Source organism: Metopolophium dirhodum, chromosome 1, assembly GCF_019925205.1.
Source record: "Metopolophium dirhodum isolate CAU chromosome 1, ASM1992520v1, whole genome shotgun sequence".
NCBI classification, from domain to species: domain Eukaryota; kingdom Metazoa; phylum Arthropoda; class Insecta; order Hemiptera; family Aphididae; genus Metopolophium; species Metopolophium dirhodum.
The window spans coordinates 23,721,739-23,772,463 of NC_083560.1; the positions used below are offsets into that span (position 1 = coordinate 23,721,739).

The 50,725-nt window shown below is 27.6% G+C and overlaps 2 protein-coding genes and 3 pseudogenes across 2 annotated transcripts; 2 read left to right on the forward strand and 3 right to left on the reverse strand.

Annotated features, from left to right (window-relative positions):
* Nucleotides 1–4,666: 4,666 nt before the first annotated feature.
* On the forward strand, nucleotides 4,667–8,049 carry LOC132934614 (zinc finger MYND domain-containing protein 11-like; annotated as a pseudogene).
* A 2,351-nt stretch (nucleotides 8,050–10,400) lies between these two features.
* LOC132934625 (uncharacterized) lies at nucleotides 10,401–11,408 on the reverse strand (annotated as a pseudogene).
* Nucleotides 11,409–17,272: 5,864 nt separating this feature from the next.
* LOC132934636 (uncharacterized) lies at nucleotides 17,273–18,252 on the reverse strand (annotated as a pseudogene).
* A 736-nt stretch (nucleotides 18,253–18,988) lies between these two features.
* On the forward strand, nucleotides 18,989–22,878 carry LOC132935744 (MOB kinase activator 1B-like). Its single transcript, XM_061002358.1, has 4 exons — nucleotides 18,989–19,230; nucleotides 19,311–19,477; nucleotides 20,757–21,148; nucleotides 22,393–22,878. The coding sequence occupies exons 1-4, from the start codon at nucleotides 19,217–19,219 to the stop codon at nucleotides 22,477–22,479; spliced, it is 660 nt and encodes a 219-aa protein (XP_060858341.1). The 5' UTR covers nucleotides 18,989–19,216; the 3' UTR covers nucleotides 22,480–22,878.
* A 7,403-nt stretch (nucleotides 22,879–30,281) lies between these two features.
* On the reverse strand, nucleotides 30,282–48,261 carry LOC132935801 (spermidine synthase-like). Its single transcript, XM_061002420.1, has 10 exons — nucleotides 48,101–48,261; nucleotides 47,983–48,038; nucleotides 47,846–47,923; nucleotides 46,843–47,009; nucleotides 46,541–46,719; nucleotides 39,831–40,043; nucleotides 36,182–36,302; nucleotides 35,845–36,091; nucleotides 33,562–33,791; nucleotides 30,282–30,553 (listed from the first exon to the last, which is right to left on the reverse strand). The coding sequence occupies exons 5-10, from the start codon at nucleotides 46,564–46,566 to the stop codon at nucleotides 30,401–30,403; spliced, it is 990 nt and encodes a 329-aa protein (XP_060858403.1). The 5' UTR covers nucleotides 46,567–46,719; nucleotides 46,843–47,009; nucleotides 47,846–47,923; nucleotides 47,983–48,038; nucleotides 48,101–48,261; the 3' UTR covers nucleotides 30,282–30,400.
* Nucleotides 48,262–50,725: the final 2,464 nt, after the last annotated feature.

Genomic DNA, 50,725 nt, shown 5'->3' on the forward strand with positions numbered 1-50,725 from the left:
AAAAGGTTCTATCTACATGATAAAATAAATAAGTGTTAACAAACCAAAAAGTACTACTTATTTATCTTATCTTATTAATTGCATTAACCATACAATAATAATATGATGGTACAATATTATTAATTATTATACATATATCAACAAAACGATGATTTATATAAACAATTTGTAAATTATAAATTAAGTGGGTATGGGCGTACTCAGAACCAATTTTAGGATGGGAGGGGAGGTTATGAAAATTAAAACTATATGACTATAACGTTTAGATTGCATATTCTGAGAAAACTTCGAGGGGGGTGGTGATTGAATGTTTAACACACTCCCCAGGTAAGTAATGTATTGTAATAGATATCTATTTATAAATGAAAAGCCAATGCCACATAATTAAATTTTTTTAAGTCTTGATAAAAAAATACATTTAATATATTATAACGAAACAGTTCTAATTAAGTGAACAAATTATACGTTCATTCGTATTTTTTTTTTTTATTGATTTTGATAACAGTACTGCAATATTGTTATTATATTTATTTATCGATGCAAATCTTGATTTGGCGCATATTTACTGATATCTGAGAGTGGCCACTACCGTATAATGTACATACTAATTGATAATGTATACAAGGCCTGTACACTTTACACGACCCATCGATGTAATATATTTTTACTGCGTCGTAGCATTGCAACCATTGTGCGATTCTGAAATTATTGCACTGATCGAAATTATTTAAATATTTTTTTCCATTTTGTTTGCATTTCTATTTCTTATTTATCATGCCAATTTATTTTTAGTTTCCATAAGTGTTACATTAAGATTTTAGCGATTACGATAACAGGCCTGGGCAATCTGAGATGGTCGAACAGACGTTAAGATAAAATACTTCGCTTGGCTATCATATTATGTTCAAAGTAGGAATCTCAATAAAAATCTAATGTCTTTATTTCTTCAGTTTCCATATTTCACGTTTGTAGTAAATTTTCATTGGGGACTGGTAAATCGGAACTGGAATTGGCACTAGTTACTTTCATTAAATTGGCATAATTCGCTGTCCACTTGCTTAATTAAATTATATTGTTACTTAGTCACTTAAACAATTCATTACACAAGTATAAAGCCTCGGTTAATTTTGACGCACGCGTTATATAATCGTCAATACAAAAATCATATTTTTTTTAAATCTTATCAATCACTGGACGCATTTTATTTACTTCCGTCGATTTATTAAGACATTCCATGGATAAGAAACTTGCAAGTACCGTTCAGAGGTCCGTCAGCCTGGCACCTCGAATTCAAAATGTCGAAGTCAGACCATATTGAAAAATTAGTAACCAATTCGTAACAATCTGTAACCCCAAAATTAGAATTTGTAACCTAGAAGGGACCATAAAACGGAACGATATGTTGATAGACTTATTGTCAAACCGATCGATCGAATTGTTGTCCAACACAGGTAGGTACACCACACATGGATTGAATGGTTTGTCGATAAGTTTATTACAAGAACTAAAAACAAACAAGCCAGCTGATTTTAAAAACTATTTGCGTAATAATACATTTTATGAGCTACTTAACCTCGTGGGAACACTTATAGAGAATATACTGTAATGCGTGACAGTATTTCTGCGGAAGAACGGTTAGTAGCTACGTTAAGAATGTTGGCAACTGAGCGTTGTTGCAAGGCCTTAACATTTGTATGTACCATCTCAGTCCAAGCTTGAACAATCATGTTTAAGAAACGTGTTGGGAAAGTTACAATGTTTTAAGACAAGAATATTTAAAGGTAATATTTTAAGCAGTTAGGTATTAAAAATAAAAGCAGCAGACTACAATTAAGTGTTTAAACTATTTTTTATAAGTGAGCTACTGGATGTTTTGATAAAGTGAATTACCCACATACTTTTTTATGCCAGTCATCAGCGTGTTAAATATATTGCTTATTAATATTATAATTACATTTTGTATTGGTACTACTATGTAATATCAGACTTTAAAATAATTAATTTTAAATTTATAAAAATTAACAAAAGAAAAAAAACATCAGTCCTTGTACTTTTAGTTTTTAAAATAACAAGTTTTACATATTTAAATTAAATAATTTAATATTCAAAGTATAACATTCCCAAAACCGTCTTAGACAGTAACGTAGCCAAGGGGGCCGCTAATCGCTGTATATTATTGCGGTGCGGGTCGTTCGGTCGAAGGTCGGACACCTTCTATAGTATTTATTTTCTGTTTAAATATTTTCTGGGTTTTATATTCTGACTGTTTTGAATTCTGTAATATTAATTTCGGTAATTATACATTCGACAAATATACATTCTAATTTCTAGTGGATCTTTTTCTAGAAAATAATATGAGTGATGGATCCGCTCCGTTACGGCGTCGCGGCGGTCTGTATGAAAATTAGTTCTGCCAAATACGTCGAATGATTGGTAACACTAACACGCTTGTTCACCGATAAATCAGTTTGACGGGCGGACAGATTGTTTGATGGACGAGAAGAGCGGAATCCCACCCAAAAACCGCAAAAACCAAACTCGATGTTTCCTCTTCCACATCCTATTCATTTTCGATTTACGTTTGTAAACAACAATATTAATCACTGTTTTCGATTTTGCGCTATGATTTATTTTTCACGTCCGTCGTGCAGTTTTTGATCTGAACGCGTCCAGTGATGTCGCTCGAGTTCGAGGTTTTCCAGCCCATGACAGCCGGCCGCCAACGTGACCACCACCGCAATACGTTTTCCGACGTTTTCGTGTGAGCTGCCGTTCACCACCGGACGATGGTCAACGGGGGTGCCAGTCGACCGACTGAATTTGAAACGTAATATTTTCACGTTTGGTTATTCTATCTGTTTAAAACTCACTTGCCAATCGACGAGATTTCGCACGATGAAAGAACCAAGTGTTGTCAAGTATATTAGATTCATTAGCCATTCTCAGTACCTGCCATTCGTACTTAAACTAACTCTTGTAAGAACTTGGAGAGTTTGACTAGACACAAACTCATTGGCTTATAGAACTAATAGTTCTTCGTAGTTCTTTTATAAGACTTATAACTTATATAAACTTAATCGTAATAGGTACCTGTAACATTTTAATTTACATTATTAAGAATTAATCACAGCATAAAATCAAAGAGTCTTTATATCCCGTTACATATTGATTGTTAGTTCTTGGGAAAAGATGCTAATCAGTTGGCACCAGTCAAAAGTTGACTAAAATAATATATGTCACTCTTGACACCTTACGAAAATAAGTTTTAGCGGTATTTCTATGGAATGGATAAAACTTTGACTATATATATATAAATATCATTAAGCACAAATATAATCTACTCAGTATACCTTAATATTTATTTTTAAATTTAAAATTACTTATTTCAAACAAATTGTCACCAATTGATTTTATAATATATAAAAAACTTTTATTCTTAAAAATATTTTATCTTTACATCAGCTATTTCATTATCATACTTACCTACCTATTAGATATATTCTAATATTTTCTTATTTGATATTTTTGATTGTACATCTATATTTATAAGAATTTCTATGCTTAGGCTTGGCAACTTCTTGCGTATCACCTTTGAATGTTGCATTATATTTATAATTTTATGAAGTGATTAAATGTGTAATGTATAAGCATAATAATAAATAAAATTAGCTTGCATATATCCTAATAAATTCATAATAATTGTAGGTATATTAATTCCCTAATATCAAATCAAATATAGTTATATAGATACCTACTTATAAATTACAATGTTATATTCCTATTAAATAATTAATTTTAATGTTATAAAATGTAAAACAACGCCTAATTATAAATAGGTTATTGCTTGGTTTATTATAAATAGGGCATGGTTTTTAGCTTATATAAAATATAATAACTGAGCATAACTTATGCAGTTTTATAACATTAAAAATGTGAAAGATTCGTTCAACCCAAAGTTTAAACAAAAAAGTCTTGAGAATATTTAAGAGGTTAGGGAATATTTTGTAAATTGTGGGAAAAAAATACTTACATAATTGACAAACTTTTTGTTGTAATTTACCAATAAGCTAACATAATAACTTTTTTGTATGGTGCATTGAATTTCTGTTCTATATTTATAATTATTATTGGTTTTCCATCTTATATACTTTTACTTAAAAGAACTCCAAAAACTAGTCTTCTAAAAGATACCATAATCTAGTGTTTACAGTTTATATTTTTATATTTTTTTTCACTTTTTAAAGAATTTAAGGAGAATATTTGTATGCGATTTTAAAAAATATAAGGATTATATTTAAATATATTTTTTGATCTTAAAAGCCTATTCCTAGTTATAAATATTTGATTATTGGGTAGGTACATACTGTTAAGAATATTTAAATAAACTAAAGAGTAAGCTTAAGCTATGTGTTAACACAAATAATAATAGCTAAATATATACTTGAAACATATTTAGTTTATTGGAAAGTAGAGTTGCTTTTTAAATATTAATTAATTTTGTTTTGCTTTCAGATTGGGTTTTTTTTGGATTTGTATTTAGGAGCAATCATTGTTCTATTAGAACAATAGTTACAAATTTGACAAGTGTTGCTTAACTGGCATCATTTTAAAGTGAATAAAACTTATACACATTTTTTCTTTGTCAATAACTGGTGTACTAATTGACATGGGTGATAAATTATTTATGGCAATAAGCCGCCGCCGTGTATCATGGCCATTGGCAGTTCAACACCTGTGGGATGCGGTGAAAGTGATACGTTTTCAAAGGCAGGTACCAGATATTGATCGCATCACAAAATATATGACTAAAGTCCACAATATGTCATCAGGTAAAACATTAAAGTTTAATTATAAATACCTTCTCCAAAACTAATTATTTTGTGTTCAACAGAGGAAGTTGAAAGACAATTAAATTATTGTGTTCGAGATGGTCTTTTGATTTTAACCAAAAAAGTTGGTATTAAAGGTTCAAAAGCGGGAGTTGAAACCAAAGGATATAAACTTCCAGAAGAAAAAGTTTGTGACTTATCCTATTTAAATATATTAACATGTTTTACTAAGCTGTAATGTTTTTCTATAGGCTGAAAAAGATAGTCATGATTGGTATTGTTTTCAATGTCACAGTGCTGGAGATGTGATAAGTTGTACATCTTGTTATCGAGTTTTCCATCTTTCGTGTATTGAAAAAAACGACTTGCCAGAAAACGATGTTAAGCATAAGTTCATTTGTAATATATGCAAAGTAAATAGTATTATAAGCGTTAAAATTATTATTTTTTAATTATATTAAATAACTACATTTTTTTTAGAATTGTGCCTCTACTAAAGAAGCTTTTAAAAAGATTAAAAAAAGCCAGCTTAACAGGCTTCTTTATCATACTACTGGTAGATTAAGAGAAAAAGTAATTATCCTTAATACATTTTAAACTAATTTTTTGGCATTTGATATTAGTAATATGTATATTTTTATTAATTAGATACCTTTACCATGGTCAGAACGCAAAATTACTACTACTGCTCCATCAACATATGTTTCAGACAGACTTCAATTTCAGAGTCACCTAAAAGGTAGTGATTTGCATTTTAACAAGTATTGTGCATTAAAAGACAAAGATCCTCGGAGAATAGATTTTCTTATTTTCAAGTAAATTGATTTGGTACTCTCTGGCTAAAAAATATATTTTGAACGTTTCTCTTTAAATTTTAGAATTATAGACCTTCAAATGATTGAAGATAAAGCTAAAGATAATGAATATAAAAATGTTGAAGAGTTCCGAGCAGATATATTAACCTTTGTTCACAATATTATTATTTTTCATGGCGGTAAATTATAACAATTTAAACTCTATTCTTTCCTTCATAAAACTAAACAAATTAAACACATATAAACATAACAATATAGTCTGTATTAAAAATTAATAAACTATAACAATTTATAATTATATGATAAAATGTTTATTTATATTATAGTTCATAGCAGTCTAGCTGATTATGGCCGTTTAATGTTGAGGGATTGCAACCGAGATTTGGATGAGATAATGAGGTGCCGTTATTGTTACAAATATTCTATACAAAAAAATACAAAATTTTGGTTCTGTAAACCGTGTAAGCCCCCACATGAACTAGTGTATGCAAAACAAGAAGATTTTCCATATTGGCCAGCAAAAGTATTTATAGTTAAATTAAGACTTAATTGTTTATAATATTTTATTTTAAAATAATATTTTAGGTTTTAAAAATTGAAGCTGATATGTATGAAGTCAGATTTTTCGGTAGTGAACACCAACTTGGAATTATTGACAAAACTCAAATACGACCTATATCAGTGAACATTCATACCTTGCAGGTTAATATCTAAAAATGTTAAAAATGTATTATATTTTAAAAAATATGTTACCTACATTTTTTACTGATATATAAACGAAAAACATTTATATATCTTTAAAGACTAATGTAAGGGTTGTACAAATCAACTTTTCAATTGCATTAAATAAACAATTATTTTTTTAGTCTCAAGGTCGAACATCTCAATGGAACAAAGCATGTGAGGAATTGCGTCGCCATCAACTGCAATTGGACAAAGTTATATTTGGTCTTGCTACACAATCATCATCATCTTCCTCTAGTCCGTCTTCAGAAGAAGAAGAAGAAGACCCACTTAAACTTAAACTGAAGGTTTCACCTATTCTAAAACGTTATGAAAGAAGAAATGATAAAGAACAGAAAATATCAATAAAAACTGGGGCAAAAGTGGAGACAGATACCGAGGAATCAAAATCAAAAGACAAACTAAAACGTGTAAAAAAAAAACGAGGTAGACCATTGTCTCTAGACAAAAAAATAAGTCCACCAAAAAAAGTTGTAAAGAAATCTTTAATAATTAAAAAAACCAGTACTCAAAAAACTTTAGAAAAAAGAGCTAGAGGTAGACCCTTAAAAGTTATTGAACCTATAATTGAAGACAGTACTCCAGTCAAACATTTGAAAACAAAAGTTAAAATTACAAATGAAAATACTAATGCATCTGAAGGAATTAATTCATCAAAAAATGCTTTACCACTGAAAACAAATTCTTCAGTTAAAGAAAATATAACATCTACAACTGAAAGATTAAAAGACCCTGATGTCGTGGAAAATGAGACAGTTATTTCTTCATGTCAAGATTTAGTACAATGTAATATGAACAAGATAAGTTTTGTAATTAGATATATTTTATGCATTATGTTCTAGAGCGAAATATTTTGTTTTAGATTCGAGCTGAAATGGAAAGTGAAAAACATAATGCTATTGAACAACTAATTGAACAACATAAAAAGGAGATTGCTTTATTGCAAGTAAACCACAGTATTGCACTGTCCGAAGTAAAGAAAAAGCAATGGGTAATTTTATTTATATTTTAAACTTGAGAGAGACATTTTTTTAAATCATACAACATATTAGGTAGAAATCATATAACAAATAATAATGAAAATAATTTTTATGTTTATTTAAAATTTATTTCAGTATATATTATTATACCTTACAAAGGGTTGACTGTCTATATATTTAACATTTTAAGAGCTGCTAAATGTTGGTATTAAAACACCAAGACTATTAGTTATATAGTTGTACAGTGTAGTCAATACATAACAGTTTTTATTCCATATTTTTTATAATATATAATAAATATGAAATATACTTTAACTGATGGAAATTTAACATAGTAAAATGGATTTTGTAACAGTAATTAGTAAATAAAAAAATTGTTAGATATGATACCATCACATAACAATAGTCATTATTGATTCTCAACATTCAAATATTTCTTTTAGTTATACCACTACTATATAATTTGATTTTTTTTTTCAATATCCTGTTTAACCAAGTATACTGTAGTCCCTTAATATAAGAATTACTAATTTACGTTTATAAAATTTATATTTTTAGTGTGTGAATTGTGAACTTGAAGCTACTTACCATTGTTGTTGGAATACAGCGTATTGTAGTGCTGAATGTCAACTAATTCATTGGAGTAGTAAACATAAATGGCAGTGTCGTCAAAGAATATAATCTTAAGCTATTTATGGGAGTATTTTAACTAAAGAAATAATTTTCTTTTAGTTAAAAAACTACTAGGTACATACACACATACTGACATTACAATTATATTTAAACATTATTAAATGTATTACTAGTTTATACTAACTAACTCAATATTTTATTGAATTTGAGTAAATTTATTTTATGTGTTGTATCTTATAAAAAATATTAACAAGAACAATATTACTTAAAAGTAACACGATTATTCAAAAACATACAAATATTATTAATCTTACAATTTTTATATTGATTCATGTATTTTTTTTTGATTGACTTTGTACCATTATTATATATTAATTGATTGACTAATCTACAGAGTGTACAGTAGAGAGTTTTTCTAATATTAATCAAATATCTCAAATATAATGTAAATGTATTGCAACATCCAAGCAGTTACATTTTTTTATTATATTTTTATTACATCAATTATTTAAATTTGGTCACTTACCTGCTTTTTTTGTATCCAATTTAAAATTTTTCATTATTGGATTTTCAAAGGTAGATTATCAAATTTTTATCTATACATTTTTTATATTTTACTGTTATTTTTAAATAGATAACACTAAACACTTGAAATTTTCACCAAATGTTTCTACACATGGTAAGATATTTGAGTCATTTTGACTCTTTTTGAACTATTTATGGCCATAAGAAATATTTAAATTTTAAATTTACTTTTCATAACTTTGATAAAAAATTTTACTATAAGATTTCTCATAATTTTTTATACCTATAAAAAAAAAGTTTACTTAAACGGAACTTTAATTTTTTATGGTTGTTTGAACTTATAATTTTTACGATATTTGATATTGAAATGTAAATTATCAAATTTTCGATATTTTATTGTATTTCCAAAACAAATAACCATAGGCTCTTGAAATGTTCACCAAATATTGATATTAAAATTTTGCATACGTGGTACAATTTTTAATCTATTTCCACTCTTTTTGAGCTGTTTATAGCGATGGTAATTTTTTCAAATCTTGTAAATTATTTTTCAGTGATTAATTCATAAAAGTTTTTCTTTTCATTGCTAACATTAACAATTTTAATAGGAGGTTCCCAACACATTTTTCTACCTCTATCAAAAATAAATTTTTACTGGAAAGTCACAATATTTATATTGTTGAGATATTTTCGAATTTTCTTAATTTTTTTTTTAAATATTAAATTTGATTCTTTATACAAATATTCTAGACTGACACATCATCTTCTCTCAGAATCGTTTTCCGTATATAACATTGAGTTCAAATATAACACATCCATTAGGAGAAGTGCACCTTTTTATTTAGGTTATTAACTATTACTTATATAAATATTTGTTATTTTTTTATTCAATAAATCAATAGATAAATGTGTTACTCACATTCATGTTTTATAAAAACCACAAGTATTTTCTAATTTATGAAATGAGCCTATATAGGTAGACACAAATATTATATAATATATAACTACCTTTTTCATTATAACTGTTTAAGGTGATAAAATATCATATACCAGAATGAAAAATTATTTTTACATAAGTTAGTATATTATAATATAAAAATATATTATTCATTAATTGTTTATATAAATGCATAATATAAATACACATTTTCAGGAATATAATTTGATTGTGTATTTGTTTGTTTTTATAGTTGTCAATTACCTAATAAACTAATAAAGATGCATACTTATAAGTTAGGTACGAAATGCCTCTATCGGTTTATTTTTAATAAATGGGTTGGTTGGTCATAACAAATTAATTCTCCCATAAATAGGCATTGCTTCCAATAAAGCTGCTCCATTGGTATCATAAGTTTTTGAGGTAGGGTGTGAGTTGCAATTATAAAAGAAAATAGCATAAATAATTTTATATGTTCTCCTCCGATATAATCTTAACTCATCAATTCATCAACGACTAAAAAGACACCACGAACGATAAAGGCCCTCTAAAATTAGGTCACACTTGGGCCTAAAAATTAAAGTTGTGGCACTGATAAATTATAAACATAATATTATTATGGGTGTGATAATAATTCTGAGCTAATGGGGGAATATTAATCAAAAATTAAATATATTATTACAATAATAATATGATGTTTGTCGATAAACTGATGACACATTGATACAATGATTCGTCAGGCTTTACTCGTCACTCGTGAAATTTTAAACGTGTGTCGGATCATATATTACAGTAATATTAGTACAAAATATATTTATGCTACGGGATCTAGGACATTTCGGCACAGCCGTTTCGGCACGGCTATTTCGGCGCGAGGAAATTTCGGCGCCGCAGGTATTAATATACAATTTAAAAAATACAAAATAAATAATTTTTATTATTTAGGAGCGATACCTTTTAAATACTCAATGCAATTTCTTATATTATATTCGCTTACTATTTTATATAATCGGTGATTTAGGTCAGTGTATTTTTTAAATTTTTTAGGGGGACTCCCTCCAGCAGTTAGTTGCGCTATAACAACATCGTGGCCTGTTTGAACCCTTCTCAAGCAATTTATAAATGTCCAAATTGTTGGGCCACACACACCCATTTCAATATTTAATCTCCTATTTGCTGCCTCAGCATGATTATTTGTCCTATTTTCAGAATTTAAGACTCTATCATATAGAATTTCTGGAGGGAAACGCGCATTTCTTCTTCCCCGACCATTACGGTTAGTTCGACCTATATAATTATCTTCGAACCATTCTAATAAGTCATTTAATTCTTCATCGAGATGTTGAGCCAGTGAATCAACTGCAAAATCAAGGTCTTCTAATCTTACAAAAGCTAATGAAATTATCATTTTAACTGATATAGAAAAATCAGCGTCATTATTGTATCGAGTTGTGAGATTTAATACACCAACTTGTTTTTTAAAATTTTTCGACAAATGAAATAAACACCCATATATTTTAACATCAGAAAATGCTTTTTTTATTGATTTTATGGCCGCTTGTTCGAAATCGCATGAAATTGATTTAGGTTTTAAATTAGGTCTTAATTTTTTTAACATTAAAAACATATGATCATATGTCATTGATTGTTTATCAGGGAGTAAAATGTAAACCATAGGCACGATACTGTGTAAATATTCAGCTAATATTACATAAACTTGACTGAATAATGTAGGTGCAACTTTAAATGTCCCATCCATGTACCAAATTTTTTAATTCTCCAAAATATCTAGGCTTTTAGATCGAGCAAAAATTAATATTCTATTAGGTCCCGGACCACTATCACTTTGTAAAAATATTTCCTCATTACCGTTTGATGGTGAATACATAGTATAAGCGGGTGGGATGTTAAGTGTAGTTAGGTCAGCTGGATTATTTGGAGCCATTTGGATTTCCTGACGTTTTCGGCGAACCGTTTTTTTCAATGATGAATTATTTGGCAAAGTGGCCTTAAAACAAATAATCGATTTTTACGTTACACAATAACAGCTATATTTGACTGGATTGTACTATTGACGATTACGGTTATTTTTCATAATTTTATTTTTAAAAAAAAATATTACGAAAACATTTAAGACTAGGTATAGTTAGGTTAGCCGCGCCGATATTTCCTCGCGCCGAAATGCCCAGCCCCGATTTGTCTTCGCGCCGAAAGAGCCGTGCCGAAACGGCCGTGCCGAAATGGCCATGCCGAAATGTCCGATTCCCTATGCTACGTACTGGTGATGGTGATCGGTTCATTTATATTTAATGCGCCAACTGTATGGTTGGAACTTGGGCTTAAAACTTTTTTTTCTTCGTTATTATTAATAATGATAATAAGGTGCACAATGTTATTATTGTTTTTGTATTATAAATCTGTTATTGAGAGGTATAACAATGATAATATTATTATGTATGTGTTGTTTTCACCACGTATCTCGTAAGAACTATAAACGTCTTGAACACCACACATATATGTAGAATATTATATCTAATTAATATAACATAATATAACTCATAAGTACGACGAGTGTGTAAGCAAAACGTAATTAAATTTCGTGCCTCCAAAGTCCTAGTTATCAAAAATGAATGGAGTTTTGTAACTTTTAAGAAAATAAAAAAATATCAATAAGGTGTGCTGTTTTTCGTTGAATGTCTTGAAATTCACAGTATAAGCACATTAAGCATAATTATAATACTAGTCCTCCCTTCTATTTTTATTAAAAGTTTTCATCGACTCGTCTACTTCAAACATAGGTACCTAATTTCTATGATCGATTTGTCGATTAATAGCGATGTATGGATTGCTGTGTGTCGATTGACCTAGTCAATTTTTACTTCCTTTTTCGATGGGTGCTATAAAAAAACTTCACCTCCGATATTAATAATTTCAAATTTATTCTAATGACGAGATTAATTGCCACCTTTTAATTCAATAATAATATTTAAGAATTTTTCATTTTATAAATAAGACAAAATATCTTTTTCAAACAGCAGTTTTTTCGAATAAATGATAAAGTTCATTTTTTGTTTCCATTTTGTTTAAATAAAAAAATTGAAACACTTGACAATATTGCACTCTCGAGTATCACATGTAAAAAATAAGAACAGACTACCCTACAGATCAGTGTCGTGTATTGAATATAATATAAAATTATAAAGTTATAACAAAATTATCGTTCAATTAAGATACTATACCTAGATAAACAAACTCGTGTAACGAATAAATATGTTTTTATAAAAATGTTTGAATAATAGTATATTAGTATGTGTGATATGTCTAAAACATTTTATTTATCTATTAACTATTGTTTTTAATTAAAATATAAGGCAATATGTTGGAACCAACACCTATAATTTCTAGACATGGCAACATCGAAACGTGTTGCCAAGAAATTTTTGAAAATTGGAGTGAGTCGTGCCGGACAGGCCGCTTTCCATCGGTTCGCTTCGTTTCGCAACCGTCCGAACGACAACTTGTCACCGTCAGTTTTCTTATTTTGCTCATCGCAAACCATGTTGAATTCGTTAAGTCGTAAATATATTTGGACCTCCTAACGACCGTACGTAACGGCCATAACTGTCACGTCAAATAGACCATTCTTATATATTTATGTGAACAAAGAACTTAAATATAATATATTATAATCCTTGTACTTTATATATGAGTTGTTATGTTATTTTGTGAGTGTCACCTCCACAGCAACACCACACATATTGACCGTCTTGTCACAGTATCAGGGACCACAGACCACAGCCCAGACAACCCGCGTCAATCGTGCATTGACGTGACCTGATCTATGTATATTTAATCAATGCCTATATGTGTCGTGCAGATAATTATAGTCAATTGACACTAGCGCGCATAGTAGATGAATATAAGTTTTGCAGGGCTATTATTTGTTGTTCTTAATGCTATTATTATAGGTAACTATGCTATTTTTATTGCTATTATTTGTATTTGAATGTGATTAACTATAGAAATTATTTTTAATATAATTACGTAATACAATAACTTTTTATAAATTATGAACTGTCATAATATAATAATTTATTCAGAATTTAAAAATATTAATATTGGTAAATTTTGCATAACGCCATATTTAAAGGGAAGAAATTAGTTGAAAGTAATCACATTATCAATGTTTAAGAAATCGCTTCAGAAAACGTTTGTCTAATTAGTTGTAATGTCACAGGACACACATTTGTTACACTAGATCCATATATGGTAAAATTAGAAGTAAGTTAACTTTTAATACTTATAACTAGGGCTGAAGACTTATAAATCTAAAAACATAACACCTATATAATATTATAGCACTGTAAAGTCTCCTCATTATACAATTTTTTTTAACCCTTATACATACCTAAAATATTAATGTCAACAATCGAATACCATTTACCAATTTACCATTATTACTTTAACCACCTAATAAAGAATCCAAATTTATGATATTGTAAGAAAAGTAACTGTGAAGTAATTAATATTACGATTACCTATAATAACAAATAAAAATAATAATACTGATTTTGATGATTGTATGTTAAAATAAAAATAATAAACTATGTTTGCCAACAATTTTTTTTTGTTTTTTTTTTTTGAGAGTGTCATTTGATTACCAATTAAACTACTTAAGTGTATAAAAAGGTAGTTACAAGAAAAATGTATTTAGCTCTTGTAAATTAAACCTATACCAATTATTTCAATTAAAAGTATTAATGCAGATTTTACTTAACTTTAGAGGGCCACAGCTAATAAATTAGCGAACCAAAATTGATGATTTGACTATCAAAATTTTCAGAAAAAAAAGCTTTACCAGAATCCATTAAAACTACAGTAGTTGCCATTTGAAAAAATAAAGTGGATTTTGCTATTGGTACACTTGGGTGTTTAAAAATTTTGAAATTGTTATAAAAATCTGTTTGTTAAAAATAAAGAAACACGTTTTTTTCGTTTTAACGAAATTCCATGTCATCGATCCATAATCGTTAAAAAACCCCGCGTACAATGACATAAGACACACCCTGTATATTTCATACATATATACACATTTGCCATTACTAGCCTTTATTAGCCGTGCTCAACGTAGGGAGTAATGTACGATGTCGTCATCGACAACCGTTACAGCAATATAATTACAACATATTATATTTTAAAACTCTATACTCATAATAAAATGTTTCTAATAGAAATGTTGTGAGTACATCTTGCCAATGATCTATGCCCTGCTGGTCTAGGAGAGAAATATAAACACATTTTTGCATTGACATACTACAGTGCCGTAGCCAGAGGGGGGGGGGGGGCACTTAATTTTTTTTCTCTAACCTTTGAAATGCTAGAATATCTAATTATGACTCCTTTGTTCATAAAGTGTATCTACTCTTTTTATGACTTCATATTTATGTTAACAACTATGGTGCCTACATTTAATATAACAATGTATTAATATTATTGTAAACTATAGGTTAATGTATTCATTAATATAAGCACATTAATATATTATTATCATTATATCAAAAATCAAAATGTGTTGTGTATAATACATTCTATTTTTTGTTCGAATATTATTAAAATTTACTAACAAAAATTCTAGACTATATTAGGGCTTTTGAAAGATCGTCGTGTTTTGTGAATTTAAATGCGGAAATAAATATACTTCCAAAAGTTCAATTTTAATTTTGAAAAAGTATAAGAATTTCTCAGTATTTTTTCTGTGTTTTGTAGGAAGCAAATTTCTTTTTTTGGTAATATTGAATTAAAAGTGAATTTTGAAAAAAAAAATAATTTTGTATTATACGTCTATACTTATTAAACAATACTACAAATCAAAAATCCATTTCCTCCATAACCTATAAAAGAGATTAAGGAATTCAAGTATGTTTTCAAAATTAAAATAGGGCTTTTGGTACTGGGTGAATTTGTCTTCCGCTTTTTGGGAGATTCGTGGCACATGGGAGTTGAACATCTTTTTATCACAAAATATAGTGACGTGACTGCGCGTATGTACGTTACTGAGGTTCAAGAATTTTAGCCATCATTCATCTTTAATTATACATAAAGCGTTCGGGGAATTCACACACACTAATGATCAGTCACACAGCACTTATGATGGGTGTACAATATTTCCTAAATCAGACTCCTTCAAAATGGTTCTATTTCGACAGCTTCAACTTTTAATTTTTATCTAACATATAATATAATATAAAACAAGTAAAAAAATATTTCGGGGGAAGGGGTACGTGCCCCCAGTGCCCACCAATTGGCTACGGCACTGATACATTATGTTAATATTAAAAATGGTCATTCAAAAACTAGTCATCATTATGAGTGCAGTGCATCCAAAATATCAAAAGCTGGAAGAGATATGTATTGCAAAGGAAAAAGAATTTAAGAATTGTTTCCTCCAAAAAATCCACCTGCTAGTTTTACTGTGACTAATAATATTACTGACTTTCAAGTACCTTCTTTATTTAAAGTCTATGTATCATGACGAAAAAAAAACTGAATGTGAAAGAATAGTTGGAACTGTTGTTAATGAACTTTTAGAAACTGTAATTAAATCATTAAAATTTGAAAAATGTGCTTACCTAGTTAATAATATTTTAGATAATCAAAAAAATGAAAATTTAACTTTCAATTTTATTTTTGAAAACCAAGTACATGTAACTTTTTATAAAAATAATATTAACATTCAATTTTCTTATATTTTTCAGTCTGAAATTCAACAATCAAATTCTACAATATGATTCAGTGAAAGGTCATCAAAATTAACAGCTAGTGAAGCACACTTGGTTAAGTATTAAATAAGATTAAAAATTTGGAAAAACAGGTAGGTGATTTAATAATACAAAACCTATGTATGGAAGGGGTCTTACAAATGTTAAATATGGAACTAAAAATGAAAAATTAGCTTTACAAAATTATATCAATTTATACAAACATGAAGTAATTGACTATGGTTTGGTTATTCATACTTTAGCTCCTTAGCTGTGTGCAAGTCCCGCCTGAAAAAAAAAACATTTTAAGTATTAGAAATATAATGCCCAATATCATAAAGTGGTGCCTGAATTGTAGGTGGTTGTAGATTTGTCATAACATACAAATATGATGTTATCAATACACTCTAATAACTCTGTAGGTATTTTTTGTAATATACATTTTTACTCTTTGAATTGACCTTTTTACATGAATCCTAAAACTGGCAATTTGGTAGGTAATTATAATTTTGTCTCGAGTTGAAGTACCATTTGCATAAAAAGAGGCATGACAAATACAATACAGAGTATTTTTTGCTTACAGCAGTGTTTATTCCTGGAAAACCTTTATCACCCATTATTTAATCACCTGGTTCTAATCAATTTAAAAATCCTGAATCATTAGTTATAAAACTATCATTTGATCTTCTCCCATAAGATTTTAAAAAAAATTTTATCATGCCATTTGGAGCAATAACAATTAAAAATTTACAGCTGTAAGTCAATTTATAATTTGAATACATAAAAGCTCGTTGATTACCATTGGGAAGCTGCTCTGTCTTATCTCAGTACAATCAGTTATTGCCCGACAGTTAGGATAATGTAATTTAAATGCCATTGGTAAAGTAGAAATAATTGTCTGCTTGCTTGGCCAAAACATAAATGATTTGGTATTAGACACTAATATTGATAACAAAGATTTAAAAATTTGTGAGTATGTAGAAAGATGTAATTTAAAAAATATTGATATTGCTGTAAATGTAATTCGTAATTTTAGTTTAACCAAACATAATTAAAGCCTATCTTCCTTGCTCTTTTTTGAATAGCACTGTTCTGGAACATGATATGTAAGAAATAAATCAAAAGTCTCTTGATTTATTCCAGCAATAGAAATAAATGGTTTTTCATTTATAATTGACTGGTAACCACAAACATATTCTAAAGTTAAATCTACACAGCCTACACTAATATCTACCATTACAGGTTTAAATTATAAAGTTTCACAATTTACAGTATTTGCTAACACCGTTGTTAAAAAAATCACAACTAAATATAAAAGTACTCACAATAACTGAAAAACATTGAATAGCTACATTTTTTTTTTTAACAATACTAATACTATAACTTTGTAATTCTGTTAAATTGTCTGATTCAGGTTAACTATTTGAATCTATGTTTGATACTGTAGATGTACCTACTACAGTTGTGGATGGTACACTCTTTTGGTAAATGCTTTGTTTGTAAATAACAGGAAATAATGTAGGACTGTATACCTAACCTAACCTAACCTAACCTGTATGCTGGGCTGTGAGGATGTTTTGACCACCAATGAAATGAGTGCTACATATTCTGGAATAGGGAGTAGGCTCCCATTGTTTATTATCAGCACTGTTATTTGCATTATTAGCATACTTACTTGTTAATAATATAAATCATATCTACCTAATAACTATTAAATAAATACAGTTGAAGCATTACTAAACTATTTACACAAACAATTATGACTATTTCACAATGTTTTTGGGTAAACCTGCTATATTATAACAGAGACTATTCTAGTTGTTGACATTCAAATGTAATAAAACAATCAGAGTTATTGTTAGCTTACTTTTTTCGTTTTGTATCCATTCCTTTCTTTTTTTCAATGTTATAAGGCTTAAAAGGAAATCGAAATAATTTAATTGATTAAGTTTTACTCTGTGACTGTGTATTTGTGCTTCTGCAATTAACCACACAGCACATTTGGTGACTTTTACTTTTAATTTTCGACATTACTTCGACAGAATGTTGAAAGAAAAAATAGCTGGAAATAATAAGTACCTAGTAATATAACTATAATATTGTAACGAACCCAATAATACACATAATATATTATTGTGATCGTTTCGCCATCGGCTACACTTGGCAACATAAAGACTAGATAAAACAATAGCACATAGAAATTCGGCTAAATAAATCAAAGTCATACATCCTTTAGAAAACCTATGAGAATATAATGAGAGGGCAATGCGATATTGAAACCGCATTTCAATAGGTCCTACAAACGTCACTTATATACCTATATATACCTATTGCTTACAATAATAGTTTTATATAATTAAATTATAAAATATGTTTTAAACATAAAATTACTATTCGTATTTCGTATTTAGTGTTATAGGTAGGTATAGTGGTTGATAATAATATTATTACCCTCTAAAACTTATAGATTAGTCCACAGGGCACGCTGCATTACAACTTGCACGATGTCTAAAGTTATTTATTCCTTATCAACTCACGTGAAACAGCAGGCTGCTGTCTAAACACGTCATATGAAGTGATAAGATGTAACGGTGACACGAGAAAATAAACGCTGTTTATCATATTTCATAATACATCTTATCTCTTATAATGTTATTTTCCCGCTCCAATTGCATTTGTTGTTACCTGTTGTAGTTGCATTTTTTTTTCAGAAAAATACAGTATTATGATAATATACTAAAGTCGTTAACATCTGAATTAATGTATATCGAGTTTGCGTCAATGCAGCAACGAAACTCACGAATTAAATATTTTCTTTTACTCATTTTTGTGGCTTAATAATTTCATTCTTATCCACCGACATTGTTAATTTTTGTTTCCCGGTGTACCATACTAGTGATCGTTTTAGTGTAGAGGTAGTCGGTAAATGTCTGTATTGTTGTGAGAGGGTATTCATCGCGATTGTTTGTTAAGAGACATTCTAGGCAAATTCATAATGAGCTTCCCATTGTGAGTGTTTTACAATATTCATTGGCTGCATCCAGTAGTCCAGACATGTTATTCACGGGCATAACCTTTTTTTTTTGCAGTACAGGCAGATCATTGAAGACTTTTATACCTAAGAAGAATATACCAGAAGGTTCCAATCAATTCAAAGTGATGAAACACGTGTCAGCTACTCTTGATTCGAGGAATCTGAGATTCGCTGTTCGACTACCAAAGGGAGAAGATATCAATGAATGGGTTGCTTTCAACAGTAAGTGTCAATGTGAATTCTCACATTCTTAACTTTAGGTAAATATTTATTTATTGAAAAATTATGTATTCAAAATATGTATAAAATGAGCTCAAATAACCAATAGAATAAAAAAAATTAGGCATCCCTAAAATTAAAATAGTTATATTGTATAAAATTTTAATCTATCATAATAGTCGTTTTTCTCGTATGTAACAACTTATATTTAGGATTATTTCTGCTAATAGTCCCTAATTAAAATACATTAAAATTATTATTAAAGGCTGTGAATAACTAAATTCATCATCATCATTTATTTTTTGTAAATATATCAATAAAATTAATATAAATATTTACGTAAAGATTGAAATCATTTAGTTACAATATTTACTTACAAGTTTAAACTTTAAAATCTAAATACCTACTGATAGTTAAAGATTAAACACATTTTTCTCATTATATACTATATTATTTTGTGGTATAAAATTGTATTTCTCATAATAATACCTAATTCATTCCTTCAAATTGCTCTAATTTGTCTTGTAAAGTTTTTTGTTCTTTCGATTCACTTAGACGGTAAAAACCATATTATTACTATCATAACTATACGGTTTTAATTCAACTACTTATAGTTAACCTACTAATTGTTACTAACTATAATATTTAAGTCTTATTGGCATAAGTAATGTTTCTCATATTTTCTTCTGGAATAATTTTTTTTGGTAGATTATGATTAAAAAATTTCTAGTTGATAATTGGAAGTAAAGTTATAATTATGTATTTATGTATAAAATAAATAATCTTTTAAACTTTAAATTTTCTAGGAACACATTTTATCAAAATAATATTGAAATACCTATTATTTATGTTTTATATTTAATATGTATTTGATATTTGCTCCATTATATTATTTGTGTGTATCAAAGCTTAAATGATATAGAATATCTATTTAAAATATTACAGAAACTAAAATATTAAATTTAATTATTTTTAAGTATAAGAAAAATATAGAACGTAATATTTACATGTACTGTTCAAAACAATTAATACATTTCACTTATAAATGTTCCTATTTGCAAAACTATTTAATTGAAATAAATTATTATAAATATTTGTATAACAATTGATTAGGAATAACTTTTATTTATAGATTATACCTCGATTGATACCTAGCATTATTAATTTGAATAATATATTTATATATATATATTTTAGTTTCTAATAAACATTTATCTTTCAACATATTAATATAATTTAGTTTAAAATTTTGTAGATTAACGAATGTTAAATTTTGTTCCAGCTGTTGATTTTTTCAATCAAATAAACATGTTGTACGGTACATTAACAGAGTTCTGCACCGAGGAAAGTTGTTCTATAATGTCTGCTGGACCCAAATACGAATATCACTGGACAGATGGCCTGTCTGTAAAGAAACCAACAAAGTGTTCTGCTCCAGAATACATCGATTATTTGATGACTTGGGTTCAGGATCAATTGGACGATGAAACATTGTTCCCTGCAAAAATCGGTGCCCCATTTCCCAAGAAGTTCTTATCGGTTGCTAAGATAATACTTAAACGGTTATTCAGAGTGTATGCACATATTTATCATACACATTTCGATTCAGTTGTTAGGCTAAGCGAGGAAACACATATCAACGCATCATTTAAGCATTTTATTTACTTTGTTCAGGTAAACGAGCAAATTATGTTAATTATATTGAATAGTTAAATAAGATATCATCTGTATTTGCGGTCTTTGTTTTATGGACATTTAACAAAACATATTTACTTTGAGTAGAATCCATTTAGATTGGTTAGTTTTAATATTAAACTACATTAAACTAGTTCTCTCGTCAGTTTTTCAATTTAAAGCAAGTTATGAGCATATTAATTTTAAAGTTAAAATATTAAAGAAAAAATATAAAGCGAGATCATATTACATTTTTATTTTTAAATTAGTATAGGTAAGTTAATTCACTTTCATTTTAAAACCATTGACAGTAAGATAGTACTATACTACTATGGAAATATACATAAATAAAATTAATTATACTTCTTTGTAAAAAAAAAAAACTGAATATTTTTATTTTAAACAAACTGATTAATTCACAAACCACAAAAGATATTATATTTTAAACATAGAACATTTTTTAAACAGTTAATTTTTCAAAATACCTAATCAATTATAAATCTAAAAATAGAGGCATTAATTAAAGAAAACTATATTTAAAATAATATTATGTTATCTATACATTTGTTTTGATAAATATTAAACTTTTAAAAATCGAAAATAAAATACTTAAATATTCTTAATAATTTTTGGTCGCATTCACCCAAAAATACGTAGGTACTTTAATTATGTACTGGAATTATTATGTGTAGACTTATTTTACAACTCATTGAACGATAGTTTAAATGATTATAGAATATTTACAATATAATATCACACATATACATAATACCTTGGACAGTTAGACTCATCACTCATGTTATGAAATGTGTAAGTTAGTCATTCATTATTTACTTGTCAATTGTCATTTTCCTATTGTTTTCTCTGTTGACCTATAAAACTGCTTATATGAGATATTTATCATTAAAACTAACTCAACCAAATGAGTTCAATTAATCAAAACGTTAATTTGACGTGTTGTTCTTTTGTAAGAAAGCGACTTCTGAACTGTACAAATTTAGCAGTTGTCAAATGATATAACTTCAGTGTAATTTTGAATTTCCTGCATTAATTCTACTTATTTGAACATTAAATATTGATAGTGTTATACTTGTATGATATAGGTAATATATAGAATTTATGTTGATTATTAGTTCAATTATTAAGAACTATTACCTATTTATGGATATTTATTTTTTATAATCATTTACCTGTATAGATTAATATAGATTAAATTTATTTTTAATGTTATTTTTCTTCAACAGGAATTTGAACTAATTGATGAAAGAGAATTGGCTCCATTACAAGACTTTATTGATAAATTGGCTGGCTATGAAACTAGAATAAATTGACTTACACTGCTGGATGAAAAATTTAACTTAGCACAATGAGCTTACAGCTTTAAACTTTCTGATGTGATAATTTATTTTTTTATTAAAAAATAGTTATTATACATAAACACATATATAAAAATTAAAAATTAAAAATTAGGAAGTTAGTCATTTGACATTCATTATATGTACAAACAAATATATTTTTATGTAATACTATTATCAATGCTATAACGCTAATCATTGATATTAAGCACTATACTCAGTTCAGGTTAAGATTAAACCGGCTTCGCGCATGCAGACTAAGCCGCCGAACAGTGCCTGACCCCCCATGTGATGGCTATGCGTTCTGTGATTGGCCGACATTCATCGCAAGTCGTCGTCGATTGTCGGTGTTGGTGATGGCCGCCGTGCATACGCTCCCACCGGTGTCCGCAATGCGCAAAAAAAACGTGTTTTGGTTGAACGAGCGGTTCAATCTTAATCTGAACAGAGTATATAATCTTTCATTAAAGAAAATACTTTTAAGTATAGTTCAGTTTTACTACTATTTTGTTCAATTTTATAATATAACTACTAATATACATTATTTATATTATAAATTACTGATATACATTAATTATTTATTGTTAGTATGTACACAATACAGTGTGCCATTATTAGAACAACGAAATATTTTATATTTTTTTAAGCTTATATTAACTTGAACTTTTTGACCGTTTTTGATCTAATTATAGTCATGAGAAATTTTAAAATGTAAACTATTTTTCAGTTAGAAATTCATAATAGTTTTTTATTTCATGGACAACATTAGAAATTTTAAGCGATATAATATATCATAGTGAATATTATAGGATATATTTTGTTCTAATTAAATTTTTGACGCTTTAATTCTTGAAATCGAAGAAAGATTATAATAAGTAGTAACATATATTTAGTGCATCAATATATAACATTATCAAGGTTTGAGAATTTATGTTAGTTTGGGCGTTGTTCATAGGCGCAAATAGGGAATTTCATGTATATTTTTAACTAAAAATTATAAGTTGAGGCTTTGTCCCAAACAAATATCATTTTACATACATAATACAATTTATCAAAATATTTTGACTCTTTAAGCTCTTGATGTTAATTTAATACAATTTTCCTGATAAGTTGTTATAAAAGAAGTCCAAAAATATTAAACATTTGTAAATACAATTTTTTTTTTTACAAATATTTGTAGTTCAAAATCAAAATCACAACAAATATGCCAATTATTTTGTAGTTAAACATTTTAAATGTTTAATTTTTATAGCAAGAGTAAAAATTTAAAACAAGGTTTCTCATAAGACCGGATTTATATGTTTTTACATATCGTTACTGGGTCAATGCAGTCTTATGAGAGTAAAATATGTGGACGATTCGTTAGATTCCGAATGCGTAGAAAAAAGTTTTTTTTTGCATATTTGAGAATATTTCATGGGTTAGAGAATATTTAACCCATTTAGCATATTTTGAATATTTCGTAAATTGTGAGAAAAAATTTGTGTTTATTTTGAATTTTAATATTACGGTACACAGAAAAATAATTTTTGAACATTTCCAATTTTTTTTTTTTATCATTTCCAACTTTTAATACCTAATTAATACCTCACTGTTAAAATAATATTGGTAAAAAAATTTGAAAATGCATATTTAGGCAAATAATGATGTTTATTGATTATTTTTGCATATTTTAGCATATTTTTTAAATTTTTAAAAGAATAATATAATTAGAATATTTGAAGGTTTTTTAGAGAATATTAGCATCATATTTTAGGTATTTTAAGAGAATATAAATCTGGTCTTTACTCAAAAGTATTTAATATTGTAACTAAAATATCTTAAAAATATATTGATAAAATTTATCTTTATAGACATTTGAATTTTGTACGAAATAACATATTTAAATCAAGAATAATGATGTTGGTTATTGTAATTTAAAAACATTATTCGTGGGTACTAGAAACTTTTAAAGTACCTATCTATATTATTATATTTTATACACACATTTTCAAATGCAATGTTTTCTGAAATATTAATTTAACTTGTATTACTAATAGTTATATAAATTACTTTAATAGCAATCATATCTTGAAATATACTTAGTAGTATAGGCTGACCAACTATCTTTGCTAAGATTCGTTTTTCGGATACAATAATTTTATATGGTTGTATTAAAAATTAGCGCATCCATTAAAGTTACACCTCACGATACCTACTATATACCGGTAATTTAACTTGTGACTTGTCCACTTTTTTTTAAATGTATACGTCTTAAGGTTTCAGTAAGAACTAGGTACTTATGAGTTATGTGGAACATTGCATTGAATTTTCAAGCCTTATTTATAAAAATGATGCTTTTTTAATAAATTTTATATTTAATATATTTATAATTAATTTCAAAATTTTCAAAATTTAAACATTAAAGGTCAGTGTTAATTCGCTAAATTATCATATATAATGCTTTCAAAGTGTTACAATTAACAAATAATAATTATTAAATATTAATTAATATATTGATTTTAAATACAATTTGTATGTTCACATTGAGGTTAAAACTAGTAGGTATTCATATTACCTAGGTATGTGCTACCAAAATGTATATATTTTGAATACCTTTTTATAAGCATTTATTATTCGGGCATACCTATCAACATTGTTTTTATAATATATTCATAGTATTTAATATGTATAGTATATTATAAAATCAATGTTATTATATATTAATCGAGATCCTGGGGATAGAAATATATATTTTCGTGATTTTTCCGTATTTTGTCAAAATTTGAACTTTAAATGCTTATAAATAAAAACTGTGACTAAGAATTTTTAATTTTTTTCATCTGCCTTTGAAACAATAGCCTAGGAGCCTTCTATTAATTTTCAAGCTTTTTTACTCAACAGATAAATTTTTATTGATATTTATAGAAAAAAAAACTAAAAAAATTGAAAACTGACAATGTCCGTAAACAGCTCAAAAATAGTCAAAATTTTATGATATGACGTATAATATTGTGTTTAATTTGATTTTTTTTTGTCTCACAGAATACAGACTTTTTAAATCCGGTGCACCAATTGACTAACCAACAGCGAAAGGATATGAAGCTTCGTTACTACACTACCGAGATTCACAAATCGGCGTTTGCATTGCCGGCGTTTGTCATCGACGCTCTCGACGACGACGAAAACAATTTGTAATAAAAATATTACCTATGCGACTTGCGTCTTTTGTGTATCATCAGTACCTATCACATAAAGATCATATTAATTTTCATTTCAATATACGATAATACGATACCTATATCATATAATGTAACACACGATTATAATATTATATATGATTTAAATAAAATATCTATTTTGGTCGTTAATTGCTTCTGTACGATATTACATTACAGCTAAGGACATTTTCAGTTATTTTTTCCTATAAATATCAATAAAATAGTTTTATAGTTTTAAAGCGAGTTATGAGTATTTTAAGATGTATAAAAAATTACAATATTAAAATACTCATAACTCGCGTTTAAATTAAAATATAATAAAAAGCCCATGAGGTTGCCGAGATAATAATCTTACCTTTAGATTTTATAAGAGGTCAATTCGCTCTAATTTTTATACTAACGGAGCTACACGTGTTCTGCTAAGCGTAAAATTTGCTATGTTACGCACTTGTAAGACGGAGACAACATATGCGTGTATAACGTCCTCTTAATCATTACAATAATATAGAAATTCATAAAAAAAGGTATTTCTATATATATCACTTTAAATTCTTGCCACAATATTTTTGTAACTAAAATCATGAACTGTTACCTTTATATTTTAATATACCTATAGTAGTCAACATAGTACACAAATTATAATAACTAAGAAAGTATACAATTTAAATTGTTACATTGTGGTTACTGACGCCCGGTACCTAATGTAGCGTAGGTCGCCAACGTTAGATGACCAAAAAATCATCACAGTTGGATTTGTATAGTATAAAAATAAATGTAAAAGGGAATTGAATAAAAACAATCTTGTAAGTAAAAAAAAGACTGGAACAATTTTATCGTTTGTGGAGAAAGTCAGATGTTTTAAAACTCAAACAGGGAGAACAATTAACACCAAAATATGGAACATTTTTACGGGAAACAAGTAACATATATAATATACATACTCAAGAATTTCATGAGGGGCCATTGGTCTTATGGACACGATTGGACAACTAGATACCGTGAAAACAATATGTACACATTAATTATTAAAATAATGAGTATAATATTTTTTTATAAGCATTTAAAGTTCAAATTTTTACAAAATGTATCAAATTTAAAATGTAATAATTATTTTGTAGTTAAACATTTATAAGATGTTTAACTTTTGTAGTTAAGGATTGAAAATTTAAAACAAGGTTCCCCGTAAATAGGTTAATATATAAATTACTTTATTCACAATAATATCATCAAATATACTTAGTAATATCATAGGCTGACTGACCGTTTTTGCTCAGAATCGTTTTTCTTATACAATGATATTATATCATTGAATTCAAATTTAACACCATCCATTACAGTAACAGACTTGTAACCTACTGTACAGCAGAGCAACATCCACTTACCCACCTTTTTTTTTTATGAATTTTGACGTATCATTCATAATTTTGGGTTGTTAATTAAAGAAGCTATTTATATTCGAGTTTTGTATTTAATTTGTAAAAATGCCATCAAAGAATAATAATAATAATAATATACTTTATGCTGTTTTTGAGAAAATCGATTTTGGTTTTTGGTGCAACTCTAAAGCAAATCACCGTAGGTACATGAAATTTTGACTGAATGTTTATATTTGCATTTCCTATACACCATAACATTTTCCAAATATTTTGACTTATTTTGATCTGTTTACGGACATTTTCAGTTATTTTTTCCTATAAATATCAATAAAATTTTATTTGTTGGTTAAAAAAGCTTGAAAATTTAACAGAAGGCTCCTAGGTTATTGTTTCAAAAGCAGATGAAAAAAATTAAAAATCTTTAGTCACAGTTTTTTATTTACAAGCATTTACAGTTCAAATTTAGACAAAATACGGAAAAATCACGAAAATTAGCAAATTATTGCGAGTTGAGAATTCATAAAAAATTTTCTCTTTAAATCTAAGATTTAAAAATGCAATACAAGATTATCAATAAGTTTGTCTGCCTTTATCAAAAAAAAAATGTCTACAAGAAAGGTAAATTAAATTTTTATGAGCGTTTGCAACCCCCCCCCCCCCCCCCCCCCCCCCCAAAGAACCAACTAGATTCATTTTCCTATCAGAATAGTTACTGTTGAAGAAAATCCAAGCACTTTTACTGTCCTAAAAGGTGATGACAGACACAAAAATAAAAAAAAAACACATATCATTGTAAAATCAATACATTCATCGTTTCCTTAGATTTAACCTAACCTTAGATTTAATTAATATGTACATTCTTGATCATTTGTACACGCACTTCTTTTTATGATTAGCCATAGTGTAAAAGGAACAATGTTAATGTCATTAAAAATATAATACCACGATATTGTTGTTGATATATGGCCTATCTAGCTCGCCGTTTAAGAGGACGTTATACCCGCATGTGTTGTTTCCGTCTTACAAGTGCGTAACATAGCAAATTGTACGCTCAGCAAAACACGTGTAGCTCCGTAAATTTAAAAATTAGAGTGAATTGACCTCTTATAAAATCTAAAGGTAAGACAATGCAAACGCCGATTTGTGAATCTCGGTAGTGTAGTAACGAAGCTTCATATCCTTTTGCTGTTGGTTAGTCAATTGGTGCACCGGATTTAAAAAGTCTGTATTCTGTGAGACAAAAAAAAATCAAATTAAACACAATATTATACGTCATATTATATCGTACAAAAACACGAGACAAAATACGCCGAGTTGAGGACACGCATATGGTTAGTAAATCATTAATTTAAATAGAGTACCTATCTAATTATGTACAATAATAATTGTATAAATAATGCAAGTAGGTACAAAAAAAATTTTAAATACAGTAGATTTAAAAAAAAAAAGTGGGTAAGTAGATGTTGCTCTGCTGTACAGTAGGTTACAGGTAGGTCACTGTAATGGTGTTAAATTTGAATTTAATGATAAAATATCATTGTATAAGAAAAACGATTCTGAGCGAAAATGGTCTGTCAGCCTATGATATTACTAAGTATATTTGATGATATTATTGTGAATAAAGTAATTTATTTATAACCTATTTACGTGGAGCCTTGTTTTCAATTTTCAATCCTTAGCTATAAAAGTTAATGTAATGTAATACAAGATTATCCATAAGTTTGTCTATCTTAATCAAAAAAAAAATGGTGTACAAGAAAGTCAAATTAAATTTTTATGGGCGTTTGAAATTCACTAAAATTTTATTTGTTGGAAAAAAAGCGTGAACATTTAATGCAAGGCTCCTGATATATTGTTATAAAAGCAGTTGAAAAATATTAAAAATACATGGACTCATTTTTTTTTTATAAGCATTTAAAGACCAAATTTCGACAAAATTTAACAAATTTGATAGTTATTTTGTAGTTAAAAATGTATAAAATGTTCAACTTTTATAGCTAAGGATTGAAAATTGAAAACAAGGCTCCACGTAAATAGGTTATAAATAAATTACTTTATTCACAATAATATCATCAAATATACTTGGTAACATCATAGGCTGACTGACCATTTTCGCTCAGAATCGTTTTTCTTAAACAATGATATTATATCATTGAATTCAAATTTAACACCATCCATTACAGTGACCCACTTGTAACCTACTGTACAGCAGAGCGACATCCACTTATCCACCTTTTTTAGTTTTTTTTCTCTATAAATACAAAATGTTGGGTAAAAAAGCGTGAAAATTTAATGCAAGACTCCTGATATATACTCCTGAAAAATATTAAAAACAAATAGGCACAATTTTTTTATAAGCATTTAAAGTTCGAATTTTAGGCAGTAAAATTATATTCCGTTTAACTAATGCAAGTAATTATTTATTCCTTTTTTTTCTCTCTCCTCCATAACAAATCCACGATACTCCGGCCTCACAAGTTCTCTGCTGGTGACCTTCCCGCAAGTTTAAGTCGGCCATTGGGAGCTATACGTACAGTGCAGCGTTTCATGTGGTTAAAAATAAGTACATTTGTTATAAAACATTTGTATTATTTACAAGAAAAAGGCAAAATGCCAATGCGGTCGTGGGACTCCTTCGTATGTCTACGCTAATATATTAGGCCGCCAGTCCGACCGTGTCTGCAAGGTTTAGAGTGCGTCTCACACGCATGACGCGTTGTCTCCGTCTTTCGCACAGACGCCATACCAAATTTTGTTCGCCAGTTTCAATAGTGTGGTGTTAGTTTTAGAGTGAACTGACCTGTTATCAAACTTTTAGGTAATAACATTATTTGTGTTCTCTCGTTGATTTTTTACGATATTTTAATTTTTAAGTGAATTATGAAAATGTTCAAACATTAATGTTTTACATACTAATGACTCACTTAAAAATTTAAATATCGTAAAAAACCAACGAGAGAATACAGATAATGTTGTTACTCAGAAGTTTGATAATAGGTCAATTCATTTTAATGTCAAAACTGACAGTCCCATATTGAAACTAGCGAATGACAATTTTCTATGTGTAAGACCAACACATGCGGGTTCAACATCATTAAGTATATGGGTATAATGTGCTTAGCTGTAATGTAATATCGTACAGAAGCAATTAACGACCAAAATAGATATTTTATTTAAATCATATATAATATTATAATCGTGTGTTACATTATATGATATAGGTATCGTATTATCGTATATTGAAATGAAAATTAATATGATCTTTATGTGATAGGTACTGATGATACACAAAAGACGCAAGTCGCATAGGTAATATTTTTATTACAAATTGTTTTCGTCGTCGTCGAGAGCGTCGATGACAAACGCCGGCAATGCAAACGCCGATTTGTGAATCTCGGTAGTGTAGTAACGAAGCTTCATATCCTTTCGCTGTTGGTTAGTCAATTGGTGCACCGGATTTAAAAAGTCTGTATTCTGTGAGACAAAAAAAAATCAAATTAAACACAATATTATACGTCATATTATATCGTACAAAAACACGAGACAAAATACGCCGAGTTGAGGACACGCATATGGTTAGTAAATCATTAATTTAAATAGAGTACCTATCTAATTATGTACAATAATAATTGTATAAATAATGCAAGTAGGTACAAAAAAAATTTTAAATACAGTAGATTTAAAAAAAAAAGGTGGGTAAGTAGATGTTGCTCTGCTGTACAGTAGGTTACAGGTAGGTCACTGTAATGGTGTTAAATTTGAATTTAATGATAAAATATCATTGTATAAGAAAAACGATTCTGAGCGAAAATGGTCTGTCAGCCTATGATATTACTAAGTATATTTGATGATATTATTGTGAATAAAGTAATTTATTTATAACCTATTTACGTGGAGCCTTGTTTTCAATTTTCAATCCTTAGCTATAAAAGTTGAACATTTTATACATTTTTAACTACAAAATAACTATCAAATTTGTTAAATTTTGTCGAAATTTGGTCTTTAAATGCTTATAAAAAAAAAATGAGTCCATGTATTTTTAATATTTTTCAACTGCTTTTATAACAATATATCAGGAGCCTTGCATTAAATGTTCACGCTTTTTTTCCAACAAATAAAATTTTAGTGAATTTCAAACGCCCATAAAAATTTAATTTGACTTTCTTGTACACCATTTTTTTTTTGATTAAGATAGACAAACTTATGGATAATCTTGTATTACATTATCAAATCTTGGATTTAAAAAAAAAATTTATATGAATTCTCCACTCAAAATAATTTGCTAAATTTTGAGATTTTTCCGTATTTTGTCAAGGTTTGAACTTTAAATGCTTATAAATAAAAACTGTGACTAAGGATTTTTAATGTTTTTCAAATATCATTGTAACAATATAGTAGGAGCCTCGTATAAAATTGTCAAGCTTTTTTACCCAACAAATAAAGTTTAATTGACATCCATAGAAAAAATACTAGTAAAATTTGATACTGAAAATGTTCCTAAACAGTTCAAAACAAATCAAAATATTTTTGAAATTTTATCGTGTATAGAAAATGCAAATATAAACAACCAGTGACCATTTCATACATCAACGGTTATTTGTTTTAGAGTTACACCAAAAACCAAGATCGATCTTGTCAAAAACCAATTTTGCGTAAAAATTCCAGCTTTGCTTAATTTTTTTTTGCGTTTGCAAACCTCTGGGAATTTAATATTTTTATCTCACCAAGCACCAATAAGTAAAAATAAAAATAAAAATGATAATAAGTCACACATCATTGTAAAATCAATACATTCATCGCTCAGCTCAGAATCTAGTGTATATATATCTTAATATGAATTTTAAAAATGAAATTTAATGCCGGTAATACGACATCACAGCGTAAACTACTATCTATCTATTAATACAATTAATCTCATCGTTTTATAGGCGATCGCTTTAGGAAAAACGTGCGCTAGGGGCAGTTAAAAACCATATTATACGACCATAATTTAAAAAAAAATTATGATTTGGTTGTTTTATTTAAAATAAAACGGAAGTGGAGAAAAAAATTATAAAATTATTAATTAAATTAAAATATTTCTCCAAAATTATAAAATCGAAAAAATATGCCCTATAAACAAAAAAAAATTCCCCGAAAAATGTTGAACATTATTCCGCTAACCTAAACATTAAATACTTTAGTGAGTAATAAGTTTTATTTTATAAAACTCCGAAATTTGATTTTTATACATTTAAATAGGTACCTACTCCGAATAATTTTCTGCTCCGGAATTTGAAATACAAAATATATGGTGTCATTCAAAAATTAAAAAAATGATAATGATAAAAATAGAAAATAAAATTTTTGTTTCATAAATGTTGTTTTGAAATAACATAAAAATAATATTTTCAAAAAAGTTAAATCTTTTTGAAATTATGAAAGTAGGTATAGTGTAGTTGCACAACACGCAATAATGCATCAGCGCCAAATGTTCTTATCAAGTTACATACATACATACATGTGTACATGCATCAATACATAAATACATAAATACAAGTTATAAACATATATAGACAATGGTAGTAAACATACAAAAAAAGTCGCGTCAGACCAGCGTTCCATGTTGGCCAGGTATAGGCTAGTTAGTGGTGTTTTCTCAGATTTTATATGAACATTCGGCGCCGTTCAACGCTGTGTTTGAATATAGGTATGCTATCGTACAACCATAGGAAGCAGAGCCGTAAGAAGCTCTTCTGACGCCTGAGGCAAGTTTGAGTGTAGGCGTCCAAAAAATTCTCATTAACTCTCATCTCATTTAATTCTTATAAAAAAATTATGACAATGTATTTTAAATATTTTCAACTGCCACTGTAACAATATATTATGAGCCTTGGATTACATTTTCAAGATTTTAGACCCAACGAATAACATTTTATAGACATTTATAGAAAATAAACTAAACAAAATGGCAACTGAAAATGTCTGTAAACAGCTCAAAACAAGTCAGTATATTTTAAAATTGTATGGTGTATAGAAAATTCTAATACAAACATTCAGTGAAAATGTCATGTATCATTACAATCATTTGTTTTAGAATTACACCGAAAACCGAAATCGAATTTGTCAAAAACCGATTTTGCATAAAAATTCAGTTTTTCTTTAATTTTTTTTCCCCGGCGCTTTTGAAAACTACTGGGAATTTTGACCACCCAAAGTACTGACTAGATTCATTTTCCCATCAAAAAATATACTGTTAAAGAAAATCTAAGCATTTTTACTATCCTAAAAGGTAACGACCGACACAAAAAACAACATGCACATCATTGTAAAATCAATACATTCATCGCATTAGAATTTAAAGTTTGTCTAGGTTTAGGGCCCACGATGCATTGGCGCCTGAGGCAAATGCTTCTATCGCCTCACCTTTACTACGCCCCTGATAGTAAGCACGGCAGTAAACATGGTGTTTCGATGACTTATTATTATTATAACAGGTGTACCTCGTCAAGACTGCCGAGTGCGAAACCGATCTGACCCGCCGGATAGGTGGAGACATAAGACGTCGCGTACGCCGCTTTGGCGAATACTCCTTTGCAATGGTTGTGCATTGCCGCCGCGTTTTTCAAATGTCCCCAAAAAGTATCGGCCTGCGAACAAACGATGCCACCGGGACGCAGTGCTCGTTTCATTAGTTCAAAGTAAGATTTTTGGAATAGTGAAGCAGCCGGACCTATTTGATTGAAAAAAAAACATGTGACAGCCATAAGTATGTAGGTACTTTTCGATTTACAAAAATTAGTTAAATGTTAATATAATACTGTAGTAATACGACGTAATATTTATTAGTATTATCTAAATAAATAATTAACGATTTGTATCACATAAACAAAATTATGGGCCCGTAAATATATTCCACCGATATAGTTCTCCAAAACTAGTTTAATGAGTGTTGATATGTTGTTATTGGTAAATAAATAGGCTAAGTCACAGTCAATATTATTAATAAGAGATGAGGTAAGACATTTGGCCGCCTCGAGTTATAACACGTAAATAATTTTAATAATATAATGGTATTGACATTTTACATTTTAAATAAATATTAAATAGTGACTGAAATATCAAAACATAAATAATTATGTAAATATATTTGTATTGTACCTAAATGTATCATATTTTTATATAGTTTTCTTATATTATTTAAAAAATTAATTTGACTGATAAAACTGTATCGCAGGTAATATAATATTTAATAATATTTTAAAATTTATATTTTGGTATAAATATAAAAATTATTCTAACATTTTAAGTTTTATAAAAAGAAATTTTAAATGAAAAAAAGCGTTTTAAATTTAGTAGATAATTTAAGATACCGGAGGACCAAACTTCCTATCTCAATAACAAACAACGACGAAACGTCCGCTATTCATTGTTATCATAATATAACATTATAATATAGGTAGTACGTATACATAATAATAATAATAATAATAATAATATGTACGTAGGTACCTAATTACAAATAATTATAATATTAATATACTTTTTTTTTAAATAATTTGAAAATTGTAAATTAATTAAGTCTATTTATGGAGTCAATCGTCTTTGTCTTTGATCGACTCATCTTGAGAAATATAAACAAAATGGTTTTTTTAAATGTAAGTACCTATTCAATAAAAGGTTTTAAATAAAATTCAATATAACAATAGGTCGGTGAAATCTGTAGGCCACCTGTGTTTCGATATACCAATATATAGTTACATTCGGTAGAGCTTACATTATAAGAAATCGGTAAAATGTATGATCATATTAAATCAGTTACGTGAAATCTTATGAGTCATGACTTTATGTGCATTGCAGATGTGTGTCTACTGTCTATTATTACTATAGGGACCTGCGGGGGCGATTGTAAACTATCCCGATTTTAATGACCTGTAAACTCTCTAGATGGTAAATTCTCCGGGTGTACTCCAATAGTAATTTACTACCTAACAGGAACATGTAATCTCCGCGGGGGCCGCTCCAGTACCACCTGTCGGGTAAATGTAATCTCTCACAGGTCTACTTCGATAGGTAAGTATTGCTAATTTTCATTCAAAAAAAGTAAATTATTGAGTAATAAAAATCAATGCATTTAGCTGCTATGGGTTATAATTATAGTCATAATACAAATAAAATAAATCAAATAGGTATACATTTAAGTGTAATTAAAAAAAAAGTAAATTGTATAATAATAAAAATCAATGTTTTAGCTGCTGTGAGCTAAAGTATACAGTATACTTAATACTAAGCATTTCAATTTCATTTTTATGGTAGTACGAACAGACAAATTTCAAAAACTTAAGATAGGTATTTATTTATTGGTATTTATAGTCTATTATTTTTTGTGATATTTTTAATATTATAGTTTTACTTTTTTTATTTGGTTTATTGTAATTTTTAATTTTTATGTACACTTAAGTTTGAAAATCTGTTAGAGCATTAATTATTAACATAAATATAGATGGATGAGTAGGTACTGGATAAATAGCCAACTCACAGTGTAGCAATAATATTTAAAACGACTCTGGAGAGTTTACTCATTTCCTTCAGGTAAACATCATGTTGACCCGGGAGAATTCACATATTTTGTTCAGGTAAACATAATATTGACCCAGTAGAGCGTACCATCGTGAGAGTTAACTAGTTTTAAAAATCGGGAGACCTTACCATACAATCGGGAGAGTTTACCACCGTCCCCTGCCAATTAATAAACGAAGGTCGATCGATGCTAGTTTAAAGTATACCTATGGGATCAGAAGAATCGGTTATGATGACGTCGTAGTATTGAAAGTGTTCTTCCATGAATTTGAAACCGTCAGCTACGTGCAGGTTGACTTTAGGGCTGTCGAATCCTTGAGCCATGAACGGTAAATATTTCTTCGACAATTCGATTACGCGTTCATCAATTTCCACTTGGTCAATGATTTCGACCAATGGGTATTTGGCTACTTCCCTGGCTACCCCTCCATCACCACCACCAACGATGAGCACCTGTTAATTAAAATCAATTAAGGTTAGGACAATCGACAAATAGATGGTATGTAAATGTATACATAATAAATTTATTGTAACGATACCAACCCTTTGCGGTTTTGGGTGACTGAAGAGTGGCAAAAAGGAAATCATTTCTTGATAAGAATACTCATCAAATTCCGTGCACTGAATCATTCCATCGAGTACCAATACGACGCCGTGTGATTTGCTATTGACGAATCAATTATTTTAATTAGTATTAAGAAACAAAATCATGGTAAGTACCGTTATATATTTTAATATTATGTAGATATTATATTACAATCTATGGATGATAATATATACAGATTATATACATAATGCTAAAACATATTTCAACCATTTATATGATTATATTCTATTTTAATATTATTGTTGTGTCATAATATTACATAAATAAAAGCAATTTAAAAAAAATCTGGTAGTATAGCGGATATATTTAGGTACATAATATGACTAATTTTGAATGAACTATATTATGTACGAAGTCGATAATTGTGTGTGAAATGTACCTCAATAATTATAACAGTCCTACTACCTACTACTTTGTTCCTTGTACTTTGTACCTAAGAGGCCATCAAAATCATTTTATATGTATATTGGGTTAATATGGCCATCTGGCTAATCTTTTTGATTCGGTAAATCATTATAAGTCAATAACATAATTAAAACATGTTTTATTTATACTTTCATTTTTATTGTTTTAGCGCAAGATAGGTTTTTTTAGTGCACATAAGTCCTAAATTAATGAGACATAGGTACAAAAATATTTTAACATGATCTAAATATTAGGCGGGCAAATAGGTATTACAAGCCCGGACTTGTTACTTTTGTCAAAAACAATTCATTCCATTTGGGACTTGTAAAGTTTAAGATAATATTGAATTTGTTACCCTATTTATAAAAAAATTAATAGGTCCGGATGTATTATTTTTTCTAAAAACCATTTTAAATTGACATTTTTAATCACCCATTTACGATACATCATAATATTATTATCATTTGTGTGACAATTGTGTCATGTTGTGTTGTAGTTATATCTACAGTCTTGCGAGTTTCTTATTTTATTTTAATTGATTGATAAAATTAATATTCAATACAATTAGTAAACATTTCAACTTTCGTTTGGTACCTTATAGTATTATCATTTTTTTTTTTAATAAACATTTTTTATTAGTAAAATGAATATTGTTATATGAGTTTTTATTTGTACATATTTTAAATTTTTATTTGCCAACAATATTAAGTTTTTGTTTTATATTTTGATAAGTAAATTATACTTTTTCTTTAATTTTTAATTTGTATTTGTTATTATTACATAATATGTACTGAAGAATTGATAATATAAAATAATTTTCATTTTAGCGTGAAAAACGCTACATTCTTATATTTCACATTGAATAAACAATTACAATATTTTTTCTTTTTTTAACCTTTTTACAAGAATTATAATATGTTATAAATATTATATTTTAATTTTAAATTAAGAGTTTGTATTAAATTAATAACTTTTACTATGTCCATAAAAATCTTGTATGTCCACAGAAAAAATATATTATAGTTACCACTTATAACAAGTCACATTTAAAAAAAAAACAATTTTAAGACCTAAAAGTAATAATTTATGTAATCTACAGAATACCTACTTTACACAAATAAATAAATTGCAACACCGAAAAACAAAATTTTACAACACAAATTATTTGGCATTGAATAATTTAAAATCTTAAAAATCCTCTCTTGTAAAATTTAGTGTTTGTGACGTACAACTGTTGGCCTCTTACCCATCGATATATTATAGGTATATAGGCATATAGCGATATAATATATATTATTTTAACGTCTTTAGTAATCCCTACTAATATTATTATAAATGTCAAAGTAACTCTGTCTGTATATAACGCTTTCAACCCTAAAACAATGAACTGAATTTGGTGAAATTTGGTGAAATTTGGCACAGAGATAGATTAGACTTAAATGAAAGTCATGTAGGCATCCTATGACTATATTATGACGCAAAAAAATGCTTGAAGGGCAGTTTTTTAGAACACACATTTGGAACTGTCAATTTTAATTGACATGTCCATTTGTAAAACGGAGAAGACAAATATTATAACATTATAACTTTTATCCAAAGATTTGTAAATATAATGTGTAAAAATAGACTATGTTTAATATAAATATATACTTAAAATCTTATATAAATAATATATATCATAAAGGTACAATGTACAAGGTACTGCAATAGTTATTTACATTTCACAATCAAAGATCGACTGCGTATAGTTTATTAAAAATGACCTACCTAATATCATTGAGTATATAATATTATATTGTATAAATAAAATTACAATATATATTCAATGCTAACATGTAAATATATATAGTGCCCACTTACAAGTTGAAAATCATCATTTTTTAACTGCTTTTATTTATGAAATATGATAACACAACATATAATTATCATAGAAATTGTTGACAAATTTTTTGGCATTATCTATTATCAGTTAATAGATATAATATAATCGCTGGAAATTAAAATTAATAAAGTACGTATATGTATACTATTGGTTATTATATATATATATTGAAATATATGTCGCTTTTCAATATATTTTATAATAGAATCCATTTAATTGGGATTTGAGACAGTCCCTAACAAATGTATTGTATATAAATGTATTTGGTTAATCGGGACAGTTAGATAATAGGGAAAAACTGATCACCGCTCAGTGCGTCAATCAATTGAACGGATTTTACTATGTATACAGGGTGTAACAGGAAGACCTGAAAAAATAAAAATAAAATTATGCTGCTTAAACGTATGACAACACTTGTGAAATGTATAAAATTAATAAAAAATTTAAGAAATATACTCATGTCAGGAAATTCCCAAAAGTAATATTTTGTAAAAAGTTATTACATTCTAAATTAATTTAGTAAAGCACTCAAAAAAATATTGATATTTTAAAAAAATTCTAAAAAATAAACTACTTGACTAAGATAAATTTCCTTGCCATCAAAATTGTTCTTATAATCACATTTACAAATTGGTTATTTTGAATTTTATTTTCACTACTAAAAAACCAAAATAATATTGTACTTATAACGAAGACGACTATCAATTATACGAAAAAAAATATTTAAAAATATTGATTAGAACAAAAGTTATTTCATCTATCAGGTCTTCTTGTTAGACCCTGTATATACATTTAATGAAATAGGTAATCATACAATTTTAAGAGCCGAAGTACGGCGTCTTCCTAAGAGGACGCTACACTCGCATGTGTTGTCTTTGTCTTACAAATGCACAACAAAACAAAAACTGTTTTGGGCGGGAAATAACCGAGAAGGCTACAATCATAATTAAGAAACAAGATTTTCACCACATAAAAAGAGAACTTTGGCTGTGCAACGTTGTTTTCATTTTTTTTATATAATTTATATAAACAAAGTTTTTCAATTTTGAAAAACACAAACAATAATGGTTTTTGAAACAGCAAGAACTTTTTCAATATAAGTGATATCAGAGAAATAAAAACAACGTTGCAGAGCCAAAGTTCTCTTTTTTATGTGATGAAAATCTCATTTCTTAGTTATGACTGTAGCCTTCTCGGTTCTTTCCCGCGCAAACCAGTTTTTGCTATGTTGTGCATATGTAAGACGGAGACAACACATGCGGGTGCAGCGTCCTCCTAATAGGCGTGTAAAAACTTACGTTTTCAATACTAATATCTCCTGGAATTTGGACTGTTCCTTGTGCAGGACTTGTTCGACTTCCATAGAAAAACTTCTGCCCGGCAACAGGTCCGTGAGCTCGCTGAACCATCCTGTCTTCAACTTGTCCATATTTAAGTAATAAATACCTCCAACGTTGACGACGATGACGACTATATTGTTAGCTGAGGAGAAGCGAGCGTCGGACGTCTGACTGTGTGAAGTGTACAGACTATAAAATGCGGTTTAGTAATACAGTCGGCCGGCAGTCATCGGCTGCCCGACACACCTCCCCCTTCCCTCGACATGTGTCTACAAATTATTATATACACCTGTTTATCTCCGGTGACCATCGATATAAACGACTAACCTGCGTACAAAACACTAAGGAGGCATTGGTTGGTATGCGTGCAGCATATTATTATATAGCTAATAGGTATATATTTTGTACCAGGGGTGTCCAAAGTGTGGCCAGCTCCTTTACATTTTTCCTAAGCCATTTATCATCCATTTCAGTGACCCACTTGTAACCTACTCTACAGCAGAGCAACACCCACTTGTCCACCTTTTAATTTATTATATAATATGTTATATATTATAACCCATATTTTAACGTTTTTAAGTAGGTAGGTATATATTATTAAGTGTTAAATAGTATCTTTTGTATTGCTATAACTCCCATGCCCTTGTTATAATAATGTATTAAATGTAATGCCTGAATAGTATTTAGTATTCTACTGGTTCATTTATGAACTCAATCTAAACTTTGTAATTTTAATTGATAATAATTAGTAATTACAACTGATTTCTCAAACAACCCAATTTAATAATTTATGTTTATTTTTTTTACGTACTAATGTGGACAATTATAATGAAATATGAAAAGAATATAGTAATTGGTAGACTACAAGAGTAAAGAAAATCTATACCTGGCTTGAGCAGGCCATTTTATGTAAACTGTCCATCTCTAGTATATTTAAAAATTAGTGTTTATCTAAATTTCACTTATTTTTACTATTACATTTTTTTCAGGGAGAAATAGATAAGTTTATGTTGCCTTATTCAAATAGAACTGATCGAAAATATCCTGATAGAACAATAACTGAAGATTGAATATAAACTACAAAAATTAATTTTTATTTAATGCCTCCGATCAAAATATTGCAGTTGTTTTTTGACATTTATGATTATTATAGTATGATCAATTAAAGATGTATAACTATAAAGTAAATATTTGCTTTGAAAATTGAAAACTAGAGTAAAGACCATCTTATTGGTGGCCAAATGTAGTTATATTCTATATGGCAATCTTGCATTATAGTTTATTTTACACTAACCAAATGCAGTATTTTCTGTTGTGATGTTGTTAATCTTAGTGAGCAATATTAGAAAATTAAAATATATATATATATATATTTATGGACATTGGTAGGGAGGCGAAACACATTGTTGTTAAATTGAATAACCTTAATTGGTTATATATCAAACCTGTCTAGTTACAAAAAAAGTAAAATCATTATATTACCCTCCTTTTATTTGCAAACGTAACTTTTAAGTTCAAAATAAATATATACAAGGAATAGATATTCTAAACAATACAACTGATTATGTATTAGAAAGCCATTTAGATTTTTTAACCTTTCCTTGTCAGGATGAAACACATAAATTAACATATAACAGAGAACTAAAATAAAATAGTGCCAAAAAGAAAAAGTTATAAAAGTTTCAAAAAACATAATATTATACAATTATTCATACATTATTAATACATTATTAATACCATAATATTAATAAATTAAAAATCTTTACTCCTGGCGGCTGGTTGTAACTTATAACCACTATAACTAGTTTATTGTAACTTGTATTTATTTTTTAAATTATATTTAAACAACAACAACCAATTAAATAAATAGTGTTTTTTTTTTTATATATATTTACTCAATCAATTCCATGTATTGTTTTACTATGGTATCTTTTTCCCTTATGATTGAACATAAGTGTTCTATTATTTTGTTGCATTTTAAAATAAATATATACATTTCTAACATTCAAAACAATTGTATCCTATACCGCTTTTTAACTATTGTATTTATGTATAATTTCTAAAATGTTATACCATTTAAAAATATTAATTAGTAACTGTAACACCATTTATTAAAAAAAACTAGTAGTAATTACGCATATAATATAGTAAATACAATTATAAAATATTTAAATCAAGATGGGTGAATACTATATTCACCACAACCATCATTTATAAATTCTATTTTAAGCCTTATTCTATGATAATGGGTATAAAATATTGTATTATGTAATATTTTCTTACAAATAAGTCAAAAATACCTAATATAAATTAATAATTTAATATGTTATTTAATTTTATTTATTGAATATTTATATGAAAATAGCACGCATTAGGTACATTGAACGACATTGTTCGTAACTTCAGTGATTCACCCCTTTTCACTAATTTATTTATTTATTTATGTTTTGACGGGCTACACACTTTTTATAAGATTTTAATAACTATTGTAATATTAATAACGTATGTTTAAAAGACAAGTAGGTATATAAACTTATAATTTATCTTATCACAATCACAATAAATGATATTATAATAAATTTATTAATTCTAAAGCCTTAAATCTAAATATGTTACGAGAAAGAACAAAAAAAACGAATTCGGTTAATATCTTATTGGGCAAAACTAAAGCTCTTGAAAACTATGTATTATTTCCATTGCTATTATACTTAAGAATCTAAGTTACTTGTGTTTTTACATGGGATCTCGAAACGATAGTAGGTCAGGACAGTCGATGAGGTTGATTAAAATATCTTAAACTAACATATTTTCTGCTATTTGATGTCTTGTATTCAGTGAGTCTAAACTCAAGGAGTTTTCAACAACATTAATGGTATCTTTGGTGATATGTATATAAGTGATATATTTTGCATTTTTTTTTTTTTGGTATATTCTAGACGATGCTCTCTTGGCCACAAATGTGTTTCATTAACAAGTGAATATTAACAACTAATTTTTATTTTTCATTTTTTTTTTTGCATTTTTTGGTGTTTATTACTTTTTAAGTCATTTTTTGACATTTTTAAGTTAATTTTCCCACATTTTTAGTCATTTTTACTGATTTCACACTAGTTCACTTCTTATTGTTTTTTGTCAACCACCAATTACCACAAACTAAAATTATTACTTATCCGATTTATCTCACCGATTACAGTCGTGCTGCGACGTCGTCGTGTTGTTGTTGTGTTAAAGTGAATAATATTGTACCTATATTTTATTATTTTTTCGTCATATTTTGAGTAATTTGTAAGTCTTGTTAAATATGTATAGAATTTTTAGTAAAATAGAGTAAAATATTTAAAAAAAATGTATTTTTATTAATTTAAAACAAATATTTGTAACTTTTTTAGGATATTTTTTATCATATTTGCATTTTTTTTAGGTAATTTTTTAATGTTTTAAGGTCATCAACTTCCGAGCATTAGATATAAGAAATTATTTTGAAAAATATATACTGGACATTATCAAGTTTATCAAGTATATTTTGAGTAATTACAAGACTAAATAAGTGAAGCAAATTCAAGGTTAGATCTTATACTATTGACATATTAGGGTTTTTAAACAAATAAGATTTTTGAATTCTTATGTATTTCTATTTATAGAACCAAGCATTTTAAAACATTTATTTATAATTTTGTTATAATTTAGTTTAAACAATGAATCATTCTCAAAGTAGATACCCAAATCTTTGATAGGATTTATTCTATCCAGATAATGGTTATTAATTTGATATTGAAATATAATTAGATTTTTATTACATGCATAATTACGTTGTATAAATAAATCCAAATTATTATATAGTAAGAAAATGTGAGACCAAAAAACTAACTATGTAAGTCACTAACTTACAATAATGCATTATAGCTCCCAGTTATATCTCTTGAAAAGGAGTTATCATCATCTCATCTTCTTCTTTTTTTGCGTTGGAAAAAAGTGGGCGACATGAGTACTTGTGTTTGGAGCAATTTCTGGACACATGGACACATTCACCATTACTCATATAATTACCAGTTTGCAGTTCAGTTACAATGTTATCAAATGAGGTATCGGCGGAATTCATGTTTCCAGTGTTGGTATAAAAATGAAACAATAATATGCAAATTATTTTATTGAACTAATAAAATTCAATTATACAAATTTGGAGTTTAAAAATAAATATAAAAATTATATGACAAATCATTGGTAATTTATAAATCAAAAGTATCTTTAAAAGAAAGATTTTTTTTTAATCAGTCTTTTTTTAGTTGTTTTATTATTTGAACTCATTGACCCTGAACCCAGGCCTTTGATTTTTTGGAAAGCACAATGTAATTTATTTCTATAAATATACAAATTTTTATGTTTTTTTTTGTGGTCACAAATATAACACAATAGTCAATAGAATAATGTCTTAGTACCTAAGTAAAGGTTAATATAAGATTGCTTGAATATCTACTTAAACCATTGCCGCATAGACATAATATTATACTCAGTACACTAAGTTACATAACACAAAAACTACTCGTTCAAATTTTGATTTATATAAATCAGTACCCAAAAGAAATATCTACTGAATAATATTTAAAGTGAAAAAGGGTGTTCTAATTTGAAAAATAGAAGTTTGTATTGTCACATGTGGTACAACAAATCTGAATTATTTAATTATAAAAATATGGTCAAGTGTAATTAAAAATTCCAAAAAATCATAATTTAAATTTAATAGGTATGAATAGTTTAAGCATACAAATATGGTGGGGATGCTTAAAAAATCATCCTATACCTATATTTTTAAAAAAAGAAAAAAAGTTAGATGTAATAAAATATAATATAGGGTAGATAAGTTATGATAAATAATTAATAGGTATATTTTTTTAACCACACTTTTAGGTTAATTAATAAATAATAATAAAAAAATTATAAATAGTACTTGTTAGGTATATTTGCTTACTTTCTTTTTTGAATGACTAGTTGCATATAGTTTAATACTTCTGCATATGAATATATTTTTAATTTACTTCTTTTTGATGCTTCAGAACCACTTGCCTCAGTTTCATTCATTTATCTAGGATAGTTGTCTCGTATATTTTTCCATTTTTTCTTTATATCCTCAGCCAATAATAAGATTATATCAGTGTAATTTATATTATAATTATTATGTTTCTGATTTTGGTCGGTTAGTCTTAATTTTGTGGCACTAAAACAAGAATTTTCTTTGGGTAGGATCACAGTTAGTAACCGGTAACATTATGAATGATGATGAATATCCAGAAATTCCTTTAATCATAAGTACTCCTGCCACCCAGTATTTTCCACCTCAAAAAAAGATGATGATCACTCCTTTTCAAAAGACATTACTGGAAGTTATAATGAACCCACTTCACAGACCTATTCAAATAGAAGATCCCGACAAAACATTTTAATGTCCTTTTTAACAGAAACTAAAAATTTCAATGCAGAGCAAATCAGAAATTAAATTTAAATTTCATCTGTGTGTTAGGGATATCTCACAGTACAGTCCAAATATATCAAACTACTATAGGCCTTTAAATTATCAACATACCCCACAACCAGAAAGATCAATATCAATACCATCACCAATAAACTATACACAACCTATTTATCACACTCCTATTCTCCAATTTAAAATCCAAAAGTAATAATTTTACTCAGTCGACAGATCAAACACCACCACAGACTCAAGTATATTCTCCATTTCAAGATCCGTTCAATTAACTATATTGCTAACAAATGTTTTTTTTATTATTTATACTTTGTTCAAAGTATTATTTTATTTAATAAATGTTATCAATTTTTCTTGCTCTAATTTAGTTATTAAATTTGACAAAAGGTTATAAGTTATTTTATTTTGTAGTTTAATTTATTACATAAACAAGTTTTACTATCAAAAAGGCTATTAATCACATACATATAATTATGTTTTATTTTAAAATTATAAAATTGTTTAAACATAGTAGGTATGATTTTTGGATTTTAATTAATTGAGTTTTGACTAGGTAACAAACCAATCAGTTATTTTAAATTTAACTAAGTTATTAAAATCACTTGATATTTTAAAATGACTTTAAATTTACAATATAAGTTGTTTCTTTTTTTAATCAAGTTGATATATTACCTTAATGTAATTGTTAGTCGTGGTTCAGCGCTAATAGAATTATGGAATACCAATAATTCCAAATATATGCACACTCTATAATAAATAAAATAAAAGTAAAATACAAGTACATTCAAAAAGGATTTTCAGAAAAACAAATACCTAAAGAAAATAAAATAAAATCTGAACTATTATTATTACTTATTTATTCAAAATACGTTTAAATCTTAAATGAATAAATTATGAGCATCTATACTCTATAGCCATTGTGAAATTTTAAATTGATCGTTAAATTGTATTAATAATAATTATACAAAAGTGATATTACAAAACTGATCCCTAAATGTTGGTTTTTTGAATCTATACAGTATACATTATATTATTAAGTTACAATAATTTATAATAAACCAGAAATAAGAACCTATTAGATTGACTAAAATTATTTCAATACCTACACAATAACTTTAAAAAAAGTTACTACCCAGCAAATAAGCCAAATAAAACATGATAACTTGTATAATTAGTCAACAATACTTACACAGGGAGTGATCCTTTTCCTTTCATTTCTTATGGTTTAACATCGTTCCTTGATTCAATAACATGGCACTTGTCACATCTTGACACATATTTTTAATCTTAAATTATTAACCTAGGTCTCGGCTTCTTTTTTTGTTGGTCTCACATTAGGAGGCAGTCTCTGGCAATTTATTTTGTAGACTTTGTTTTCAAAAATTCATTGATGTATGTGTAAAATGAAAACAACATTAATAATAATTGTTATTTTATTAATTACAACGGATAATATAATAATAAAAAAAATAAAGGTACTTATTAACTAACGTAATTAGTTCCGTGGTTTAATAAATATACATGGCACTTGGCACATCTCCATAAGTATTTTGAATTTGATCTTAGTTATGCAGCTTTTTTTTTATCACCTCACATTAGATAGTAGATCACACGTAGATATTTTTTGGTGAATTATTTTTGTAGACATTTTTTCCAAACTTCATTGATGAAGCGTAATATGAAATAAGTATAAAATATTAATAATAATTGTTATTTTATTAATTACATACAACACGTAATTTAATTTAAAATAAAATAAAAGTACCTATTACAACTAACATAATTAATTGTTCTTTTAAAAATACAGAATAATATATATGTACAATCATTAAACTAACACTTTAAGTGGACATGAATGTTGTATTGAGTAAAATACAGTGGTGGATACTGGATACACACTTTGGCCAAGTCAACAAATATGCCATATTGGATAGATTTTAAAACCGACTGCACCTCTAAGCCCCTCTTCTATACCCATCACATAAATTAAATTATATAATATCCATAATATTGGTACAATATTTTAATTAATATACTTTGGTTTGTTAAGTTATAAGTTGATGAAAAATTTAGTCTGTGACTCAGATTATCAATTAAATTTATTTGGCAGACTGTGTGTATTAAAGGTCTCTAACAATGGGCATTTTAACGACTCTGAGAACTCTGAATAATTCTGTATAATGTTCAGATTTTTATAAAAATATCAAAGACTTTTTTGCGCGCTGATTGAGTGTCTACAAATTCCAATGTATTTACTTTTTGAAACCTACATTTTTTTGCTTTAATGGCAGTTTGAGTATTTTCTCTATGTGCACGTTTACTACCTATCTTCGAATAATAACCTAAAATTGTAAATATGTCTTAATTTTTTTTTAAATCCGAACATGACGTTAGTTAGTATACAAATAACCTTAAAAAATACAGAATATAATATAATATAATGTAATTCTAAAAATCTATGAGTCTAATAATAATAAAAACTAACCCCACATACCTAGTACCTATCCGCATGCTTAAATTCTTCCATCGCAATCATACATAAATGGATATCGATGGCCATCATTATCAGGTCCTAAATTACTCAATTGCACATTTAATGACTCAGCTGGTATATCGAAAACAAAGTTTTACCTGAGAAGCTATTCCAATCTCGTCAGACCTGCGATATGCTGGAGCGTGAACATTGCCTATAGAATTAATGTAATTTTAAATATTAAATTAATTATCTTAAAAATATTTATATACTCACTACCACAGATTTTCCGATGTCTAGTAAGGACGTTATACTTGTCACTGAACGTAGAAGCACACATAGTGGACGGAAACCGAATCCCTTTGTACGTTTTCTCATGTCTCACCAAATTGCGTTTCGGGATGAAAGACGAAGGAAACTTAAGACATTTAAACATAATATTTTAAATGTTTAAAATTATAAAATAACAACAAGTATACACTACGAAAGTACGAAATAAAAATTCATTCAAATATTTAAAGACTGGTCGAGAAATATGACGACCTGCCACCTACAACACTAGTACACTACGGTTTAAATACCTAAGGACTGGTATCTGCTGTGAAGACAACTGATTGCTCTGCTCCGGCATATCAACTGATAGCTCTACAACTGCTCCTACAGTTGATAACTACACTGATAACTCATAAAAGAATAGTTGATGCCAGTTATATTGAGTTGCATTTGATACATTTATTAGGGGCAATTTAGTAATTAAATTATGAACAACACAATATAATTTATTATTCAATAATCATTATTATAGTAATTTTTTTTTATTTTTTATTTGTTTATATTAATTATTCCTATATAATATTATATCTTGTTTAGTGAGACGCATTGAACGACTGTTGGGCTTGTAGGCTAAATCTTAACGTTAGATTTTATTACTTATTACTTAGATATTAGTAAATACTGTAGGGTTCTGAAATTGAAATATTTCAATGGAAGTATGAAATATACAATGATTAACTTGTCAGTTATCAACCAAGGTTTACAAATTTCCATAGTATGTTAATGGTTATAAATTATGTTTGTAACTGTATAACTAAAATGTCTTTAAGAAAGTCAAATTACATTTTTATGAGCGTTTGAAGTTCAAATTTTTACAACATAGGATAATCACTCAATTTCTCAAGTGGCGATTTTCATATTTTGTTGTTATTCAAAAACGAATAATAAATTGAAGACACTTGATATTTATATCATATGCAGTGGCGGACTGGGTCGAAGGGCAAGTGGGTGATCGCTCCCTGGGCTGTTATGATTGCGGGCCCTCACAGGTTTATCGGCCCAGTGGACCGTGATTATTTTGTCAATAGGTTATGCTACTTTATGCAATCTATAAAACTGTAGCTTGGTTTGCTTAATGATTCCTAGAGTAAAACATTATTCTAAGTGTAAATAACGTGACAATATGGGTTTATGAGACATAAATCACGTTGTGTAAGAATTACGAATACCTAACGTTCTAACTTAATAGTGCAAGAAAATATCATTATTATAATAATATAATATTATTGTCATTGAATTTAGATAATTGTGTAGGTACTTACACTTTCTATAATCATACAGCAGTCTGCTGCTGCTGCCGTGATCGTTGATACTTGATATAGTGATGTACCTACTACAAAACGCAATTATATTATTATAACGACTTTGTTTACGATAAGAATAACATCACATGACCGTTTGCTTCATAATATTATTATTGTATAATATAATATAATAATAATAATAATAATAATACGAGGTATATTAATAATAATTCACGTTATGATTCACTCAGCGATTTAATAAACTGATATGAACATTCAAGATGTGCGATTAAAGTATTGAACATATTTATTAATTAACATTTAACAGAGTTATAACTTAAGAGAAATAAGTTGTTAAAATTATTAAATGTAACATTTCATTTTGTTAGTTCGAACTTTTAAAGTTTTTAGTGTGCACTTCTTCAGTCTCAACTCTCAAGTAAGTAAAGTCAAGTTTTTTTAAAAATAATTTTAACCTTTAATATTACAAGTAGTAAGCACCCAATATACAACCATAGGCCTTAGGGTACTTGGTAGGTAGCAGATTAGTTATTATTTAAAATAATTTTCGTTTTGATACAATTATACATATTAATTAAAAATAATCTTAAATAATACAATTGTCATTGGTAAAATGTGTTTATTTACTATATACCTACTAATAACATATTAATAAATATTATATATTGTTAGTTAGTAAATAATAGGGTTCTTATAAAGTTATAACAAACAATTTTCCACATAGTAGGTATTATAATTATTAATTATTTTTACTACTACTTTGTAAATAATTTAAATTAAGTTATCAAAACCCTCGTACAAAACCTGATATTTAATCCAAAATTTAATTAAACTTGCAAATGTCTGATTGATGCACCATACAATTATACACTTGTATAATGCATATGATACAATTTTTCCTCATATGGTTATTTGTTTAGTTAACTTATTGTAATTAAAAAAATATTTACTCTAGAAACCTGAAACATCTTGCATCTAAATTATATTTTTATTTTATTATGTTATTATGTGCGTTCTTTTAAACAATGTTAAATGAAAAAAAAATCAAAAGTGGAGCTAAAAAAACCAGAGAAAAGTGTATAAAATTACAAATGGAACAAGCAAAAAAGTGTCAAAATATATCATTGTTTTTTTCTGCTTTCAAATCTTCAACTAATGAAAAAGATGATAAAAAAAACTCAGACCTTGTCTCCCAAGAACATAGTCAAAAAGTAAAAAACATAATGCCAGTTCTTCTGCTGTTCAATCTACATCAGAAACATATGATTCATATGTTTATTTTATAAATTTCTATACTTGATAA

Coding starts and splice junctions, on each gene's coding strand:
- LOC132935801 (XM_061002420.1), bottom strand. CDS start 46,566: ATGAAAGGAAAAGGATCACTCCCTGT. Junction 36,303..39,830: donor GAGATATTAGTATTGAAAAC/GTAAGTTTTTAC, acceptor ATTCGTCAATAG/CAAATCACACGGCGTCGTAT. Junction 36,092..36,181: donor GTCACCCAAAACCGCAAAGG/GTTGGTATCGTT, acceptor TTTAATTAACAG/GTGCTCATCGTTGGTGGTGG.
- LOC132935744 (XM_061002358.1), top strand. Junction 19,478..20,756: donor TGAATGGGTTGCTTTCAACA/GTAAGTGTCAAT, acceptor ATTTTGTTCCAG/CTGTTGATTTTTTCAATCAA. Junction 21,149..22,392: donor ATTTTATTTACTTTGTTCAG/GTAAACGAGCAA, acceptor TTTCTTCAACAG/GAATTTGAACTAATTGATGA.